Source organism: Octopus sinensis, linkage group LG14 (genome assembly GCF_006345805.1).
Source record: "Octopus sinensis linkage group LG14, ASM634580v1, whole genome shotgun sequence".
Taxonomy (NCBI): domain Eukaryota; kingdom Metazoa; phylum Mollusca; class Cephalopoda; order Octopoda; family Octopodidae; genus Octopus; species Octopus sinensis.
The window spans coordinates 29,228,935-29,301,023 of record NC_043010.1 but is presented as its reverse complement, the minus strand read 5'-3'; the positions used below and the strand labels follow the sequence as shown (position 1 = coordinate 29,301,023).

At 36.4% G+C, this 72,089-nt stretch overlaps 4 protein-coding genes, 1 long non-coding RNA gene and 1 other non-coding gene across 8 annotated transcripts in view; 4 read left to right on the top strand and 2 right to left on the bottom strand.

Moving 5' to 3' along the window:
• Positions 1 to 841, bottom strand: part of LOC115218768 (zinc finger protein 2-like) — a 34,568-nt gene extending 33,727 nt beyond the window's left edge. Inside the window, exon 1 of the mRNA XM_029788697.2 lies at positions 606 to 841. The gene's annotated coding sequence lies outside the window, so the exon portion shown is untranslated. The remainder of the gene's footprint in view (positions 1 to 605) is intronic.
• Positions 842 to 13,152: 12,311 nt separating this feature from the next.
• On the bottom strand, positions 13,153 to 13,246 carry Trnak-uuu. The gene is made up of 2 exons: positions 13,210 to 13,246; positions 13,153 to 13,188 (listed from the first exon to the last, which is right to left on the bottom strand). It is a non-coding gene; the product is annotated as a tRNA-Lys (tRNA).
• Positions 13,247 to 18,264: 5,018 nt separating this feature from the next.
• On the top strand, positions 18,265 to 25,198 carry LOC115218771 (zinc finger protein 471). Of its 3 annotated transcripts, none has more exons than XM_029788700.2 (3): positions 18,265 to 18,902; positions 19,381 to 19,592; positions 22,456 to 25,198. In XM_029788700.2, exon 3 carries the CDS (start codon positions 22,752 to 22,754, stop codon positions 23,814 to 23,816), a length of 1,065 nt encoding a protein of 354 aa, XP_029644560.1. In that variant the 5' UTR covers positions 18,265 to 18,902; positions 19,381 to 19,592; positions 22,456 to 22,751; the 3' UTR covers positions 23,817 to 25,198. The 3 variants fall into 3 exon arrangements, with proteins under 3 accessions (XP_029644560.1, XP_036364687.1, XP_036364686.1); XM_036508793.1 differs by lacking the exon at positions 18,265 to 18,902 and adding an exon at positions 19,080 to 19,296; XM_036508794.1 differs by lacking the exon at positions 19,381 to 19,592.
• Positions 25,199 to 29,926: 4,728 nt separating this feature from the next.
• On the top strand, positions 29,927 to 38,571 carry LOC115218769 (zinc finger protein 260-like). The gene is made up of 2 exons (XM_029788698.2): positions 29,927 to 30,080; positions 35,952 to 38,571. Exon 2 carries the CDS (start codon positions 36,856 to 36,858, stop codon positions 38,302 to 38,304), a length of 1,449 nt encoding a protein of 482 aa, XP_029644558.1. The 5' UTR covers positions 29,927 to 30,080; positions 35,952 to 36,855; the 3' UTR covers positions 38,305 to 38,571.
• A 17-nt stretch (positions 38,572 to 38,588) lies between these two features.
• LOC118765934 lies at positions 38,589 to 39,036 on the top strand. The gene is made up of 2 exons (XR_005001843.1): positions 38,589 to 38,629; positions 38,759 to 39,036. It is a non-coding gene; the product is annotated as an uncharacterized LOC118765934 (long non-coding RNA).
• Positions 39,037 to 43,482: 4,446 nt separating this feature from the next.
• LOC115219016 (zinc finger protein 91-like) lies at positions 43,483 to 58,803 on the top strand. Its single transcript, XM_029789056.2, has 2 exons — positions 43,483 to 45,548; positions 57,060 to 58,803. The coding sequence occupies exons 1-2, from the start codon at positions 44,223 to 44,225 to the stop codon at positions 58,257 to 58,259; spliced, it is 2,526 nt and encodes an 841-aa protein (XP_029644916.2). The 5' UTR covers positions 43,483 to 44,222; the 3' UTR covers positions 58,260 to 58,803.
• The last annotated feature ends 13,286 nt before the right edge of the window (positions 58,804 to 72,089 follow it).

The window sequence follows — 72,089 nt, the reverse complement described above, 5'->3', positions numbered from 1 at the left end:
ATTTATATGACTCAAATGTAAACTATAAACATGAAGTCAAATATTTACAAAACAAACAGTCGTAGAGCTATAAAAAAAACTACTTATATGAAATACGTATACAGAGAGTGTTTATGTATGTGTGTATTTTGAACAACTTGATTATATATATAACAACATTAACAGTTTAAGTTGAAGAGTCTATAGTAATTACGATGCTATGAGCATGAACACGCCTACGTCTGGGGAGCGGCTTCTTTTTGTTTATTTATTATTTTGCCAAGATCAAATAATTGTCAAGACATTTACATGACAATATCTTGCGTGTACATAGTTATGATGGCATCGTATTAGAAAATACATGTGAATATGAGCACTGGAAAATGCAGAATCTAAATTTTGTATATATACAAAAGATAGAGAAAGATACATACACACACACACACATATATATATATATATATATATATATATATATATATGTATGAATATGTGTATGTATTTATGTGTGTGAATGGGGGATCTTAAATGCTCAGTTTGAGGAATGTCAAATGAAAGGAAAAACAATTTTACATTTAACTTCGACAACAATAACCACAATAAAAATTAGAATAATTGTTGCTTACATAGGTTAAAAGCACTAAATTTTTAGAAGAACGAGAATGAAACATAGTGGAGTTCATTCCTTGCCTAAGACCATTATAACGACAGTAATGATGATGATGATAACAAGAGTCAAGTACTCACAAACATACACAGTGAGGTGAAAACGGTGTATGGTTAAAGAATAAGCCGTCTGTACAAAATGTCCACCGCTTGCGACAGATAGCGAGAATCGACTGTAGCTAGAGTAAGCTGGGAAGTCGTCATCTAACAAATTCTATCGCCGTCTTTTCTCTGTTATTTCTATATGAACTTAAGTGGTTAAAGTGATCGTAATATCGGACGGACATTTTACAAATGTTTTTGCCAATTACGCAAGAATTATTATCTAATCTCCCTGTGTTTCCAGTTACATCGAAGAGCGGGTAGAGTGTGATAAAATGTTTAATGTTGAGTATGGAACTCAGACACTTTTAGAAATGATTACATTTAAATGATTTAATCGAAAGAAATGTTCGGTTAATAATTTCAGATGAGTCGAGGCGGCAGTTATTACGGTTTTGATTTGAGATAAACAATGAGCTGCTATATCCTCATTTAAGGCGACTTGATCAATAAAATACCTTACAGAATAAATCTGTTATCGAGAGAACAAATTTATGTTGTTTAGCACCAGGTCCGCCCTACTGCTTCAGGTCTATAAATGTGTTCCAACAGCCATCAACTTGTTTCCCTTCCTCAACCGCACAAAAATGCATTTAAAATCATATTAATCTACTCTTTTATTCTACTCTTTTACTTGTTTCAGTCATTTGACTGCGGCCATGCTGGAGCACCGCCTTTAGTCGAGCAACTCGACCCCGGGACTTATACTTTGTAAGCCCAGTATTTATTCTATCGGTCTCTCTTTTGCCGAACCGCTAAGTGACGGGGACGTAAACACACCAGCATCGGTTGTCAAGCAATGCTAGAGGGACAAACACAGACACACAAACATATACACACACATGTACATATATATATATATATTTATATATATATATATATATATATATATATATATTATATATATATATATATATGCGACAGGCTTCTTTCAGTTTCCATCTACCAAATCCACTCACAAGGCATTGGTCGGCCCGGGGCTATAGTAGAAGACACTTGCCCAAGATGTCACGCAGTGGGACTGAACCCGGAACCATGTGGTTGGTTAGCAAGCTACTTACCGCACAGCCACTCCTGCGCCTATGTATGTGTCCTTTTCTAAATTAGCAGGATGTGATCTGAAGCAAATCTAGTTCTTATTTCTTGTAAATGGTCAAGGTGATTATCAAGCGCATCACCCTCACTAGTTTTGGAAAGTCTACAAAAAATCATATGCGCAACCCCTTCTACGTGACTAAACTATTCAGAAAATTGTTGTATTAGGATTAACGTATTTAATGCAAAGATAATCTAATTTTGAAACAAGTAATAATTATGCCGCCAGGGAAAAGCAATATTTGTCATTAACTCAACAATATTGAGCTGTTGCGGCTAACCAAGTATGTTGATTTCAACAATATCAAGAACTTATTAAGAATTTCATATAAATACTGTTTCCTTCCAGTTGTGAAACAGAGTGTAGATTGAATCGATAGTGTTTAGTATATAATGGGCAAGAAGGTTTAGATATTTGTGGAGTATCTCCTTCTCCCATTACACTGGTCAACAGCAAATTTTCATCAGGGATATTATATGGTGTTTTATATGTAGTTTTGTCCGTGGATTTCAAAAATGTAATTGGTTTCCTTCTATCAGGCACAGTTTTTCTGATAAGAGAGGTATATAACTCTCATCAACAGTATCGCTACACGTAAACGTCTGACTTCTGTTTTATAACTATTTGTATTCATTTTGTAAATTTATGTTTTCATAACCTTTTCTTTTCATAAATTTTACTTTCTGTTTAAAGTGCCAAATCATCGTCAACATCAAATTCTACACAGGATGTCAAGGCATTGCAAGAACAGTCCTGATATATTTTGTCAGTGTCTGTGGTTCATTTACCACCAAAGCTTAGCAACGTGCCATCACAAGTGAAATCAAGAAGATCTACCAGTTATACTTTGGCTGCTCTCTCGGGGATCAAGATAAGAGTTGGGCCCTGTACATCATCTGCTCAGCTTCTTCAAATGGACTTGGGGATTGGCTAAATAAGAGGAAGAGAGCAATGCCGTTTGCAATACCTATGATATGGAGAGAACCAAAGGATCACTTCATGGACTGTTATTTCTGCAACGTTAATGTATGTGGGTTTACTGTAAAGACCAAGCATAAGATTGTGTATCCCAGCTTGGAATCAGCAAGAAGACCAGTACCACTCAACGATGATGATCTTCCTATTTTAATACCACCAGAAAATGGCCTTCAGATGTCTTTTGAAGATGTATTTCCTGAAGAAAATACTACTGCTGAGGAAGATACCGAAGTGGATGCAGATTTCACAATTGAAAATGAAGACGTACCTCAGAAATTTTCTCAAGGAGAGTTAAATGATTTAGTTAGAGACTTGTCATTGTTGAAGGATAAAGCTGAACTATTAGCATCTCGCCTACAAGAAAAGTGTCTGCTTAAGAAAAATGCTTGTATTACTCATTTCAGGAAGAGAAATAGGGATCTGCTTCTCTGTTGATGGACCACTTAGTTTCAGTAGTAACATTGATGAATTATTTCGCTGTTTGTTCCAAGAGCATGTTCCAGCTGAATGGCGCTTATTCAATGATTCATCTAAGAGAAGCCTCGAGGCACTACTACTACACAATAAGAAACCATCCATTTCCATAGGACATTCAGTGTACATGAAGGAATGTTATGAAAACATGCAAGTACACCTCAATGCCATAAAGTATACAAACTACAGCTGGAAAATATGTGGAGACTTGGAGGTGACTGGAATGTTGATGGGAATGCAATCTGGGTTCACGAAATATTGTTGCTTTTTAAGCCTATGGAACAGTCGTGCAACTAACAAGTACTATGTGCAATTAGAGTGGCCTTTGCGAAAATCATATGAGCCGGGAGTTTCTAGCGTCCGGAGTAAGCCACTTTTAAAACCAGAAAATATTCTTCTTCCCCCTCTTCACATAAAGCTTGGCCTCATAAAACAATTCGTGAAGACACTTGCCAGGGAAAACTCAAAAGGCTTTGAGTATGTGATGGCCAAATTTCCAAAAATCACAGAGGCAAAACTGATGGAGGGCGTATTCATAGGTCCGCAGATAAAAGAACTCCTGAAGGACAACCACTTCCTCACAGCACTGGATGAGATTGAGCTTAAAGCCTGGGAATCCTTCAAATGGCTCTTTGAAAATTTCCTGGGTGACAAGAGATCTCTAGAGTTTAGAAATGGAGTGAAATGTCTTCTAGACTCCTACGCTGCAAAGGGCTGTCGGATGTCATTAAAAGTCCATTTCCTTGATTCACATCTGGACTTTTTTGCAGAGAAACTTGGAGCAGTGTCCGATGAGCAAGGGGAATGCCTTCATCAAGATATTGCATCGATGGAACAAGGATTTTGGAATGCAGGGATGTTAGCTGGCTATTGTTGGATGTTATACAGGGATGAACCTGAGATAAAACACTATGGAAAGTCTAAATCCCAAAGATTTTAAGTTGTTATACATTTGAGTGTATTCTAACAATAATTTTAATTTTGTACAATAAAAAGCCATGAAATTATCGTATCTTGCATTCAATATACTTTATATAGACATGCTTTACGTATCCTATAAGTTAAAACAGCAGGCATCATAAACATGAAAATGTGACCTGATAGAGGAAATCAGACTTCAGATTTGTTATCGGCATCAAAAATTAACCCAGTAAAGTCAATCAGCAACTCTAATGATTAAAAAAAGTTTCATTTTGTTGACCAGTGTTATAATTGTTTTGTAGTTTCAAGGAGTTGGAACGAGTTGCGATGTCCGTGCGAAGCGGTGATGATTTTGGCTCCTTAGTACATCACACGGTTGATACAATAAATATAAATAGAACAATGCATACATGTGCCAGAGGGAAATAAGAGACTCAACCGGGTAGAATATTTAAGAGAAGATTTATTGATATGTTAACATGTGTGATTGTGTGTGCGTCATATATACAGAATAATAGACAGACCGTCATAAGAATAAGATGTATGCGTATGTATGTAGGCATATATATATGCACGTTAAGAACATACAAAGATGGCGAAGAAGAAGAGACAGTGGAAGAGTTTATAGCCATCGAAGTGAGGAGTAAGTTCATAGATACAAGAATGATAAACACCAGTTCGTAGTCAATTGTACACGATAGTTGAGATACTTTATCAAGAAGTTGCGGCGACGATGCAGAGCCAGTTGCGGTACATGTCGTACGTGAAGTTGTAGCTGTGATGCTGCTACCTAGGTCACTTTGTACAAGAGTTCTCACAGGCTGTATATTCGCTGTTGATCCATGGTGAAGTAGTTCACGAACAGTGCAGTGTTGTAACCTGGGCGAGTACGTAGAGATGTAGACGTTAAGACGAATGGGTGCGACGGAGATGGAGGTCGCTGAATGCCGTCGGACGAAGTTGGTGAGTCCCACGTGGCTATACCCGCTGTCCTGCTCTCGGATCGACCCACCCATCAACATCTAATAATTTGGTTTATTACAATCAACAAGTTGGCTTCTCGTCCACGTTATTGAACTTAGTATTAGTAATAGAAAACTATCGATTACATATTTCTCCAACAAAATGCGACTTTGAACTTAATCCAAAGATATCCAATGTTTTGTATTAAACATGCGCAAAAAACAGAAATGCAAACGATCCAAATTAGACAAAATTTCCTTATTCGTCAAAAACTTTTTCGTCAACGTTCCAGTCTATAGAGTGGGCTAAACTCTACATACATCAGGTTATAAACACCATTTGCGATACCAAGAAACAACATGGAAAAGTTTGTTGACTTGCGTAGCTGAAGTTTCTTAGTTCGGGGTGCCTATGGACTGCCAGCTCAGATCAACATTCACAGTCTCAACGTGACTAACGTGGAAAACAAAGTCGTTCTCAAACATAACCACACAGCAATCAGATATGTTAATAACATATTCATGGTTCCAAGATAATCAGGCCGAAAAATGGTAGTGGGAATAACATCAAGTCCAACCCATAACTTATTTGGGCGACTTAGTCTCGAAATTCAGTGGGACTGCTTCTACTGAGAGGAAAAGAAGTGTAAAGGCAAGAGCTAGTGCCTTAAAACCAATACTTCGAGTAAAGGGGAGTTATTAGCCTGGAAAGGCAGTTCATCTAAAACAAGAAGAATCCTTGCTGCATTGCTGCCATACCCAGCCATTGGCAAAGGCTTCAGGAGTAAATCCTGAAGAAAAATCCGGAGATGAAGTCCATGAGAAAGTCTTACGTTGTTTCCAGCATTGTTCTGGCAACTTCTGCGATAACATTGGTGTCAAATTTTACTCACCCTTGCTTCCTTTGGAAAACATCAGTAGCTTGAGATGGGAAACTTGTTACATGAACTACTGCTGGGCTCTCATACTAACACTATCCTTGCCTGCGCCCTGGAAAGGGCACTCCAAAATCACCACGGAAAGCAGTTGTATTCCGATTATAAACATGTATTCAAACTGGTGCGGCGCCAGGTGGCAGGGATAGATTTAGATTGAGTGATAGCCATTGTTTCTCAACGGACAGCTGCTCCCCTCTTCAAACTGGGCAGACCACAACCAACAAAATACTGTCCAACCGCAGTCCGCCTGCCTCAGTGGGTGTAAAGAGATTAGAGTACAAAGTAACCTGCATCATGGATGGTAATAACTACACTAAAGACATCAAGAGATCAAACGAAGTCACTACTCAGGTTAGGATACAGACCATGTCCATTGGACTGTCAGATAAGCTTCCGAAGATCAGTAAAACACGAATGACAGTTGTGATTAACAATTAACTTATTTCTTTACTACCAACATGGGGCTGAACACAGAGAGGACAAACAAGGACAGACAAACGCATTAAATCGATTATATCGATCCCAGTGCGTAACTGGTACTTATTTAATCGACCCCGAGAGGATGAAAGGTAAAGTCGAATGGTAAGACAACAAAAGAAAGAAAGAGGCCTCGATATTATGTAAATAGAGGAATTTATCTGTAAAAGTAATATGTGACAATTATTCGGTAGCCATGATAAAACTCCGAGTTTCGGATGCCGTGGTGGAAATCCACGCCGCCATCTCTTCAGTTATCCGGCCATCAGCATTTTTCCGATGGCCGGATAACTGAAGAGATAGCAGCGTAGATTTCCACTTCGGAGTTTTATCATGGCTACCGAATAATTGTCACATGTTACTTTTACACACATATATATATATATATATATATATATATATATATATATATATATATTATATATATATATAAGGAATCCACTTATAAGAATTCAACACGCTAGAAAGAACAGCTAGGTTCTATAACCACAAAAATTAGGGATAAAATTCGACAGGAACGAAATGATATATATATATATATATATATATTATAATGTAAATCTTTTTGAACTCATAATATTCTGTACGTGTATACTGAACTTTTTTCATAATTGCTCCTGGAAATTATCTTGAGATGTATAATATATTTGTTGTAATCTTTTGTGCCCATTATTTCAATGAGCTTGTTAAACTTTTTTATATTCTCAACATACTCTCGTCACCAAAGAATGTATATTTATATGGATTATAGTACTCTGTGTCAACCAATATTCTGTGCATGTTTGAATATACAGATACTATACCAATATCAATTCCTTATGGAAACTATCTTAAGCATGTCCTTGAGAACGATTATTTATGTAGTAATCTTTTGTGCCCAATATTTTAAGGAACTTGTTGAACTTTTTTATGTCCTTAACATGTCCCTGTTACCAAAGACTGTATATATGTAATGTAGCAATTTGCAACAACCAATAATTAACGCAACCAAACTTCTACATGTTACTTTTGACAATCTTTTTCCAAAGAGTGAAACCGGTAAAGTAAATAAACATCTTTTAAATTGCATTTTCAAACCTTCTTTCGTATATAATTCCACTCGTGCGGTACCCCACAACTCCACTGTGTTATATATATATATATATATATATATATATTGATAAAAAATGGTAAGACAACAAAACAAAGAAAGAGACCGCGATAGTATGTAAATAGAGGAATTTATCTGATACAGATATATATATGTGTGTGTGTGTATGTGTGTGTGTGTATGCATGTGTGTACGTTTGTATGTATGTATTCTGCATATTCATGTGTTTGTGTGTTCGTGTGTGTGCGTATATGGTCATGTGTTTCAGTCTTCATTCTCGTATGTATGTGTGCGTGTGTGTGCTTGTCTGTCCATATTACCTATGTATCTATTTATCTGTATGTCTATCTTTTTACATTTATATCCATTTACCTACATACATATGCATATACATACATACATACATACATACATACATGCATGCATACATACATACATACATACATACATACATGTATATATAATATAAATAATATATAAATATATGCATATATACATACATATATGTACATACCTACATATATATGTATATATACATGCATATATGGGTACAGGACATAAAAAAAAACGTTGAACACAATGAGAAACGAAAACATAGAAAACGAACTTTTTTCGAACAACGAAGAAACAAACAGAGAAACGAGACATGCAACATAAAGAATATTCCCCTTCATCAGTTGGCCCTATTTCATCTAGTCCGCATTCGAAGGCAAGGACAATACGCGACTTCATTGAAACAATCCTAACCGCAAAGAAAATTAAATAAAATTTTGGATTTTTTGCGGAGAGTGGAAGTGGTAACAAGAACAGGACAGTGAGAACAAGACAGTAAAAACAAGCGGTGGGGGTTGTTAAGCCAAGACGATAGAAAAATTATTATGAACGCTAGGAAGACGAGCTTATGAGAGGAGACAGGTATAAGCACGTGTTGTCTTCAGGAAGGAAATGAGCAGAAAGATTCCTTTTCGTCACACTGGGTCAATTTGACATCTGCATTTTATCTAGGCACCCGAAGGACCCGAGAGACTCAAGCAAATACAGAAGTACGTCCTCATAAATGCAACACCCCCAGTACTAAATTGGAAATATACGTAGTAGGTAGTTATACTCCAGTACCCGTAGTATATATATATATATGTATATATATATATATATATATATATATATATATATATAATATATATATATATATTATATATATATATATAGAGAGAGAGAGAGAGAGAGAGAGAGAGAGAGGGGTAGATAGATAGATAGATAGATAGATATAGATAGATAGATAATAGATAGATAGATATCAAAGGATATTGGAATATTGCATATATACCACTATGTCTATAAAACGGATTTACAAATTCAATACCCATGCATATCTTGCATCTATTTTCTTTCCTCCACCTCACTCTCTATTTTGTATCACATCAAAACTAACTATGACTTAATTTTTCCTCTCACATCGTCTCCAATGAAGGGATATTATTAATTAATATCCTAGAAACAGCTGTAAGACCTTCTAACTATAAATGCTCTAATATATATACACCCTTGGTTTTTTATCTTATTAGGCAAAAAATTCTGATATATATATATATAAAGAGAGAGAGAGAGAGAGAGAGAGGAGAGAGAGAGAGAGAGAGAAGGGAGTTTACGAAAATACAAAAAAAAAACAAAAGACGAAGACAGGTGGTGTACAAAACAAACAGATGTATTAGTATAACGCACAGGAATAGAAAAAGTCTTTTACGTTTGGAGCCTACGCTCTTCTACAGAAAGGGACACAGAAAAAACAAGGAGAAACAAGGAGAGAAAAAAAAATGTGTGTAGTGGCTAACGATCTATCATGGCATATATATATAAATTAACAGAATGAGATAAAAAAAAAAACATCCAAGGGTGTGAAAGGTTTTAAAACATTTATAAAGAAGTCTTACAGCTGTTTCCGGGATATTTTATATATCCCTTCATCACAGACGGTGCGAGAAAATGATTAAGTAATAGTTTTTCTAGAGAAGATATGAAATACAGAGTGAAGTGGAGGAATGAAAACAGACGTAAGATACGTAAGTATATTGTATCTGCAGTTCCATTATTTAAGCAGAATAGTGTATCTATAAGTTTCCTGTACCTTGTGTAAGACTTCTTTATAAATGTTCTGAAAATTTTCACAGCCTTGGAGTTTTGTATGTCATTCTGTTAATTTTTATACGTTGGACTTCTCATTCGTATCATCATCGAACCTGGAACTTAACTATAGTCTGTCCGAAGCACTTACTCGGCATTATCTGACACCTTTGGGTCGTCTTGACACCAATACCTCTCATACCCTCGATATAAAAGGTTGCAAGACGCAACGAAAATTTTAGAAAAAATAAGCAAGTAAATGAGTGGAAGCCGAACCAGTGTTTTAAATAACAAAGCACTAAAAGAGAATGACTCTCCCCAGACACAATAAAATATGCTTCAACACACAACCAAATCCGCGCAGGAGTGGCTATGTGGTAAGTAGCTTGCTTACCAACCACATGGTTCCGAGTTCAGTCCCACTGCGTGGCACCTTGGTCAAGTGTCTTTTATAATTGCCTCGAGCCGACCAAAGCTTTGTGAGTGGATTTGGTAGACGGAAACTGAAAGAGGCCCGTCGTATATATATATATATATATATATATATATATATATAATATATATATATATATATATATATATGTTTGTGTGTTTGTGTTTGTCCCCACAAGATCGCTTGAGAACCGATGCTGGTGCGTTTACGTCCCCGTAATTTAGCGGTTAGGCAATAGACCGATAGAATAAGTACTAGGCTTACAAAGAATAAGTCCTGGGGTGATATGCTCGACTAAAGGTCATGCTCCAGCATGGCCGCAATTAAATGACATCCAAATAAAAGCATATATGTTTGTGTGTGTGTGTATACACACATATACATGTACACACACACACATAAATATCGACATTTCGAAACTTTTGTCTCCCTTCCTACCGCCCCTTCCAGTCTCCTGTTCACCCTTGACATAAAATCCTTATACACTGTTATCCCTCACAACGAAAACCTCCTTGCTTTAAGATATTTCCTCAAATTTCGTCCTGATCCTCAACGTGACACCTCTAGCTTCCTCAGTTTGGCTGAACTTGTCCTTTCTCTACATTACTTCTCGTTGTTCACTCGTTAAGTTTATCATCAGGAGTGGCCATAGAACGAGAATGGGCCCAACTGTGCGAACCTGTTTGCTGGCTATTTTGAGGCCTAAATATTCTCTCAGTTAATCGGTCCAACTCTCGTTACATTGACGTCTGTATCGGTGCGACTTCACTCTCCTGTAAACAACTTGACTCCTTCCTCTCTTCCATCCTGCCCTCGAATTCCTGTTCTATCGCCAACACCTCTGTCAACTTTCTTAACATTTCTGTTACCATCCACCACTCCTCTCTTATTTCTATATTGCCCACAAGGGGCTAAACATAGAGGGGATAAACAAGGACAGACAAACGGATTAAATCGATTATATCGATCCCAGTGCATGACTGGTACTTAATTTATCGACCCCGAAAGGATGAAAGGCAAAGTCGAGCTCGGCGGAATTTGAACTCAGAACGTAACGGCAGACGAAATACCTCCAAGCATTTCGCCCGGCGCGCTAACGTTTCTGCCAGCTCGCCACCTTACCAGCCCATTCCCTGTAAACCTACAGACGTACACTCTTCATTCAACCTCCTCCTCCCACCTTACTCACTCCAGATTGTGCATCCCGTACTCAGTTCATTCCGTCTCCGCCGGCTCTGTAGTGACGACCATTACTTTGATATAGTCTCAACTCATGGCTCGCCACTCCACCAAACGGAGATACTCCATACCGTTATCCAAACCGCCCTCACCCGTGCCTGATCTTTTGACGGTGCATCCGCTCTCTCAACCCGCTCCCCCCCACCATCCTTACCCACCTCCCTTTCCTCCCCCTCACCTGCCCCCCCCCCACTGCGTCATTCTTCCGGCCTTCCGCTGACTCCAATCTTCCCTTCCATTTCCTACATCTTCCTCAACTGATCCTCCCCGCCTTCAAACGTACCCATAACCTGCGTGACCTTTTGGTCCTTAGCTTCCTCCCTTCCCCTTATATTCTACCTAGCTCTTTCCCTTGCTCTCGCCCACACTGCCTCTCACTCTCCATCACCACCATCCTCACTGGTACCCACTACTGCCCCTACCACATCACCGATTCATTCACCTTCACCTTCACCTCCAACAATTCAATCTTCTGCTCTTTCTCTCTCTCTCTCTCTCTCTCTCCTCTCTCTCTCTCTCTCTCTCTCTCTCTCTCTTGCTCCCGCGCTCTCTCTCTCTTTCTCCCTCTCTCATTCCCTTGTACATCAGGCAAACTTGCCGGTACGTTGCTAACCAGTTTTTGAACATCTCCGGGACATCTCTAGAACATCAAACTCGGCAATGACACTCCGGTCGCGCGCCACATCCATTCGACCGGTCATTCGCTTCATCTGTCAATGTTCGGACTGGCCTTGCACGGAGACCACCCGGACTCCCGCCCCCGTCGAGAGCAGGAATTTATTTTCTCTTCTCCATTCCTCAGCCTCTCATAGTCATAATTTGTCACCTGTCTTCATCAAGACCCACCTCCTCTCACATATTTACACAAACCACACATCTCTCACCTTCCACTACCTCTCCTTCTCTACTGCCCATACATCTTCTCTACACCGTTTATACTCAGTACCCGCACCACATACACCGTTATTCCCTTGCAGTATATACATACCCCTACACAAACGCACACTCCTTCCCACTTCACGTGGATGGATGTATGTATGTATGTATGTATGTATGTATGTATGTATGTATGGATGGATGGATGGATGGATGGATGGATGGATTGGGAGTATGTGAAAGACCAAGGAAAACTTGAGACGAAGAGGTAAAGGCTGATCTGAAGGTACGTCTCCTGGAGGAGATGATAAAGGAACGTTCAGATGGGCGATGCTTAACACAAGGGTAGTGGTTAGGAAGTTGTAACACGTCACATCATGATGATGATGATGGTGGTGGTGGTGGTGGCGGTGGTGGTGGTGGCGGTGGTGGTGGGTGGCGACGGTGGTGATAGTGTTAGTAGTGTGGGTGCGTGTGTCCGTGTTGTGGTGGTGGTGGTACGTGCGTGCGTGTGTGTGTGTTACATTACTAATATATTGATATATATGATATATTCATGCGTACAAATCTTGTTCCTCTCACGAATTTGTAGGCTTTCTTTGTTCCATTTACATAGTCATAATCTAAATCACAGCTTATATCAACGGAACTATTCTTCACAAGTAGGGAAAGTACGACACAATAACAATATCTAAAGACATTATGTAAAATAACAATAAGCAAAACGAAAACAAAGTAGGTTTGAATGAAAGACGTCAAACAGTTCATTCATATTCGCGGAACAAAAAAAACAAATGCTTCGCCCGCAGGGGGACTTGAACCCACGACCCTCAGATGACTCTGTTAAGATTCAGTCATAAAAGTCTGATGCTCTACCGACTGAGCTATGCGGGCTTACGCGCTGAGATATCGAATGTTAAGCTATTTATACATATATTATTTGTTTGTTAGGATTTCTTTCGTCAATTATTGATTTTATTTAAAGATATAACACTTACAAATGATTCGGTAAACAATTTTATTTATTGTACTTCAATATTTTAAAACGTAGAATTTTAGTTGAATGAACGGTTATTCGAAAATCTGAATTGATAGTCACTATGTGAGCGATAGACAACCTTAATAAACCTAAACCTTTTTGCAGAATCATTGTTTTACTAGTCATAATACAAAACACAATAATCTTGGTATTGCCTTATTCGTAAATAGATGTGTAAATATAATGAGTGAGACTGTGTGCGTATGTGTGTGTGTGTATGTCTTTGGATGAATAAATGAATGGTTTTATGTACATGTGCTAAATATTGAGCTAAATCTAAACACTGAAAATTGCTTACGCTGAAATTGCAATAATATTAAAATTTACATTTATTTACCAACAAATACAGCTATTGTTATGCAAAATTATAAACGTGACAACTTCCTTAATTGGATGTAGAGCAAAAAAAAAAAATGTCAGTTTCTGTAACGACTTTAATATTTTATACTGTATTTCGTTTCTTAGTTCTTTTTCTCAAATAATGAAGATAGTTATTCTTAATGCCTGTTTCTCAAAAATACGAATATCTTTTTAAAATATGAGAATAACAAGATAGCTTTAAGTCAGTTTAAAAGTTAAAATCTCGACGCTTGATTTTTTTTTTCAACATTCTTCGCATTCTAGCTGTCCTCAATCAAATAAAAAGCTTTTTGGAAATAATTTGTTACAAATAGAACAAATCATGCAGAGTTTCGGAAAAGCTTTCACTACCGTATGGGAAAGGAAAAGAGGTCACGAGAAAATTTTTTTTTCATTGAAATTTTTGGAAAAAGAAAATTCTTTCGGGATCGTAATTCAGAGAAATATTGAAAATAAAATTTTAAAGAAAGGGGTGGGGGGAAAACGCTCAATTCCTTTCCATTTTACCTTCCTCGTGCGCAAGTGTTAAATATTTCCAAAGACCACTGCATTTCTGACTCATATACCACTTCCATCGCCTTCTCCCTTATATTAACCGCTACCATTGGAGGTATTATTTTTCCCTACTTTTCCCGTTCAGTTGAAGTTGACAGCCTTTAGGGTTTTATTTAACCATTTTTAACGTCTGTTATCAAAAACAATACATAGAGTTCCTTTCACTTTAGGCATTACAGATATTTCCTTCATTTTAGTTAATTATTTATTTATTCTATTAAAAACTACCATAGTCTTTTTCAATGCCTCCAAAACTAGAGGTAGCAAGGGATGAAGGCAGCCAAAAACAGGAGACCGACTTAAATGCTTATAACAGCGTTATCTCTGCTAAAGATTCCACAGAACCAAGCCGGTTTATGGGGTTACTCTGAGTTTCTCGCTCAAAAGGGATTTAGCCTTATGGCGTATCTTCAGACTCCAAAAACTGCTGGCTTGAGACCTCTTTAAAACATATCGATCTTCGGCCGCGCTGCCATCTTGTGATCACCAAAGCACCACGAAAGCATACGATTGTCTTCCTTCGGCCTTGGCCATTGGTTCCAGCTGTAGTCCCGCCATGCGGATTCCAAAAAGCCAGCAGACATTTTCTAAACAGCAGGCATGGTCCGAAAATCTCCGTCCTGGAGTTCAGGATTTTCCCTGGCACGAGCAAGTCTTTAAGGATCCTCATGCGTTCGGCAATGCATAACTTGCACCGTTTCGTCCCGTTGACGTAGGGGCCTGGGTTCTTGAGTATTTTCCATGCAATCGAGTATGGAATCTCTTCGTCTCGTAATTGCCAGATATGGCTGGCCAGTGATGTCACGTATCTTCTTTCCGGAACTTTGAAGGAGGACAGATGATTGGAAATACGCTGTTTGAGAGAGTTCCCAGTGCACCCACGTACTTCTGTGGACGCGTGATGTCGTTGTAGGTGCTCTTGTTTTAAAAAAAGACGGGCCGAACCACTGGGAATTGAACATGGCACCAATGCCTACACGGCTCCATACGCACCCAAGTCAGTCACATAGCCCACCCTTTAACAACAGCAGCACCTACAACACCAACAAGTATAACGACAGCAGCAACAGGCGCAACGACATCACGCACCCACAGAAGTACGTGGAGTGTACTGAGAACTCTCTCAAACAGCATAAAACCCTAGGTGATTATCTCCCGTTGGTATTTCGATGGACAATCGCAAAGGGAGATTGCCACCTCAAGAACGAGGCTTTTCCCCTTCCATATTTTAAAGAGGTTCCAGGCCAGCAGTGTTTTGAGTCTGAAGATATGCCGTATGAGCAAAAAACACAGTGTAACTCCATAAACTGGTCTACCCTATTATGGTGTGTGTGTGTGTGTGTACTTACATACAGGAGGCCAGATATATGAATATATTAAAAAATATGGAACAAGAACGTAACATGCGACAAAACATTCGGACAGGTAGACTATACGAAAAAGGACAGGAAAAAACAAGAACGGGTCATTCGGAGCTACCTGTCCTCATTCGAGTTCCAGATCATCTTTGCAGTTTCGATATATATACATACATGCATGCATGCATGCAGGCAGGCAGGCAAACAGACAGACAGACAGACAGACAGACAGACAGACAGACAGATAGATAGATAGATAGATAGATAGATAGATAGATAGATAGATAGATAGATAGATAGATAGATAGATAGATAGATAGATAGGTCATATACCGCCTTTTGAGTCGGTGTTAATCTTAACTTACTGAAACGGAAGAGGTGCTTTTTTTTTCCAGTTATATATATTCATAAAACCACGTTAGCATCGCTATTATTAAGTTTTCCGAAGAACAAAATGCTTCGTGATGTTAATTCCAACTCTTTAAGTTCTGAGTCCAAATTCCGTTGAGGTCAACTTTACCTTTAATCCTTTCGGAGTCGATAAAAAATAGGTACCAGTTGAGTATTGGAATCGATGTCATCGATCATTCCCTCTCTAAAATTGCTGGCCTTATGCCAGAATATGAAATCATTATTAGATTTTCCTACTTCTGTTAGCCCACACCTAGAGATTACTTTTAGTGTAACAATTTCTGGAATTTTGTTCTAATCCAAAAAGCTCCTTTCCAGAGTACGTAGACTTGAGTTTGTTCAGACATTGCAGCGGTAGTACTGCTTTGTGTTCTGGTGGATTGTCGTTTATGTGAGCTTTAGCGAGGGTTTTAAGCAGTTGATAGCAAATTTATCGATAACACCAGCTCTATTGAGTGCAATGATCCAAAGAACCTTCTTTCGAATTGCTGTAAGTTTATTGACTATAGTTTGCGACTATAGTTATACTCCAGAATGCTTTGTCCTTAGACTTTGCAACTATTATCTCTTCCTTTGCTGCTCACCTTGACTACACACTACGCCTCTGTGAAAATATGTTACATATAGTAGAAGCAAGTTTAACCACACCAGCACTACTATCTATGTTTATGTTCAAAAGTGTAGAACAAGGGATGATGACTTCTTCACCTTTTAGCGAGGGAAGTCACTAATGAAGATATCGACACTTTAATGACTGGACTAAATCATTAATCCAACGGCTGTGAAATGCCTCTGGTGCAGTGACAACATTCGTGTCCATGCGTGAACAACTTCGTGTCCAAAGTTTTATTCAGATGCGTAACAAACAAATTCATACTATGAGTACACAATGTTCAATAAAGTTATCTGGGGTTGAAGTAAAAGGTTCTGAACATCTTGTCATGTTCCACGATGACAGTAGAAAATAGGAGGAATTCAAACTACAAAAATTACTTTCAGACAGGCACCAGGCGTAGAATACCGTAGCGAGTTGCTGGTAAGACAGAAATGTGGAATCCATTTCACTTTCTCAGTATTTCTTTTAGTTATTGCCTATCTTAAAAAATAATATTCAAATGTTTTAACGCTAAAAGATTTTTTCTACATTGTCTCTACTTGCCATTAAATAAAAAAAATTACAATTATTTCGATATAACAGATTTTTTTATTTCTCTGTTTCTGTATTAAAGAAATATTTTCAAATTATTTCACTTTAACAGAATTTATTATTTTTTAGCTTGTATTAAATAATTTTGAAATGATTTTACTTTTGTTTTTCTTATAACCCATTAAAATAATTGCTTTATATTTTCAACTTATGTCTCTACTTTTATATAATATATTGTCAAAGTGCGTAGACATGTATAAATTTACATATAGAGAGATTTTAAGAGTGTCCCGTATTTCTAATTTTCTAATCTGGCAACCTTACCTTGATAGCATCATTGCTTTACATTTTGATAACTAAAGTGCAATCGTTTGTCGTCAGCTTTTGACACAATACATTTTGCGGATCTTTTCGGTTTGAACGGCAGTTTTTTCTAGGGGTGTCATATGAAATTGTCACCCATAATCATGACCCTAGTATCGATCTATTGCATTTCAATCTGTTTTTGGGTTAGGGTTGGAGTGGGGGAAGGGTATCTTTTTTTCTTCAGAAATGTAAATAAACCCAATCTGTTTCTTAAACGAGGGACATATTCATACGGCACAGAATGCTTTTCACCTCAATAGACGTCATTGATTGGTTGAAATTGCAGAAAAACAACAATAAATATCTCACAAACTATAGAATTTTCTCAATAAAGCCAAGAGAAAAAGATGTTTTATAAACACATTCTACCAGTATACGAAGTTTAAATGTGTTTAGTTACGTGGAAATTATTTAAAAGAACTGCCGTTCAAACCGAAAAGATCACATTTTGCAAAAGCCAGAAGATTTTGGTTTCGCCTTTATCTTTGTACGTGGAGGTACATTAAAATCAATGACTGAGATATGAATATGGTCTATTTTTGTTTCACTCATTAATTATCCCCTTCGTCATAGTTTTCCTGGTGCTTGAAGACGGCGAACTGGCAGAATTGTTAGCATGTCGTGAAAAATGCTTCGCAGCATTTCGTCTGTCTACGTGTTCTGAGCTCAAATTCCGCCGAGGCCGATTTTACCTTTCATCCTGTCGAAGTCCATGAAATAAATATTAATTATGCACTGGGGTCGATATAATCGACTAACCCTCTCCCTCCAAATTCCTAACCGTGTGCCTGTAGTAGAAAGGATAGTTTCCTTGTGCTCTGTACTCATTCAACATTTGAATATCATCCAAGACGGAGTCTTATAATCTTAATAAAAACGATGGATACAGTGGATGATACTTAACTGAGAAAAGAAAAGTCGGAATGGTCACAACGCCTGACCAGGGGCTAAACAACCTCCACAACAACAACCCGACTGCCTCTGCAGTTGTCATAAAAAAAAATTATTGGAATATTTTAACTTTCATCACCCGAATTTTAATTTGTCTTCATCGTTAACTGTTTTAATAAAATCGAACGGCAGCATTACTCTATTAATTTTTTTTAATTAATGAATTAGATTTACTGTTCTAGACAAAAAATCCGCCATCTTATCTCCCTTAGACGTGTTTTTTTCTGTATTTGTTGGAGTTGTTTTTCATGCGATTTTTATGTTTACAAGTCTCACCATTATTAGTACGCGTTGATGTATAATACGAATGTTTTCACTAACTAAAAAGCGCCAACACATGAAAAGTCGTGAGACCACCTAAAAGTAATCTTTGATTTCAGTTGATTATTTCTTTATCATAACATTTAAAAAAAATACTTTAACTTTATTTTTTTCCGTAGTGGTTATAGACACACACACACACGAGCGTAAACACATACACGCACACACACACACGTGCACATATACACTCGAGCGCGCACACTCATACTCGTATACATACACACATACACATTCATGCATACATACAAACATAAGCGTGCACGTACATACATACATACGCATCTTACTTTGTTTCCCCGCCCTCTTTTCATTCTTGTTTTGTTTTGATTCTCTAATTGCTCTTTGGACAAGGCATGAATGCCGCACCTTCCTTGTTTCTCGTCCTCTCCCAGATTACCTATAGGGTACTAGTACCTAATTATAGTACATGTCTTTGGTATGTGTCAATGCAACAAACAAACAAACTGATTTTTGCATGCTATATTGTATTCCCTGATTTAATATATCTTTTACCTTTCAGATTTTCATTGAGCTGTTGTAGCAACTTTCAAGCGACTGCTGTTAATAGAAAAAAAAAACTATATATATATTTATATATAATATGACTAGTATCCATTAGTCAGTGAATTGTGTATGGAATTACAAAGCATGGACGATTTTGCAGGAAACCTTCTTTTTAGATGCGATAGGCATGTAAAGCTTGTTTCAACACGTCGGTTGATTAACTTAGAGGTAAACATATTTTCAAATCAATCTATTAATTATCACTGTTTGTCTATGTATCTTTTAACTCAGTGAACCTCCCCACTCCTTGGGTGAGGTCCATATAAAATTTTATTGTTAAATTCTATTTGGAATGAATTGGCTATACTTCTACAAAACACAAAATATTTAAATTTTTTATACAATTTCTAGGGTCGCATGCGGCCCTGAGAGCCGCGGTTGAGAACTGAGGCGTGTGTGTGTATATACATAAATACATATACATACACGCACAAGTATGTATGCATTATGATTTTATCCAACTGCCGCTTGTTCAAATTATTTGGATGAACCACGATTGGCAAAACATCGAAATCAGTTTGAACAAAATATGTTGTATATCAGATTCTACACATTTATTCAATGTTTATTATTTTCAGGTATTTTAAAACCACATACCATTAATTGAATATACTTTATATTTAAATATGTATTCATATAAATGCCTTAATATATACATATCTTTTGATAATTGGTCTCTCGAGTGCTTCAATTCTCATGTTTTGCTCGCAGTTGGTAACGGTATTCATGGTGATATCAGGGAAATATAGTGAGAAAAAGTATATCAGGATCCTTAAAGCGAAAATTCTGTCCTCATTCAACCTTTATAAGTCTTAGATTACCTCCTTGCACAACTCTCCTCTTATCACCCTACTAAGGATCCAAGAGTAACATCAACAAATCTTATTGACTTCGTTGTTATTGTTGGCAATACACTTAAGACTGATATTATTTGTTACCATATGAGGCTCTCTCAAGAGAAGATAATGTTGTTTAAGTAAATCCACTTTTCCAAAGGAGATGAACTCAAATTTTTCTTTCTATAGTAACATGCTGGAGATTCCACTCCCTCCATCAATTAAATAATATCATTTTTCTTTCTATAGTAACATGCTGGAGATTCCACTCCCTCCATCAATTAAATAATATCATCTAAGTCAGATGGGAGTTCTGTTGAGTCATTTAATCCATTGATGATTTTCTGGGGCTTAGACTTCTGTAAAAAATTTTATTTTACTGTGTCTGATGAATTTATGATCTCATGTATATAATGAAGACATGTGGGCCTAGCTGAAAAGGGAGTAAAAAGATTAAAATTGAGATTGTTTTAAACTTGTCCAACACTATTATAAAGAAGAATATCAGGATGCAAACTATTTGATCTTCTCGTTAATAAAGTGGTAGTGGCAAAATTTTTCACTAATATTTAGTGGAAAGACTGGTATTTGGCATTTTGAGAACCATTGGCCTTAGGTGATACCTCTGAGGAATTACAACTGTGTTTCGTCATCTGCTACCACAACAGCTCCTTTATAGGATCCAGTTAGCTCAAGACATCATCAGGAGGAACCACGTCCGGTTTCGGCCCCTACTCCTCTACCGTTTTGACGTGGCGGGGCCCCACTTTCAGAGGTGTCTTCAGCTCTGGTGTTGGGTGCATGTCTTCTTTCTTCTGTTCCCTGGCCTCTTCGATGTATTGTCAGCCGGTGACTGACTGACTTGTCACATTTTTCCTTTTAAATATCTAATTCAGTTGATCACATGTTTGGTTAATCCACTGCAGTAGCTTTCTCTTAACTCTGATGTTAGATAGCTTTCGCATAGAATGTTGTGGTCACCTTTGTCTGTTGAAGGTGTTACTGAAGCAATGATTTGGAACCCTCTTCCTAAGCATTTAAAAATGTTATCAAAGTGCTGCAGATATGTATGAAAGCCTCTGCCCTTGTGAAAACAATGCTGGTTGGGATTTAGAAGTTTATTGACCTCTAGAAACTCAGTTATTGTTTATCTTACTAACACCTCAAATCCCCGATAAAGAAGGTCCAGTCCTTGTTGCTTTGTGATGGCTTGTGTGTCTCAGTGGCCCTGAGAGCTATGTCCAGCAGAGCACAAGCTCCTGGTATAGCCTCCAATGCTGTACAGGTTAAAGAATTGAGGCCAGATTAATATGGACCAACTCTTCCCAGAAGTAAAAATGAGTTTGCATCAGGTCAACATCCCTACCTAGAAAAAAAATTAAAAATACAGAAGCATTGATGACAATTCAGAATCAGCAAAATATGAGAGAAGACCTTCTCAGCATGGTGTGATCCAGCAAAGTCCAAAAAGGAAAAGTGAGAATCAAACTGGAGAGGAGCAGCAAAAACATCCCAAAGTCAAGAACAGTGGAGAAAAGTTGTTGATGGCCTATAAGGAGCAAAGGACTTAAGGAAAAAGGTCATCTCAAATAATTTAATGATATGAGAGGTAAGGAATATCAGATGGTAATGTAATACAAGTGACTTATTCCCTTTTGTGAAAACTGGGATAGAAAATGATCAGATATACAATCTGTGCCTAGTGATTTCCTTCAGAGAGATTAGCTACAGCAAATTGCATATGAGGTGACAACATTACTATGAGCTGTTTGAAGTGTTACTTCAGTTGTGGGTGTTAACATATGAGCTATATGTTGTGGTAGGTAATGATGCAAGTGTGGCTGTCTACATGAGTTATAATGCTACATGCCATTGTGTTACCTATGTAGGTGCTAATGTTTTTTAGTCCTTGGTCAGCCTTGATGCAACTGCCCTATAATCACAAATGTTCCAGTCAAAACAATCTGGAATTTCTTTTTAAGGTGACAGTGTAATTTGAAGGAAATTTGTTTACTGTTACTATTATGTTGAGTGACTATTAAAAGGCTTCCTTACTGGCTGGTAGATGTACAAAACTTTATGCCAATATTTGTGAACTGTGCTTATAATCTTTAATAAAATCTTATTTCTAGATAGCTGCATGACAATGTTTTCGTATTTAATTGATTTAATTGAGCTTTTATGTTTCATTTCAGTCTTAAGCAAGCACAAGATGTATAATCCTCTTTGCTGTCTGACAAGTTCATCCATCTCAAAGACAAAGTTACCTCAATGAAAAGACATCATGAACCAAGACGTTTTTGTACTATAACAAACCCTGACTCTGTTGCAACATCCATATTCACAACGATAGCACTAATACAACCACCAATAGCATCAATACATTTGAAATCAAACCCAGTATCATACTAATTTACCTGACAACTCTCAAAAGACTTCTCATCATATCTATCTTTCACTTTCTGGTGACATTTCTTCCAATAACTCAGCGATGAAAGATGAACTTCATGCAGACATGTTATGTATTGACAAATCAAACATAAATACAGATAGAATGTCTGAAAATGACTTTCACAATGGAATATTGGTCACTCCACAGGTTGCCATTGCATCATCATCAATATCCTCCTCATCATCATCATCTGTTGGATTGTCTCATAGCAATCCTCATTCATTTACATGTGACATTTGTGGCAAAATGCTGTCACGAAGAGATCACTTGAAACTACACAAAACAATTCACACTGGTGTCCGACCATATAGGTGTGAGACTTGTGGCTGCACGTTTTCTAGGAACCATCACCTCATGCGGCACATGGGATCACATTTGAGTGAGAAGAGATTCAAATGTGATATCTGTGGCAAAGCACTGTCTCGTAGCGACCATCTCAAAGTACATCGCAGGATACATACAGGTGAACGTCCATTCAAATGCCAGATATGTGGTTTCGCATTCAGTAGGCGTGACAGATTAGTAAAGCACAATCAGTTGAGCAAGGGTAAAAGAAAGCTCAGTTGTGTCCCACCTACTTTTACTGCTCAAACTAAAGAATTAACTGAGTCAGATAACATTGAAATGAGTGTAAGCGATCAGTTAATAGTAAATTTAAACCCTGCAATACCATCACTGCCTCAGTGCCATCAACAACCCCAAAGGAATAGTAGCAATGACAGTGATCCATCTGATAAAACGCACAAAGAGACAGCATATGTCTTTCTGGACTCTTCAACATCAAATTGTAAACAAGGAAGCACTAATGCTCACCAAGCCAACAACAACCAATGTGAGCTACCACAACAAGAAATAGTTGAGAACCAGTCAACAAATCTTTCAATCAATCAAAACTCATTGCCAACCCAATTAAGTGAAATCCTTGTATCAGAAGAGAACACCAAAATGCCTGTTATTCTGGCTAATTCTGGTCAAGTGGCATCTGTATTGCCAGTATTCCCAACAACTGTTCAAATGACTCCAGCGATTTTCCCTGCCCTACAAATGTATACAAGTGCAGCACCTCTCAGTATTCCCTCACCACACATTTATGTCACTAAATAATACCATGAAGACTATGCATATTTATTGGTTTGTTTAGGTTCCTGTCTATGTAAACTGTGGTAAACTAAATCTTTCACCCAGTTTAACACCACTAGCTGATCCATGTGTGCCTTTGGTGGAGTTGACTTTCTTGCTGGTTCTCTAATCTATGGATAACTTCTTCTCTTCTTTCCCCACCCCCTAGTCTCAGAAGGAGTAAAGAAGAGAATGATCACTATTTTTTTTTCTTTTCTGGCTAAGCAATAAAAAATAATCTCAAGAGAAAAAAATTTGTAGGTATTTAATCTCTAAACAAGAAACAAATACCATCACAGTAAAAAATTATTATTTTATTTAACTTTCTGGCTCCAGTTTATCTCACATGGAATTCATTCATTTGCTTTAATCCATATTTCCATGCTATCATGGTAGACAAGTCTGTATTGCTAACACTGAACTGTTTCTCAAGTAAAGAAGTTTTCATTCCACTTAACTTTCAATATGTAGAGCTAGCAGAAAATTTGTTGAGAGGAAAATGTCAACAAAATCATTTTCCATAGTTCAGTGCATTTTCATGCAAAGCACAATGTGAGCAGTTATACACATATATGTATGTATTAAGAAGTCAACTGCCCAATCATATGATTTCAGGTTTAGTACCCGTGCACAGAAACCTTGGGTAAGTGACTTCTACTAGCTCTCCAGGTCAACCAAAGCCTTCTAAGTTAATTTGACAGAAACTGGTAAGAGGCCTTTTGTATGTAAACAAACATACATATATGTGTTTGTGTACATACACATGTCTGTGATGTGCATTTATTCTTATTCAAAGATCATAATGTTCAAATGCTGATGTTGGTACTTCTATCAATAAATCATCTGCTTTGTGCCTTTGAAGCTGCATGGAATAAGAGAGCCCTTGCTTGGAAAACAGGTAAGCGTTAGCATTAGGAAGGGTATCTGGCTGTTAAAAAAAAAATATATATATATATACACACACACATACATATATATTTTGTCCAAGATACAGATGAGTACCAACACCCAATGTGGCAGGTTTGATAATTGCTGAGAATTCTCTGCATGAAACCAATGGTAGCTTTGTTAACCCAGAAATAAAGAATATTCACCCATGTGGTATTGACCACTCATTCTCACTGTCTGATGTTAGTGTATACATTTGTGTGGTGTATATGTGTATTTATATATATATGATAATGTGACTGACCAGGCTATCAGATGTTACTACACATTGCTAGTCACAGTGTGCTTCACATTGATTTAGCCTTCAAATGACGCCACTCCGCTGGCTAAGTGAGCAGGCCAACAGGAGAAAGTTGCGGCGAAAGAGTACAGCAGGGATTGCCACCACCCCCTGCCGAAACCTCGTGGAGCTTTAAGGTCTTTTCACTCATTAAACACACACAACGCCCAGTCTAGGAATTGAAACCATGATCCTACGACCGCATGTCCGCTGCCCTAACCACTGGGCCATTGCGCCTCCACTTTTCTTTACACAAAATGAGAAAATACATTGTGGAACTGTTATTTTAACAAGTTATATCTGTTTATCACCTGAAGAGACACATCTGCAGCATTAGATACTCCTGAATTGGTTAAGCATCCCACTCATTAGGGATTGATGCCAGATGTGTCGAAACAATTATAATGATGAATAAAAATTCTCATATCTTCCGTCTTTCATTTACTATATATATGTGTGTGTGTGTGTTCACATTTGTATGTACATGATATGCTTTGTGCAGGTTCTGTCTATCAAATTAACCTTAACTGATGTTTATCAATGATGCATATGAATATCAGCAAGAAAATAAAGCAGTGCACTTTGAGTAAAGTCCCTTGCGGTATTTGTTCTGCACTGAATTACATACACTCCCTTTTCTCTCTCACTACCATAATTGCAGTGAACCAGTGATTGACTCATCAGGGAACATGTGACTAATGATGCAATTGTTCATTAATTACAATATCAAAACTAAATAGATAAAATAATTTAACATACCTACATTTTCTCATTTTCATGCAGACTACTAAATTTAATTAAATTGGATGTTTGAAAATATCTTATATATTTTTCAGATGTTCCATACCCACAACTTTTATCTTCATTTTCATCTCTTTTAATAAACGATGTAACTTTGAGATTGCTTTTTTTAACGTCTTCTATTTTCTCCTGTGATGGTAATTTTATTATAATGTCTCCGTGTCAATATGATTTCATCATTTTTAATTACAGCCTGTATAAATGACAAAACTGATTTAATTTCTATCAGTAACAAATCTACGAGGGATTTTCTACATAGTTGCTCAACCTGTTAGAAATAGTAGCCAAATCTCTCTCAAATTACTGTTATCTATATTAATAAAAGTGAAATCCTGTCTGTCCATCTGGGATCCCTGTATCTCATAGACATATTATACCTGTTTTGGATTGGGATGATCTTGGCAGTGAAAATCTGCCCTTCATTTGGTTCTTGAACATTCTGCATTAAGATCTGATTTTAAAGCAATTGAGTTGCTATTTCTAGCAGGTAAGCAACCAAAAAGTTTCAATGCCAGATTACTATGATAGGTGAACAAGAGTTAGCTCCCTTAGCTTAAAGTTTTACTAAGGAATTTAGTGGTACTATTATTTTTTTCAGTCATCAGATTGCGACCGAAACTATAGCCGCATGAGCCAAATATTTTCGGTAGGAGGATTCGTTTTCACTGAACGTATCAAGTTTTGCTAAAAGTTCAAACCATCCAGAAGATTCAGCAAACCTTTGGCGATGATACTATGGGCAAAATTCAGCTCAAGGAGTGGTACAACTGTTTCAAACACAGCAGAGAGCGAGGCATACTCAGGCAGTCCATCCACAAGTGGAAACGAAGAGCCAATCAAGAACAAATTAAATATAACAGATTGGGTTTGATATGCAAAATATGTATATGTGTGTGTGTGTGCTCTTGAAGTGGTGAAATACATGCAAAATGAGAGACAGCAAAGACATTCAGACGATGAATTTTTAAGTATAAATATTATATAGATATTTATATTAATAGATCAAACTTACACTGAGTACAAGCGACATAGAAAATTAAAGAGGAGGAAGTAAAGTGTTATAAGTCCAACAGCTGTTTCCAGGGGTTCAGAGATCCATCATAATGTTGGTAGATGTAATTCTTCACAATATGCAGGCCATAGTAGAAACAATCAACATTGGATAAATCAAGCCTAATTTATTGAATTGATCGCTTCCATTATGGCCTGCATATTGTGAAGAACTACATCTACCAAAATTGTGATGGATCTCCAAAACCCCTGGAAACAGTTGTTGGGCTTATAACACCCTACTTCCTCGCCTTTAATTTTCTATGTTGCTTCTACTCAGTGTAAGTTTGATCTATTGATATAAATATCTACATAATAGCTATACTTAAATATTCATCATCTGATTGTCTACAGTCTTTGCTTTCTCTCATTTTGCATGTATACATACATATATATTTTGTATATCAAACCCAAGCTGTTATATTTAATTTGTTTGTCCACATAGTTACCTCCTTATCTGCTCAATTTGCATATACCAGATGTATGAATGCATGGCTGTGGATGCCTGATATCTATATGCATGTCAGCTATGCATGTGTACAATGGTGGGGGAGGTGTGTGTCTGTGTAAGCTGGCATACAAGTGAGGGCTGAGAGTATTAGCTCATTGATGTGTGGGGGTGTATGTACATATGGATGCAGTTGTGTGTCAGCTGTGTGTGAGTACTAGCGTGCACAAATCTGAAGGAGTACATGTCAACTGTGTATATCAGCTGAATGCATTATTGGTTGTTTATGCATGTGTATGTGTGTGTATATATGTGAATTCTTGTGTGTCAGTGCCTGCTGTATATGTATATGGGTATCTATGTGTATTGATGCTTGGTGAACATGAGTATATACATTCTTGTATTTATATGTGAACATATGAATGTATCCATGTTTGTCTGGAAGAACATATATGCATGTGTATGTACAAATATATATATACATACTTTTGTGCTTCTGGTATTTATGTATGCGGGCATGACAGATGTATAGTAGTGTAGTCGCAACAGCATTCCTAGTGGTGGGAGACAATTGGCATTGGACTGAGATTTGTTGGTGTGTTGAGGAGGATGAAAAATAAAATTACATGGACATAGACGTAGATGTGCGTATGCACATCTACGTCTAAGGAGGCAAAGGTGGGGGTCACACAGGATACGCAAGGTTGGGAGGTCAGCTTGTGTAGGTCTGCATAGGCTTCGATGGTTAGGAACCCTGTCCTCTGTAGTGGAGCAGCCAGTGCAGAGGTGCAACCAATGTTAAGTTGGTATATCTGGAGTATCAGTGGCAGGTTTTTATATTCACAAGGAAGGCATACCTTTGGTGGCAGCAAATGATTTCGTATATCCTGTTGTTAGACATTGCAGATTGGTGAAGAATGAGCAGTCTTTTGTGGAGGCAGAGTTGGTAACTGTGGGCGCTTGATGAGTCTGCTGAAGCCCTGTCAATGATGGTCCATTCAATGTTGGGGGTTTCATTCCAGAGACCACAGAGTCACCATGGGAAATGAGGCAAAGAAGTGGAATTCTCTCTACACACGTTGTATGCACTCACTTAGATGCCTGCATCGAAGTGTGTGCATACACTGTGTGTACTTTCCATTGAAGTCAGTAGCTGTTATGCCCATGTAGTGCTTTGTGACTTCCTGTATCTCTTCATTCAGTTAAATGTGTGTGAATGAGATAGGTTTCTGTAAGGAGCCTACAACACTATAAGAAGCATAAAGCACGTGTGTGTGTGTGTGTGAAGAAGCACACATGGCTGTGTAGTTAATAAGTTCATTTTGCAATTATATGGTTTTGGTTTGCTCTTACATGTCGTCTTAGGCAAGTGTATGTCTTTTAGCATCAGGTAGACCAATGTCTTGTAAGTAAAACTGCAGGAAGATCCCCCCCCCCACTCTCTCTCTCTGTATATGCTTGTATGTTCTTTTTGGAATCTGTCGGTGGTCGACAAGTATGGCACTTGTCTCCAGTCCCTTAGCGAATGCTAAAATAAATACAAAACTTAAAAACAAATACTGGGGTCAATAGGATCAGTTTCAAAAGCCATTCCTGGGAGTGCCTTAGAGCAACTGATGACCAGTCATTGAATCAGTGAATGTGTATGCATGTATTCTTAAAGAATGCTTCATGGGATATCAAATCGTAGTCATGTTAATTATTTGGCCAAGCCAAATATCCTCTAACATAATACACTGAAACACAGATACAGGTATAACTCCTAAGTATTATCAAACTACATGGACACATAAAAAGCGATTTTAATATCGATTTTGAACCATTCAGCATGATTTATTTCATGCATACTAAGGTGATTTTACGTACACACAACTTAGATTCTAATTATTTTGTCTTTCAGTACGTATTGTAAATATGTATTATAGTACATATTACATGGAAGCACATACATGCAGATGTGCACACACACACACACATATATATATATATAAACTTAGAAAGGTTTTGGCCAGTGATGGCCCAGGCCATGTCTAACTTAATAGCACCAAAATATATATATATATATATATATAAATTAAATTCTAGTCATAGAGTTACCAAAGGTTTCGCATCCACCAAAGCCACATGCTCTATTCTTTAGTGTGCTTCTTTTCTGTTATGTTTTATTGACTATATACATACATGCATATATATATGTGTGTGTATATGTATGTATGTATTATATATACTAACATACAGACACACACACCGAGATTGCGTGTTGAAATATACACAGAAAAAGTGGGGGTTCAAAACAACGAAAGACCATAAAAGTGTTTCATGTTTTTATTTTTCTTTGTTCAGGATAAGAACAATGGGATGACCGCTTTCACCGGTGATTTACCTCACAGTAAATAGCATAAAAATATTCCGGCACGATTATATAGCTAATATTCTTTGTTTTCTTAATTGTTTCATTTGAATGTATTTGATTTAATTACAGCGTTGCAGATGAAGCTAAGTTACAACAAAATCATATCAATCTTCAAAACGACTATTTTTTGAAAGCAAAAATAAAATTAAGCACAAAATATCGATAATGAAATTAGATCCTCTACGTGATGTTTACGAGATTATCTGCCCTTGCTCCATTCACATCTGTCCCTCTCACCATCACCACCACCTCATACTTTCAACCTGTGCAGACTCTTTCTCTCTCTCCTTCTCTCTCTATTTCATCAAGGTAAGTCTTTTTTTATAACTGTTTTCTTTACAAAAAATTTCCTCGTTTAACTTCCATTACACAATCGTGACTGATTAACAGACATGAAACATTATGAACCACTAACGAAAGTAAGCGAGAAGAAGAAAGGTGCTGGAGAAAAAAATGACCTGTCTCTGTATCGGCCGTTTACAGGAGATGGTTGTATTTACCCCCCCTCCTCACTATTGGTTTTATTTTTTACCATTTTCTTTCTTTCTTTCTTTGTGTTTGTAATTCTTTGCTATTTCCCTCTATCTTTTTCTTCGTTTCAAAAATACTTAGCGCTGCCAGCATTTTAATTACGATAAAAACATGGATAGGGGTTATTATAGTAATAGTTGAAGTATCCTTTAGAGAGATGAAAAGGGAGAAAAGGATTCACTATGATGGTGAAGAGAAATTAATGAATATTAAAAGAATGAAAACAGTGTAAGGTGTGTTTTGTATCATCCGAGAGTATGAACTAACTTGCTGGAGCCATAACTACGAAAACTATGTAAATAAGGGCACTATCAATATAAAATAAAGATGTGTTGAAAAAGTAGTCTGACAATTAAAAAGAAAAACAGCTCCCAGTATAGCAAATACTAGCTTAGTACTAGGGTTACCTATCATAATTAAAGCGTGGAGGTAGCTACATGCCATCGCTGTGGAACAAGTCTATATATTATCCCATAGCAAACGTCATTTATACACAACGCTTAATAGCGCCTAACTCTTCTTAGCTGGGAGGTACTACAACGAGGTGTTCTCAATTGACGAGCAGTGTGTTAGTGGGAATTGGGACAATGTTTGGGGAAAATGTGTACATAATAATAACAGAGCACCCACCTTTGCTGATACGGAGTAGAAAAGGATATGACAATGCTACTACGAGAAAACTGTTTCGGAGACCCGACAGGACCAGCTATTGAATTATCAGTCATCAGCTCTACTTCATTAAGGATATCGAGTCAGGAAAAACAACCAGACCATCAGGGGTCGTCTTCATGATGCTGCCCACGAGTTACACACACGCAGGTACTTGAAAAAAGGTTCGTTAATAGTTAATAAGGCAAAGGCGGTGCTCTAGGAATAAACAGCTACAGAGTTATCAAACTGGTGGATCAAACTAAAATAGAAGAAATAATTATGATGTAACTAATTTGGAATAAAATAAGCATATTCCGTTGTCTGAGGGCTACTGATAAAAGGTGGTGTCGATGGATGGGGGAAGCTATGCATGCAAGTAGATGTCCATCGGAGCTTGGTTTTCAGTCTCTTCCATGCAATAATAGGAGTTTAAGACCAGCTATCTGACGCAGCTTCTGTATACCAATGACTTAGTTCTCATAGCTAAATCTATTAAAGAATTAGAGAAGAAATGCTAAACATGTAAGCAAAGATAAGAGTATTGGGTAGCATGGAAGCATAACAGGACTAAAGTATTGTCTGTACAATGGCCATGCTTGATTTACAGGAAAAGAGTATGAGTTTTTCCTGACTCGATATCCTTAATGAAGTAGAGCTGATGACTGATAATTCAATAGCTTATGGGCATGAGTTCTTGCTTGGGGTCTCCACACCTTTTAGGGGTAGAGCATAATGCTAATTTATGTATGCTGTGTTAACCAGCATTGCTTTGCCTATAAAGACAGCCTAAGTAGACAGTGTATCCAATGTAGACTATGCATATACTGCAGTGAGATGAGAGGCAAGCTGACAGAAATGGACATTAAATGTAGCACATGTGCAGGAGTTAAAAGTTAGAGCACTGATAATATAGATGTTTTGAAATGTTTAGGGGCTCCTTAGTCATAGCTGGTAGCTTATATTGTTTAGGTGACCTTATGCACAGTTGAGGAGGGTGTCTGGAAGGCGAAGTATCCAGAGAAAGAATAGTAGGGAATGTTTAGAATACTACTACCTTTACAGGCGACAAAGGGTGAAAAGCATATTGTATGATACATGCATGCGAATGCAATGCTGCAAAACATGGGCATTGAATGCAGAGGATATGTAAGTGCTGGAAAGAAATTCGGGGAGATTGTGTAATGTTAATATGCAATAATGGTGCGGCGCAAATTAGTTGAGCAAAAATGGAGTGTAAGAATTAGATGTAGTGCACAAAAGAGAAGGCTGAGCTAGTATAAACATGTAACATATATGGAGAAGGACAGTTGTGTAAAAACGTTTTGAATGATTCAAGTGAGAGGAATGTATGAAAGTGAAACCATAGGAAGAGATGCTGAAACCTGATTTCAGGAGACTGGAGTTCGTGATTGGGATGGCAAAATATTTGTAAAAAGTAAGGGATAACTCCAAAACGATTACCAGTTTGCTCTCAGTTAAGTATTCAAAATATGTTATTCAACAGTTAACATATAAATCCAATAAAGTTCTTTAACTTTAAAATGGATCGAAATCAGAGAATACTTACTCCTTCAAAAACCAGGTATAAGCATCAAAATTATGATCTTAACTTGAAGAATACTTTATGGCTAATCGTTCCATTTGGTAAACAGGTAAATTACAATTGTTTAATATATCCATTCAAAAATATTTTCCAAGAAACCACAAATATTACAAAATTTTTAATTGACATAAAATTAGATCAGGTATTGTCTTAGCCGTAATATTGCACAAATTGTGGCAGCATATCATGTTAAAATAATATCGAAATTTCAAAAAAGCAATTACAACCAGAATAGCACACTGAATTTGAAGCATAATAACTTTAAACAGAATAAAGAAACTCAAATAGATGGGAACGCTAGGAAATTAAATGTGGTGGTAAGGGAAACAACCCAATTTAATATAAATAATGTGTGTGTGTGTATATATATGTATATGTGTGTGTGTGTGTTTTATGTCCATTTTTTTTAGTTCACTTTGCTGGGTGATTGGTGTTAGGAAGGGCATCCAGCTGTAAAAACCCTGCCAAAACAGACACAGAAGTCTGGTGCAGGCTCCTGTCAAACCATCCAACCCATGCCAGCATGGAAAGTGGACATTAAACAATGATGATGATGATTTTCCCATAGCAGCATTATTTTACAGATGGATGCCCTACCTGGAAGCTGCTGTTAACAAAAGTTTATTTAGTTTGCCAGCAAAACTACAGTTTTGTGGCTTTCTATAGTATATCCATGTTAAGTAAGATGTACAGAATGCTGTTAAATATACACACATACACCAATGGTGTTATCTTGTATCTCATAGAATTAAAGAAACCTCAGTTGCTTTCTAATACATTTGTTCACTGAAGGCAAGATGACAGAGCAGGATGCAGAGTAGAAGCATGAGGGTTGACCAAAGAAAAAACCAGGATGGATAAGTGAAGGGAAAGAGTATAAGTGTAGAAAGGATGTGACGGGGGGTGGGAGGTAGTACAAGGGAGGAAAGAGTGGTGGACATCAATAATCAGTGGCTCAAAAGAGAGAGGCTGATTGTAGAGTATATCAAGTACAAGCAGGTTTGATTATATATATATATTTTTTCACACCTACACATACATACACGCATACGTCCAGACCACCAGCCCTCTTTCACACGCTCATACATACTCTCTTATAAACACACGCACCTTCATGTTGGGGGGTCATCCTTACTTTGTTATCTCCCCTATTTCTTCCCTTTCGTGTGTGACCCTTCTGTCCGAAGTCAGTCGCCATGATAGCCACTACACACATTTTGTTTCTCTCCTTGTTTTTTCTGTGTCCCTTTCTGTAGAAGAGCATAGGCTCGAAACATAAAAGACTTTTTCTATTCCTGAGTGTTATACTAATACATCTGTTTGTTTTGTACACCACCTGTCTTCGTCTTTTGTTTTTTTCGTAAACTCTCCCTATTATATAATATATGTGTGTGTGTCATCATTGTTTTCATATTCACTTTTTGATGCTTGTATGGGAGAGATGGAATTCAAGGCAGATTTTTTTTTTACCTAACACCCTTTCTGTTGCCAACTCTCACTTGTTTCCAAGCAAGTTAATATTTCCCCATTTTCTGACGTGCTTTTCACGGAAATGAATGACATTATTGGTATGAGGGTGATGCTCATTTACAACCATCATGCAATGTCAATACAAATTCATACACACACACAAACATATATATGACAGGCTTCTTTGAGTTTCCATCTACCGACATACTTCTTTACACAACTGTCCTACATACAAACATATACACACACATACATATATATGTATATATATATATATATATATATATATATATATATATATGTATATGTATATATATATCACATGACCGACCAGACCATCAAATGTTGCTACACATCGCTGGTCACAATGCGTTCGCATTGTTTTAGCCTTCGAATGACGCCACCCCGGTGGCTAAGCGAGCAGGCCAACAGAAGAAAGAGTGACGGAGAGTACAGCAGGGATCACCACCCTCTACCTGAGCCTCATGGAGTTTTAGGTGTTTTCGCTCAATAAACAATAAAGTTTTCGCTCAATATATATATGCTCTGGAAACTCCAAGCACAAACCCTCATTGCCTTATGAGTGCCTTAGGAAAAGAAAAGTTTAGGGAGTCAACCTTGAAGGTATATCAAGGAGTAGGGTCTGTTCGATATCTAGTGTCTTCTTTGCTGTCCTTCCAGCAACTCCAGGATAAGATGAGCTTTCACCTAGAAAGCCACTCCAGTGTTACTGCAGCCATCTCAGCCCACTGAGTCATTGTGATCATATCTTTAGTTCTAAAGAATGAGATTGAATTGTGCTGACTGACTCAGTTTCGAAACTGCTCAGTGCAGGCAGGAAGAAAAGCCTTGTGATATCAAAGATTGCTTTACATTGCTATTTGAGGACATGTCACTCTTCCTCGTGTTCTTCGGATGTAAAGAAATTGCCATCATTACATCATATATATGTGTATGCATAAAACATGTTTCTTTACTGTACATTTTTTTCTATGTACCATGGATTGGGCAGAATTATTCTTGGGGCAGTATTTTACAGTTGAATGAACTTTCTGTTGTTTTATATATATACTGTTTCTCAAGTAAGATTTGTTTTTATTCCACTTGTCTTTGGAGGCATAGAGCTTCATAGTGATTTGTTCATAAGGAATGTCAACACAGTACAAAATGTATGCATTCACAGACATATATATGAACACCCACACATTTTTCCATAATTTTACTGATAAGGTATTGATTAACTTAGAGGTATAGCAGAGGATACTTGCCCAAGATATATCGTAGTATCTCCACAGCCATTCTTGTGTTTTCATGTGAAATCACTAAGTGCTCAATGCATTAGAAGTGTGTTATGTCTTATAATTGCAAGTTTCATAAACCAGATTATTTCATATTAATAAACTGCACAAAACTTTAGGCATGTGGAAATAACTTGCTTTACCAAAGGGACAATTTTTATTCTTACAGAACCCTTGGGAATACCATTTAAAAAAAAAATGTCCTTATATTTATTGTTTCTTTATAGAAAAGTCTTTTTTAATGATGCTGAGTTTGACAATAGATTGTGGTAATTGAGAAATGAAAATTTAAGATCTAGATATCTTTTAGTTTTAGTAAACATAATAAATATGTATAATTTTTGTTCCCCTGGTGTTATGTGTGTCAGGTGAGAAACATCCATAGTGGGTCGGTTGATGTAACAAAGAACAGTGGTGGATGTTGAGCTGAGATACCATAGCAAGTGTTGAGATTAGTCATCTCTCATTTTGTGTATTCCTTCACTATGTTATCACTAAAACCACCACTACCAACATCATCATCATCTATGGTGCATGTAGGCAGTTGATGGAACAAGTCATATGAAAGAAAGGCAGTATATTTTTATGGAAATATTTATTATCACACATTTTCTTTCCTTTTAACAGACATGGCTGACACAAGATGAAAACCCAGTCTTTGCTACTCCTAAGAAACTACTCCAGCCCAGAAGTCTCCAGAGTATTCCTGTTGTGTGCAAAAATTGTAATGACTTGAGTGTATACTCAAAGACAAATGCTTCCAGTGTAACAGAACAGCCTCCTCCTCCTCACCACCACCTTGCCACATGTAAATAACAAATTCGTTCAAAATAATGGCACGGAAAACATAACTAAATATTTTCATATTTTGTTCTTTGGGGCTTCTTACCTTTTGGTGACATTCCATTATTATACTTTTGTTTTCATTTTCTACCCCATCTCTCTTTCTCTGTTTCACCTTTTTTACCAATCCCTTTTTCATCACCACCTCATCCATCTAATGCTTCATTGTTTCATAGACCCTACAGAATATTTTTAGAGCAGAAACTATTACATTATATTTTCATCCAAACTTTTGCTCAAATATAACGTTTTTTTACTAAAAGTATATTGGATAAAGATAAATTATTTTTTGCTTTATATACACCAGAACACAACTGGTAGGAACCAGAACCTCTGATAGACTGATTGATGACATTTATCTAGAATTCCAGAAACTTATTTTGATTTGCTTGGATCTGGGTTTCAGTATTGTAATTATACATACATACAAAGCGTGTAGGTTTAGAGAATATCTGAACACATCATATGTATATACTCTGCATAAACATACATGCATGCACACACATACACAAACATACATGTCTATAAATATTTAAGTTTGTGTTTACCTTTATATTTATATTTGTGCACTTTTATGATAAAAGCACACTTTGGTATAGTTAGACATTGTAACTACAAATGTACAAATGTTCGAAACAATTTTATTAGGAAACAGTTTATAAGAACATAAAACAATAACAAAACAAGAATGTATGCTGCTCATTCCGGTGTATATGCCTCAGTAGGAAACCCACAGCAACAGCAACAACAGCAGCAGCAGCAGCAACAACAACAACAATATGATTTCAGTAGCTGCACTAAGATTTATGCTGACCCTCAATCAGCAGCTGAAGATTCGACGAGGGCTCTCAAGCAGCAACATGGCAGTCATTCCAGCAATAACAATTCCAATAACTTGGACAATACTGGCAACCACAATCACAATCACCACAACCATTCGCAGAGCATTTCGCCAGGTTTAGGCACTATTGTTATTGTTGCTAACAATAACAATGGTGGCAACACAGCAGCTTCACCTGGTGATGAACACTCAGTAGCCAGTGGTAGCCATGATACGGTGAGTCACAGCAACCACAGCCACCAGAACATTCCTGTACCACTATCTGGCATGACAAATTACGGTGTCTACACTGGTCATAGTAGTCGCAAACCCTATCGGTGTGGTGTGTGTCGGAAAGGCTTTTCTGTAAAAGCTAATCTCCACAAACATGAGTTGATGCCAGATGAGGAGAAACACTTTTACTGCAGTCAGTGTCACAAAGCCTTCAGCCAACGGGAAAAGCTGACTAATCACATTCGTACTCACTCTGGGGTGAGGCCATTTACATGTCAGGTGTGTGGTAAATCATTTGGTCAACGAACTCATCTGACCACACATTCCAGAATCCACAGTGGTATTCGGCCATATGCTTGCAACCAGTGTCCGAAAAGATTTAGCCAGAAAGACCACCTAGTCAACCACAGTCGCACACATAGTGGAGAGAAGCCATTTCTATGTGTGATCTGCCAAAAGTCATTTTCGCAAAGGGCACACCTCAAGAAACACAGCCGTGCCCACATACAGTCATCGTCATCACCAGGAATGAGTGGTAACTGCAACCAAGCTTCTTGCAAAGGTGTATCAACGGGTGACCCAGCACATCCTCATCATCATCACCATCACCATCATCATCACCACCATCATCACCATCATGACAAACAGCATCAGGGCACACCATCACCAGCTTCTGCTGCAAGTAGTGGTAACCGAAGCAACAACAACAACAATATCAACAAGGTGATGTGTAAAGCTTCCAAATCACCACCTCCGCCTCCACCTCCACCTCCTCCTCCTGCACTTCGACAGCCTCTGCCGTCATCATCACCACATGCTCACCATCACCATCCTCATCAACATGGCCATCATCATCACCACCACCACCCCCATCACAACCAGCAGCACCAGACTGCCGTTGTAACCCAGCAACCTTGCACTGGAGCCAACATCCCTGCATGGCGATCAACCACACCTGGCGCCAGTTTTGGGAACTGGTCATCAGGTGCTTCTGCAGCATCTGCTCTCACAACTCCATGGACACCTGGCTGGACAGATGCACAAGTCAACCATACCTGCAACCAAGGCAGACCAAGAGAGTGAGCAGCTTCTGACATACACACTTCATACAACAGTCTGATGGAATTTCCTTAGTAATGTGGGGGAGGGGAGCAATGTTTGCTAGCCATTGGATCAACTTCTTTGGAACTAATGCAGATTGAGCTGCACTTGCATCGACCAGCTGCAGATTCTATATCTTGAACTGTTTACAACTGCAATCTAGATAAGATGCCCTCAGACTTGTGTGTATGTCTGCATTTTTATTTTGTATGTATATACATATAGGGTATACATACATATATATTGTGTATATATAGATGTATACATATATATATATGTATGTATATATGTGTGTGTGTGTGTATATGTATATATACGTGCATATATACACATACAAAGCATTTTCCTGTGTGGGTCTTGCTATGTACACAATGTATGTCTGATATATATATATGTGTATATATATATATATGTATGTGTGTGTGTGTATAGATAGATATGAATATATGTGTGTGTGCATGTATTGGCGTACATTTGTCCAATATTTTTTATGTCAACCCATTATATTATTTCAGTTATAGTTGTCACCCATCCCCATGCCCACCTCCACCGATAATGTTATGTATTTCACTCAACTCAACTTCCATCTCCAACCAACATTGCTCTAGATCAGTAGAAAAAAAAGATGTTTTTCCATATACATTTGAACAATAACAAAATAATAATAATAAAAGCAACAATTATGAGAATAAAATGTATGTTACTTGTACCATTGTTTATTTTTTATCTTACTTTTTTCAGTCATTATGCTGGGGCACTGCCTCAAATTTTTAGTGGGCCTCATAGAGGCAATGACAGACCTTTGGCATTACATCATGCTTGAGAAGAACACCCATCAAGCCAAGTAAAATCACAGTCATGGCAGATACTGGTGTCATGCAAATGGCACCCGTGCCAGTGGCACAAAAAGAGCACTCATTACACTCTTGGAGTGGTTGATGTTAGGAAGGGCATCCAGCTGTAGAAACCATACCAAATCAGACTGGAGTCTGGTGCAGCCTTCCAGCTTGCCAGCCCTGGTCAAACCGTCCAACCCATGCCAGCATGGACAATGGACTTTAGATGATGATTAAAATATATTAAATACATTATAATATAGGTGGCCCATTAGCAATTAAAGCCTAAAGACAAGTTAAGAAACAAGGGTACAAATTAGTACCCACAATTGCTAGAAATAAGAGTAAAAAAAAAAAGATTTGAATAGCCACACAAAGCACTAACCTTATGAATTGATAGAAAGTGAGGCAGAGAGCTAAAGCACCTCTCCATGGTGAGATAAACTCACAAAATGAAGTAAACAGACATATCCTTATCACATGATTTTGATACTCTGGGTTAAAAAGGGTAGCTTGCCTTGTACAACTCTTGAGAAAAACCATCAATTCATGAGGTTAGTGCTTTGTGTGGCTATTCGAGTAATTTTTATTCCACTCTTATTTCTAGCAATTGCTAGTACTAATTTGATATATATATATATAATATATATATATATATATATATATATCAATTTAATACATAACCAAAAGATGTATAGGTTTTCTCAAGCACTGCATATTGCCATTCATTTTGGTCCCTTGCTCTCTTCCATGTGGTGGAGGTTGGTCTTCACAATCTACCTTTCATTCTGAGAGGGAAGCTTTTGTTGCCAACTGAAGTAATATCTCTATGAATTTTCTCCAGTCTGTTGGTATTCTAACAACCATACTTTCAGTATTTCCTCTTCTGATGCACTGGTTATCAAGTTTCATTCATAGCAAAAACAATCTCCTACCTCTAAGGATCCTTCTGGGCATTCCAAAAAATCTATTTCTTGTTTGCTCTTAGTATTATTGCACCTATGTGTCTGCCACTAAGTCTACTCTCTCTGCTAACCTTCCTGTCATTCCATAGTCCCACTAATGTGTCCATAATTTGCACTGAGAACATCCCATGAAATTTCTACTTTCACCTCTTCTACAAATTGAACAGGGCCATTTATGCAAAAGGATTAGCATCCTGTCTCTTTTCCTGCTAACTAGAGCTTTGGTCATTGCTAAGTTAACTTTAAAGCCCTTTGATTCTAGGTTTTGCTTTCACACTTGGAACTTCATTTTAAGTTCTACTATAGTTTTTGGTGTAAAAAGCTTATCACCATATACAAGTTCCTATGGCCATTCAGCCTTAGATACCTCTATTATGGCCTGGAGGACTATAATAAATTGTAGGAGATTGATAACCAAAGCCTGGTGAACTACCTGTGCACTAAATTCATTGCTGTACTTATTGCCAACCCACTTTATGAACACAATTCCCCTACATAGCATGAACAGTTCTCACTACTCATTCATCTACTTCTAGCTTCCACAGTAACCAGCAGCGAGTGAGACACCCTGTGAAAGGTTTTCTCCAGGTCAACAAGTACAGTGATTTACTTTCAACTACATACCTCTGAGGGCTGGCGAACCAGATGGCTGCACCAGGCTTCAATCTTGATCTGGCAGAGTTTCTACAGCTGGATGCCCTTCCTAACGCCAACCACTCCGAGAGTGTAGTGGGTGCATTTACGTGCCACCGGCACGGAGGCCAGTCAGGCCGTACTGGCAACGACCTTGCTTGAATCTTTTTACACATGCCACCAGCACAGGTGCCAGTAAGGTGATGCTGGTAACGATCACGCTCGAATGGTGCCTTTTACGTGCTACCAGCACGGAGGCCAGTTAGCTGCTCTGCGCAACGATCATGCTCGGATGGTGCTTTTAGCACCCTACTAGGGCTCAAGTGCCAGATTGTTGAAAAGAGGAAATGGATGAATGGAAAAATTAGATGGATTATAATGAATGTGCTTGTTTGAAATAACTTCTGGAGTGTTTCCCATGGTTCATCCTAAGCAGATAGAATACAGGAAACTGTTACAAACAATATGAGATCTATACAAAGATTAATCCTTACTGAAAGAAGCAAATGCATGCCTCTTTGTCAGGAATCATCCAAGCCTAGTGTAAAATGTTGGTATTGTATTCAGATGTGTCTTTAATATTTTAAGCTTGATAAACTTAGTTAAGGTGGCCAAAGTACCAAAGATGAATTGCTTAATACAAAACTTGCTGAAGGTATGTATCAAACATGCTGTAGGCTAAGAATGTTAGAACAAATTCTGGGAATATATTTCTAAATACATAATTTCAACTTATTCAACAACAGGAAAAGATTGATTTCGAGCTAGTTTTTGTTACAAAGCATAACCTGTTCTCTTGTGATGTATCTCATATAAACCAACAAAAGAAGTTTTCGTAGTGAATATTTTATGACTATAATATGTATTTATTAAATAGAAATGTCCTGTATTTAAATATTATGAAAATTAGGCAGTGGAAAATAATTACTTCAATCAGTTTGTTAAATTATACAATATTGAACGTTTGAAAATACAAGATCAGTGGGTTTACTTCAATTGTTAGAATCTTTTGGATATTCATTGGTAAACTAAGTCCAGTTAATTATTAAACTATTGGGTTGCTTTGAAAGTAGATCAATAACAAACCCTTTTAATTCAATTTATTTCCAGTTTGCTGGTAGTAACTTCTATCAAATGTTGATAGCACAAGACCAATAAACTCTGGTGTGGTTAGAAAAGGAAAATACATTGAATTTTTGACTCAAATTTGTCCATTAGTGGTTACTGGAAATGATTGAACAGGCAAAATGAGAGTATCTTATACCTATATAGGTACAAGGTACAAACCTATATAGGTACAAAGGAGGTAGCAGTGCTGGAACTAAAAATTACAGACCTGTTTCCCTCACATCTAAAATTATCCAATGCCTTGTCCGAAGATAAAAAGCAATAACATACCAGGAGGAAAACAACTTAGATGACACTCGGTATAGGTTTCGGACTGAACGAAGTTGGCTGTCACAATTCTTACAGCATCATAACACTACCTCTAATAATCTCTTAAGGGGAAAGATCATTGACTGTTAAAACCTTGATATTGTTAAGGCGTTTGACAAGTCTGATCATGGAATCATCTGTCATAATTTAAGAAATCTTGGTATCACAGGAAAAGTCGGAGAATGGTTCTTTAACTCCCTATACGGTAGGAGTTAACCTATTGCTACAAATGGATTTCTCTCTAAGTTACCTGTAATATGTCGTATACATCAGGGAATGAATTACACAAGAATATCGATGGCTAGGAGCTAAACCACAAAAAATACGAAAATTAGTACATCAAAATTTCATCTTCTTCATTACAAACGAATTCACCCAAATCGCAATATTTGACACAAGGTAACATAATGATTCAGAGCACTAATGACATACAGGACTTAAGTGTAATCATGTCAAATGATGCATTTTCCATCAGCCATATTATCAAACTAACCTTTAAATGCAGCAAACTCATAGGCTGCATCCTACGAACATTCATGACAAGGGAACCGATAGTCAGTTTCATTTTTAGGGAAAACCCTAGTTCTGAGCAGTTTATGTTACTGCTTACAATTTTAATCTTCTAACTCATCTGGTCTCATAGAAGAAATTGAAGGCTTACAAGGAATGTTCACTGGTAAAATACCTTCACTCTCCCACTGGCTGTTATGCGTGTGTGGTGTTCGAGGAAGCAGACGATGAACTGGTTAAACAGGTGATGGGATGGGAAAATACTGTGATGGTTAGGGTGGAGGATAAGGAGAGTGTTTACGGGAGCCATTCATGCCTTCTAATAACAGAAGACCAAAAAAAAAAAAATGAGATTGGAAAAAAACTCAAAGGAAAGTATGTTTGGAAGGTAGAATACAAAAAGGAAAGATTACCTAAGGATATAGAGTATGAGTGACTTAAAGAAAACTATGGACTTGATATAATGAAATACAAAGAGAAAGGAAGTAAGTGATGCTACTTGATGGGGCAGGTAGCGCCACTTCCATTTTTCATTTTTTCATTACCATTGTACTATACGTTTTGTTTTTGTTTTCATTTGTTCAGTGTCCCTACATGTGTTGTATTGTCCCCACTTTGTTGGCCCCTTGTGGGCAATAAATAATCATGATACATAGTAATTATATTATTGTGATGATATGAGTTACCTATTGATTGGATACAAATGAAACAACAGTTTGAAATAAATTTTCTGGACGTATAAAATTAAACGAGGGACTTCCTAATTTGTTGCACCGGAGTCGTTCAGGCAGTAGAAAATTGTCAACGACACCGCCGACTTTGTAGCTTAATTTAATAACATTTTAAACGATTATTTCATGCTAATGTAAACATTAATGTTTCTATATAATTTAAACCGTCACACATCTATTAAGATCTCTGTTCCATAACTTGCATCATTAGCTATTTCATTTCGTTTCAATGTATCCTATATCATGACTTGTTTGATCACATTTTACAATATAGAAATTGATTTTAATTATACACCAATAAGCAGTTAACGTCCCATCTTCATTTTTCAAATGGTCTTCACATTGAAATCCAATATTATTTAGATTGTTATTACAACGCTCTATACATTTTTCAATTATCGGGGGTGAACGGTCCAGATTCATTATTTGTACTTTCGCTTGCGTGCACTCACATTTTTGTTTCTTCGACATTGTAGTTTTCCTTATTTCACACTTCTGACCGTGCTTTCCATTACAACCTATGTAGAAGAATGCCAATTGCATCAAAACTCCTGTCACTAGTTATTTATGGACGGTGAATATAGTTTTTAATTAACATAGCATCCATTTATAATAATTACATTTACGTAGATATAGAATTATTTTTATCTCCAAAAATGTTGGCCACTTGGATCAGACCTATTCAGCATCGAGCCTTCTAATGGTAAGTTGAAAATGTAATTTAGATTGAATATTTTCCGATCATGTAAACAGACACCCAGCTTTTAAAAATTCTCAGAAAATAAAATATGGAGAACGTTAATTACTTGGACACTTCTAATAAACAGGTTTTCAACAATATACATACAGCTACACAGAAGTATAGTGACGAAGAATCTTTATGTAATGGAACATTTACTAAACAAAACTCAGTACAGAGAAAGATTCCTGAATATCACTGTGAGATTTGTAAGAAAACATTCTTTTCCGAACATGAAGTCTTAACACATAAAGAAACACACGACAGGGAAAACCCCTTTCGCTGTGATATATGTGGTAAATATTTTGTCTATAATAGTATTTTAACAAGTCACAAACGAATGCATACTGGAGAAAAACCGTTTCACTGTCAAATATGTGGGAAATCTTTCTCTGAGAATTCTCAGCTTACAATCCACAAACGGAGTCATACCGGGGAAAAGCCCTATCATTGTGAAATATGCGGAAAACATTTTGTCGATAACAGTAATTTAACCAGACATAAAAGGGTTCACACGGGAGAGAAGCCGTTTCACTGTGAAATGTGTGGGAAATCATTCTCTGAGAATTCTAAGCTGAAAATCCACAAACGTAGCCACACGGGAGAAAAACCTTATTGCTGTGAAACATGCGGGAAATCTTTTGTCAATAATTCTAGTCTTGTTATCCACAAACATAGTCACACTGGAGAAAAGCCTTATCACTGTGAAATATGTGGAACGTATTTTGTCTCTAACAGTAATTTAACAAAGCACAAACGAATACATTCTGGAGAAAAACGGTTCCACTGTGAAATGTGTGAGAAATCTTTCATTGAAAAGTCTAGTCTTATATTCCATAAACGTAGACATACTGGAGAAAAACCATATCATTGTGAAGTTTGCGGGAAATCATTTATGAAAAACAGTCACTTAAAAACCCACAGAACAATTCACACTGGAGAACAACCATTTCACTGTGAAATTTGTGGGAAGTCATTCCCGGAGAATTCTAAATTGACAATTCACAAACGTAGTCACACTGGAGAAAAACCCTATCGTTGTGAAATGTGTGGAAAATCTTTTGTTAGTAATGGTGATTTAACAAAACACAAAAGAATACATTCAGGCGAAAAACCATTTCACTGTGAGATCTGTGGAAAATCTTTCGTAGAAAATTCTAGTCTTGTGGTTCACAAACGAATTCACACTGGAGAAAAACCATATTGCTGTAAAATATGTGAAAAATCTTTTGTCAGTAACAGTAATTTAAAAAACCACGAACGAATACACTCTGGGGAAAAAAACTATCACTGTGCAATCTGTGGTAAACTGTTTATCACAAACAGTATCTTAAAAAGACACAAACAAATACATACCAGAGATAAATCTTTAACCTTTTGACCATAACCCTTTAGCATTTAAACCAGCCATATCCGGCCAAAAGTATTCTGCCTGTTTTATGTTCAAACTGGCCAGATCTGGTCTCTCACACCAACCCTACAATATCATTTTAAAAATTAACAGCTACCTCATCAAAATCTCATAGCTCCAAGATAATGACTGATTAGTTCAAAACAATGTGGATGAAAAAGCATTGATTTTGGCAGAATAATGTGAACACTAAAGGGTTAAACAGGTCATATCCAGCCCAAATGTTCTATCTGTTTTATGTTCAAACTCAAAATCTGGCCTCTCACATTCACCTTGCAATGTCATTCTAAAAAAATAAACAATCACATCTTTGAAATCTCAAAGTTAGAAGATAATGCATGATTAATTTAAAACAATGCAAATTAATAAGTATTAAATTTAATCAAAGTAATCTTGTATGAGACATCTTAATGTTGCAAATCTAAACATTTTACCCACCAGCAAGTACAGACTAAAAAACATCATGATAAAATATGTCAGAAATCATTTCATTTAAATTCTCTCATTTGATGGATCTTTATTTCTCAGTTTTTTCTTTTGTTCTTTTTGCTTCTATTTACAGAGAATATTTTCAACAGACCAACTCAATATTTGTCCACTGTACATAGTTGTTAATGTTTAAATATGATGGCTTTTAAAAGAAAACTATTGGTTTTATATCTGAATATTTGAGAAATCCTTTGTGAATTATAAACAGGTCATTGATAAATGAGTACACATTGGATACAATGTGAAACATGGGGAACAAATGTGAAATAAGTCTGCACACGTAATACACTGCTGTATACGCACTGGAGGAAAATGTTCTTTGGGTGAAATATGTTGAAAAACCATTCTCTGAGCTTCTAGTCATGTAATCCACAAATACATAGACATGTTAAAAAAAAGATCTATGCATTGTTATTTGTCTGTAATTTTTTTTTACAAAGACTCAGTTTCATAAACCATAAGTGAAAAACTTAAATGGTAAAAACTTTTAGGTATGAAATTTGTGGAAACTTTCTACAATGATATTTTCTGAATAAACCAAATTTTTGTCCTTATCATCATCATATTAAAATTCATCTTTCCATACTTCCATAAATTGGACTAGTTTTTTCTAGTATCTTTCTCTCTCTACTTTTCAGAGTACACCATTTCCTTTGTAAAGTTTAGCATCTTGAGATTGGTTCATCTTTTCACTTTCCATAAGTTCCTTCCTCTTTGAACATCTGGCATTTCTTTCTCCAAAATGTCAACTATGCATATATGCCTTTGCCAGCTCAGTATCTCTGTTTCACTCTACATCCAAGTTGCTCTGTCATGCTAATATTACATCTTCCAAAGGTGGCAAGCTAGCAGAATTGTTATACTGAACAAATTGCTTAGCAGCATTTCATCTTCATGTTCTGAGTTCAAATTCTACCATGGTCAACTTTACCTTTCATCCTTCCAGGGTCAATAAAATATGTACCAGTTGAATACCAGGGTCAAAGTAATCAACTTACCCCACCCCTGAAATTGTGGAAACCAATTTACATCTTTCCAGTCTTTACTCAGTGACCCTGTTTCACTACTGTGTAGTATCGCACTTTGTATAGAAGTACTACAATTTACCCTTCTTCATTATGATAGAAAAATCTTTTGTTGCCAACAGAGGGAACTGTCCTCTTCTTACTCTGGGTACTATTCTTCTGCTACACCCATTTCCACTTCTAATTTTGTCATTTAGATAAGAGAAGCTATTGCCTACATATATAGAGGCTTTTAAGCATTTAAAAAAAATTATTTCAATGTTGTTCCTACTTTTAACTATGCCTGTGTATCTACTATGTAGAAATCTTTTGTTTATATTAATCTGCCTATGCTCCCACTAACTTCTTGTGCACACATAGTTGACTTTGAGTACACTGTATGGTATTCCTACCTATTCTTTTTCTATATATTGAGCAGAGATACTTTCCAGATAAAAAAATTGATTCACTACTAGTTATAACAAAATATTGTCTCTATACATAACTTACACAATCCTAGATACCAACACCTGTATTTTGACACCTGAGATAAAGCATACCAGTAACTTGGTTTTAATGACAACAATCTTATTGTTTGATTGAATGACTCATGAGTTTCAATACTGTGATACTAGTTTGTCAGCAGAACTTGGCAATCGTATTGATTAGTTGTTAGTTTGTCAACAAAAGTTTGAACATCTTAATGGTTTGCCGCCTTTATTCCATGATCTTTTGGAGTCCACTGTGTCATGTTGTTTGTTATTGTTGTTCATTAATCAATGTTCAACATTGATTCAGTAGATCCATAATCAAAGGTGTTCCAATTCTGAGCATCGCAATTTTTGCTTATTGAAGATTTAATAATCAAATGTGTCATCCTTCTAGGATAGTAGGATGTGATTTGGTTGCTATTTCTGCAGATTGAGAACCTGTAGCAATACCATATTCTGTACCTTTATAATAATGTTGATAGTTCAATAAAGTTATAAAAACTAACCTTGAATCTTAAACAAGTTTAGTCACTGGCTCAGCACCTATGTTTGTGTTCTTCATTCCAAAATGATAAAAACTTTAATATAATAGGTGCAGGAGTGGCTGTGTGGTAAGAAGCTTGCTTCTGGTTACTGCTCATGCTGGTTTGTTTTTTTGAGAGTCGGACGGGATTTTTGTGCTGTTTAGAGAAAATGTATTCAGATTTTAGCAGGTCTGAATTATCTTCAACAGAGGAGGAGCTGGTGAAGACGGTGAGAAGAATGAACGGAATATTGGAGAGAACAAGAAATTTTTCTGAGGTGGTGAAGGTGAAGAAAAAGGATGTAGACCTGGCTGGACTAAAGGAATATAGAAAAATGACGCAGTAGTTGGATGGCAGTGTGAAGTTGTCGCTGCCTTAACCCTTTCGTTACCAACCCGGCCAAAACCGGCTCTGGCTCTGTAGTACAAATGTCTTGTTTTCATAAGTTTTGCATCAAAATATATCACCAAACCTTAGTCGCAATTTATATTCCTAATACTAGCTTAATGATAACTAAGTTATTTTACTAAATTCTTTGTTATATTTAAAATAATTGAAAGAAACACAGAGCATCTCAAAATAAATACAGTAACGAAAGGGTTAAAGAATCATAGAGCAAATGGAGATGAAAACTATCACCTATTGGGTGCGCTCGCTGAAGAACAAAAAGGCTGAACAGGTGGAAGCGGAAATAATAGAAAAAGCGCTAAGGAAACGGTCGAACCAAATAATGTATATAACCAAAGGCTGTAAATACGGAACAGTGGTCGTCCAGTTTAGGACAGTGGAGGAGGCTGGCAAGGATGGAAGAGGTAGTGCTTCTGCCCACATATCTTGGAAGAAAGACTTCCAAGGTAAGGGTGGAAGCAATCCCACCTGATATAGAAGTGGCTAAGGGTGCAGAAGCCATCCTTGTTGGAAGTGAGGAGGAGGTGGCTGTCCTTCAAGCCACGGAAACAGAAGAAGGAGGATGGAAAGAGAAATCACTGGATCTCATCTTGCAGGCATAGGAGAAGCAGCTAGAGAGTCTGGCAGAGACGGTGACGGGAGAAATTGTGTTAAGAGTGGGTGGATGGCAGAGACCCATCATCATCATCATCATCGTTTAACTTCTGTTTTCCGTGCTAGCACGGGTTGGACGGTTCGACCGGGGTCTGGGAAGCCAGGGCTGCACCAGGCTCCAGTCTGATCTGGCAGTGTTTCTACAGCTGGATGCCCTTCCTAATGCCAACCACTCCACGAGTATAGTGGGTGCTTTTTACGTGCCACCTGCACAGGTGCCGGGGGGGGGGGTCTGGCATCGACCACGATCGGTTGGTGCTTTTAACGTGCCACCGGCACGGAAGCCAGCCAAGGCGGCGCTGGCCTTGTTGTTTTAAATGTGTCCAAAAGGCCCACATTAGAGTACACTGCTTTCTGCAGAAGAAAACAATGGATGAAACAACAGACGAACCAGTTATGGAGAAGGAGGAAGAATGGGTAGTAAGAGAGAGTAGAAGGAAGAAAAGAAAGAACAGAGTGTGATGTGGTACCCCAGTCCAACTCCATCCCACCCAAGATCACTCAGATACAGGCACCAGACCCACCCACCCCCTTCCCCCACAGGAAAAAAAGAAAAAGAGCAGACACCACAGAATTTAGAAGACCTCTTCCCCAGTGAAAAAGGTTATGAAAGAGTGTTGTCACTGAGCGATAGCAAGAGCGGAAATAGAAGGACTAGACTAGAGACTAAAGAGGAAGTAGGACTGAGAGGCAGCGAGTGGTGTTACTTAGTGTGGGGTGAGTAGCACACTCTTCATATTTTCATTTTCAGATATCGTGCATGTTATCATAACCTTGATGTATTTTCTCATGTTCATTTTCACGTCACTCATAGTATCATATTTTATTTTTACATATTTTTAATTGTTATATGTCCCCACATGTTTTGTAGTGTCCCCTCTATGTTATGCCTTTATGGCAAAATATTGAAATAAAGAAGCTTGCTTCCCAACCACATGGTTCCAGGTTCAGTTCCGCTGTGTGGCACCTTGCGCAAGTGTCTTGTACTATAGCCTCGGGCCGACCAAAGCCTTGTGAGTGGATTTGGTAAACAGAAGCTTGTTATATATATATGTATGTATATATATATATATATGTGTGTGTGTGTGTATTTGTGTTCCCCCCTCCCCCGCTGTCGATTGACAACTGATGTTGGTGTGTTTGTATCTCTGTAACTTAGTGGTTTGGCAAAAGAGACTGATAGAATAAGGAGTAACCTTACAAAGAATAAGTCCTGGGGTTCCAGCATGGTTGTAGTCAAATGACTGAAACAAGTAAAAGAATAATACTTCCAAAATGAGACTTCATGCATGTGTATCTACATGTGTATATGTGCAAGTGTGTATGTGTGTGGGCTAGTGCATGCATATACAGCTGCGTGCGTGTGCACATACACGCGAGTACTGTCCAAATCTTCGACCAATCACATACAGCTAGCTGGCATTCAATTGGCGTATCAAGTTTCGGGCATTTTGATTGGGTTTTGGATAGAAAATTCACAAAAAAGTCACTTCTATTGATTTTTTAATGGCTTTCTGGGGTGACTGGAGAAATGTAAAGATGTGCACGACCACCCTTGGACGGTTTTGAATGACCATAGAAAGTACAAGCCCTCTAAATGAAAAATTGTGGATTTGTATAAAGGATACACACACACACACAGACATTTTCCCATTTATATATAGAGAGATATTAATCCACAAAATGCTGTCCACTTCAAGAGGACTAGTCAGCAACAAGTTTTCTAATGGTAAGTAGAAAATGTAATCTAAATTACTTATTATCTGCACATGTAAAGAGATATCAATGACAAAGAACTGAACCATGACATATCTATGGACATTTCCTAGCTTTTGAAAATTCCCAGAGAATTAATATAGAATATGTTAATCACTTGGACATTTCTAAGAAACCTGTTTTTAACAATATAGGTATAAATACACAAACATTGTGTTGGAGAATTATTATGTGGTGAAATGTATTAAACAAAAATCAGTACAGAGGAAAAATTCCTGAATATTACTGTGACATCATCATTGTTTAACGTCTGTTTTCCTTGCTGGCATGGGTTGAACAGTTTAGATTGAGGTCTGGAGAGCCAGCGGCTGCATCAGGTTCCAATCTGATCTGGCAATGTTTCTTGTGAAATTTGTGGGACAACAACCATTTCACTGTGAAATTTGTAGGAAGTCATTTCCCAAGAATTCTAAACTGACAATTCACAAACATAGTCACACTGGGGAAAAACCCTATCGTTGTGAAATGTGTGGCAAATCTTTTGCTTGTAATGGTGATTTAACAAAACACAAAAGAATACATACAGAGAAAAACTATTTCATTGTTAGCTCTGTGGGAAGTCTTTTAGTGCAATTGCTTATAGTTCATAAACATGTACATACTGGAGAAAAACCACATTGCTGTAAGACATGTGAAAATCTTTTGTCATTAACAGTAATTTAAGAACATATGAGCAAATACATCCTGGAAACAAAAACTATTGCTGAGACTTTTGTGGCAAATCATTTATTACAAACAGTGTCTTAAAAAGACACAAAGACTACACAATGAAGGGAAGTTTTTAAACTGTGAACTTTAAATATCTGAAATCTTTCTTTCGCAAACCTTGACTTATTGTCTACAGTCAAGTACAGACTGTTGAGCACATATGTTGAAATATTATCTTTATCATTTAATGTTCATTTTGCCTTCTGGTATGGTTTGGCAGGAGCTGGTAAGGCCAGAAGCTGCACCAGCTGCCATTGTATACTTTGGCACAGTTTCTGTGACTGGATGCTGTTTCTAATACCAACCACATTATAGAATGTGCTAGGGGCTTTTTACATGGCACCAGCACAGTGGACAAATATTGTACTGATTTACTGTAAAAAGAACTATAACTGAGAAATTCATGTAAAATTTTTTTGTAATTTCTAACAAAATATTTAGATTTATATGTAATTTTAAATCTTGAAAATTTTATAATTATCAATTGTTGGGTTGTAATTTTGTGAGCAATCAAAATCTGTTTTAAAAGTGATTCTTCACTGAAAACTCTGTTACAAATATTGTTCAATAAAAACTATCTCTATATATAAGAAAGGTAGTTGGAGAAAGGATGTATATGGAAATTTGTTGAAAGGAAGTGAGGATGTACAAAGGAGATAGGAAGAGTATTTTAGTGGGCTGTTAAATGTAGGGGATGTTAGGGAGGCAAGTATAGTGGCTGTAGGAGGAGATAGGAGAATGCTTGTTGTTGGGTAATGGAACTATGGTTCAACTGGAAGAGAGGAGGTGAGGGAATCCCTGCGGGAGATGGCAAATCAGAAGGTTATAGGTGGGTGTATAGTGGAATGCCTAAAGAAAGGGGGAGTGACAGTGATTGAATGGTTAGTGAGGTTTATGAATGTTTGTTTTATGACTGGAAGAGTACCAAAGTGCCTATATAGTGCCGCTGTACAAGGGGAAAGGGGATAAATGTGAGTGTGGAAATTTTAGGGCTATAAGTCTGTTGTGTGTGGTTGGTAAACTGTATGGGAGAATTCTGATTGTTAAGGTGAGGAACCAGAGAGTGTGCTAGGGGAGGAGAAGTATGGTTTTAGGAGTGAAAGGGGGTGTACAGATCAAATATTTGTAGTAAGACGATGTGTGAGAAGTTTTTGGCAAAAGGGAGGGAGTTGTATTGGACCTTTATGGACCTAAAGAAGGCATATGACCATGTGGATAGGGATGCAGTGTGGTAGGTGTTGCAGTTATAAAGAGTAGATGATAGATTGTTGAGAGCTGTACAGAGTTTTTATAGAGAAAGTAGGGCATGCGTTAGGGTAGGTGGTGAAGTGAGTGGTTTAATCTGAAGGTGGGGTCAAGACAGGGTTGTGTGATATCTCTGTGGCTGTTTAATTTGTATATGGATGGTATGGTGAGAGAGGTAAATGCTAGAACCTTTGGTAGGGGAACCCAATTGGTGGGAGGAAATGGAGAGAAATGGCAGGCGAGTCAGTTGTTGTTTGCTGATGATACAGCACTGGTGGCGGATTCGGAAGAGCAACTGAAGAGGCTGGTGGTAGAGTCTGGAAGAGTGTGTGAGAGGAGGAAACTAAAAGTGAATGTAGCTAAGAGTAAGGTGATGAGATGTTTGAGCGATGGAAGGGCTGGTAGGATGGATGTGAATATAAATGGTGTGATGTTAGAGGAAGTGAGTGTTTTTAAGTATCTGGGATCACGTGATGGCAGGTGGGTGGGGTGGCTGAGGAGGTGGGATACAGAGTGAGGGAGGAGAGTAATATACTTGGAGTTGTGAATATATATGCTGAGAGATAAAAAGTTGAATATGAAAGTGAAAAGAGGTGTGTATGAGGGTGTGATTGTGCTGACAATGGTGCAGAGACGTGGGGGCTGAGAGAGGTGGAAAGAATGTGTTTGAGATGAGATGTTTGAGGGCAATGGTTGGTGTGACATGGATGGACAGGATGAGGAATGAGAAAAAAACTAACAACCAAAATGGATAGATGAATGTTGGGGTGGTTTGGCCAAATAGAGAGGATGGATGAGGAGCAGATGGTAAGGAAGGTGATGAAGGCAGAAATGGTAGGCAGTAAATCCAGAGGCAGACTTTGGGATGGATGGATGGAGTGAGGAAAGCTTTGGGGGTTAGAGGTGTTGCAGTTGGATGGAGCGGTCCTGCCTGGGCATGGTCATATGGGGGCCTCTGTGGGCATAGTCTGCAGTGCTGTTGGTGTTGTATCATTGTTGCAGGCAATAGATGGTGCTGATATGGACATTGTAAGCTTTCACAACAACCAGGGCACATTGCCTTGCTTGCAATTGGCCAATAGCTTGTTCTCTCTGAGCTGCTGACAATTGGGTCATACCTGATGCGTCCAAGTTATGAATGCTAGGAACGCAGTTTAAGTTGAATTTTACACCCATAACCTCCACGACATGCACGTGCATTTCAGTTTTCATGACAATTGTTTGTGACTGCCGCCCATGGCATTCAACACAGCTGCATTTTGGTGTTTCATTTCAGGGTAAGTTGAGGGATTTCCCGCTGGTTATAATGGATGGGAGGATCAAGAGGGTGGTGTATGCTTGTTTGTGATGACATAGACAACTAAAACATTTACCGAAAGTGTGGTACATGCTACCACATAAGTCATAATCGTTTGTGAGTGACTGCTGTGGTTCACACAAGGATAGACTTCCAGATATATGCATAAAGTCACAGACATGCATATTTATTAGATACAATGTTGCAAGCCTGGCAGTGTGGTTAAAAGGCTCTCTGCATGTAGTTTCAAGTTCCACTTTACAGTATCTTGAGAAAGTATCTTGTACTAAGAGGAGGTACCCAAAAGTAGCCACAAATGTTCTCTGTGGGACAAGCCATTTGCAGTTTGGGGTTCTGCCACTAGAAGCCACTTGATTCGACCCTCTGTCATCAGTCTGCTGACCGATGTCATCAAGTGAGGTCATACTGCCACATGCTTCTTCTCTGTTCATTGATTTTTGCAATGGTTGAAATGAGAAAACAGTGTGCTCCTGGGAAATTCTGTTTTCTGTAGGGGAAAATGGCAGTTGAAACAGTTGTCATGCTTCAAACAGCTTACGAGGATGCTGCCATGAGCAAAACACAAGTTTTCCAGGAATGGTCACTAGTCGCTTGAAGACCAGCTTCGTTCAGGACAACTATCAACCTCCCAAATAAATGAGAACATCATGAAAATTCTTGAACTTATCTTGAAAGACTGTCACTGAGCAATTGACGGACTTGTTGATATGATTGGGGTGTTTTGGAGCTGCTGCCAACGAATTTTGAGTGAGGAATTGCAAATGAAAAGAGTTGCAGTAAAATTTGTGCCCCTCTTGCTCACTGAAAATCAAAAGCAGTCACGACTTAATGCAAGTCATGAACTAAAAGAACAGCTGGAAGTTGATCCGGCCCTTTGTTTTTTCGAAGGTCATCACTGGTGATGAAAGTTGGTGCTACGGAATTTGCAGATGTGGAAAAGGGGAGGAAAAAACGACGGAGGCGTTAAAAGGCATCACTTTGCAAGAGTCCCAGCACTGTTTCAAACAGTGGAGTACCCGTCTGGGCCGATGCATTGCTTCAAATACTTTGAAGGCAATAAAAGTGTAAACATGTAAAACTAAGTGAATAAAATAATATTGCAAAATTCTGGTCTCGGCAATTGCTCAGTTTAGGAACTTAAAAAAGTAAATAAAAATTAAGGGGGAGATAACTAGTAAGTCAACTTAATGTTAAACAACAAATACCGTAATAAGGTAAAATGGCGAATTAAAATTTTCGTACGTGTATAAATTCATAATTAGTCAACGCCGTGCCAGCTAATGAGGAATCTTTTCTCGTGATTCGGCTCATTGGGTGATATTCTAAGACTGATTCACGGTTGACGATTTGAATATCAGGAACAATGAATTGCAGTACGCTGGTCTTCCACGAGTTATTCTGATCAGTTCCAAAGTAAATAATATCCTTATTTATGTCGCCTTACTAGTTATCCCCCACTTAATCTTTTGGGTACCTCCTCGTATAACCTTGGCCCGAACAATGCCTTATGAGTAAATTTGCTAAACGGAAACTGTGTGGAAGCTCGTCGTGTGTGTGTATATGTATGTATGCGTGTGTGTGCGTCTTTGTGTTTGACGTTCACGCCGCTTGAAGACCGGTGTTGTTTGTTTATGTCCCTGCAATTTGGCGGTTCGGCAAATGAAACCTAATCATATAGTATAAGACTTCGAAATAAGTATTAGGGTCGATTTGTTCGTCTCAACCAGCAGTTCTTAACCAAATAAGTGAAGACGGTTTTACTGTATTAACCAGGTCAGCTAAGACGAACAGACCAATGATCAACAGCATCGTGTGACCATTCTCTTGATTTATTTTTCCAATACGTCGATTGATCCTGCACAGGGCCCTCTCATTAATAGAGCGTGTAAAAATCTATTTAGTTTTGGCTGAATATAAAAACTGAAGGTGGAAATTGAAATAGTTTCTGAATGTATTAAATTGTAATAGGGACCTTATAACACGTCACCGGCGTTATTCAGAAAGGGAAAAGTTATCAACAACACCGCTGACTTAATAACTTCAGCTATATTAATGTATCGATTATCTCAAGCTAGGGTAACCGTTTAATATATGTGCATAACATAGGGCTATCTGCATATTTCAGGGTCGGTTTTTCCATAATATTTTTTTTCATGTCATGACAATTTACTGTAAATTGATCGATTCTCAATTTTACAAAAAGTGATAAGTGGGGTTTTTAAAGATCAACCAATGAGAGATCAGCATTCGGGAAATGGGTTTTAATTACCAGCCAATCAGCGTTTAGCGTTTCTGACCCTTATTGACTTACGATCTGGTCTTCTAAACGGAAGTGTTATGTGTGTTGTGAACATTTTGATCATTGTTCTCCGTGGGAAAAAAAATCTTGATTAATTTAGGCTACACGCTGACATTGAAACACACCCGCATATATAAGTACTGAGCTTATATATATATATAGATAGATGCGTACACATTTTGTTTCTCCAACATCTGTATCACACCCCGCATATCTTTTCTTTACACTTCTGATGAGAGGCCCCTTACAACCTCTCTCACTAAAACACCGATTTCACCAAAACGTTTATCAAGAGTTATTTTATGGACAGTTTATAGTTTTTATATAAAACACCCATTAATCGTATCCATACTTCGTTACCTAGAAATAGAATTGTTTTTGAATATCTGAGTCACTAGAAGACCCAGACAACAACAAGCGATCTTGTGGTAAGTAGAAAATATATCTACTTTACTTGTTTTCCACACTTGTAAACAGTCCCATGATATCGAAGATATAAGATTAATGGTAATATATTCGCAGACAGTCTTTTTTAGTTTTTAAGAATTCTCCGTGAATAAATATGGAGGGCGTTAATCACTTGGACTCTTCTACTAAACCCGTTTTTAACAATATAGACACAGATACGCAGACATATAGTGACGAAGAATTATGTGGTGAAACGTTTACTAAACAAACGTCAGTACATAGAAAGATTGCTGAATATCGCTGTGAGATATGTAAGAAAACGTTTTCGTCAAAATACGAAGTCATTACGCACAGAAAAAGACACCACAAGGAAAAACCCTTCCGCTGTGATATATGTGGAAAATCTTTTGTTTTGAAGAGTAATTTCGCAAGACACACAAAAATACATACCGAAGAAAACCCGTTTCAGTGTCAGATTTGTGGGAAATCATTCATAAAAAATTCGAGTCTTGTTATTCACATACGTAGTCACACGGAAGAAAAACCACACAAAACCATACAGACTGGAGGAAAACCCTACCCCTGTGAAATATGTGGAATATCTTTTGTTCATAGTAGTAATTTAACGAGACACAAACGGATTCACACTGGAGAAAAACCTTACCACTGTGAAATATGCGGAAAAGCTTTTGTCTACAGCAGTAATTTAACCAGACACAGAAGAATTCATACGGGGGAAAAACCTTACCATTGTGATGTATGTGGAAAATCTTTTGTTGATAACAGTAATTTAACAACACATAAACGAATTCACACGGGAGAAAAACTGTTCCACTGTGAAATCTGTGGCAAGTATTTCATTGAAAATTGTAAACTTACAATCCACAAACGTAGACACACTGGGGAAAAACCTTATCACTGTGATATCTGTGAGAAATCATTTTCTGTGAAGTCTTCTCTTATAGTCCACAAGCAATTACATACGGGAGAGAAGTCTTATCTTTGTGAGATGTGTGGTAAATCCTTCTCTCGGAACTCTGATCTTATCAGTCACAAACGTAGACATACGGGAGAGAAACCCTATAGCTGTGAAATATGTACGAAATCATTTGTGAATAACAGTGATTTAAAAACTCACGAACGAGTACACACTGGAGAAAAACCTTATTATTGTGAAATATGCGATAAATCGTTTTCTGTTAGTTCTAGTCTTTTAGTTCATAAACGTAGACACACGGGAGAGAAACCGTTTCGGTGTGAAACTTGTGGTAAATCGTTTGTCAATAGTAGTCATTTAAACAGGCATGAACGAATTCATGCTGGAGGGAAGACTTTTAACAGTGAAACGTGAGAAAGGTTCCTCCAAAGAGACATTTATTTCGATTAAATAAGTTGGAAATCGTCTTTGAATTCTCGTCGCATCGTCTACAAATGTACCCTCACTTTCACTGAAACTGTTTTGAAATCCTTCTATTGTGAATTATAAACATGTGGTTAATAAATGAACGCACATGAAATAAGTCAGCCCATGTAACGAACAACAGAATATTGACCGGAAGAAAATATTAGTGTGAAATCTTGAAAAATAATTCTCTAGGATTCTAATCGTGAAATCCACAAACACATTCTGGAAAAGTTGTCATTAAATATTTTTTTAATTAATCATAACTGGAAAAACACAAAGGTAAAAATCCTGAAAGATACGAAATTTGCAGAAAATTATTCTTTCAAAACCCCTTGTTTAAACAAGCAAATATCATTGTGTTGATTGATCTGTTACATATCTCTTGTAAATAGACTTGAAAAGAACTGAGAGATTCATGTAAAACATGACTGAAATTCTAACATTTTATCTGTAAATTTTATATTAAAAATCTCATTTAAATATGTTATATATTGTTGAATGTTATCTTCTAGACCAGGGGTTCTCAACCATTTTTCATCTAAGGACCCCTTTGATTACTATAACCTTTCAATGTTTAAAGAAACTTCTTTCAAAACTCCTATATGTAAAGTCCTAGCGAAAGAAACCTAGTTGTTTCTTGTAATACACACATCTGAAGCAAAATTTTTGTCAAGGGCCCTTAATATACTATTGTGAATCCCTAATATACTGTTTTGTTAGATGAAACTTGGTTGAGAACCACTCAAAATTATCTTTTATGATTTTGATTCACCACAAAAAGTACTAACAAAATAGAGTTTAATAAAAATTGTCTTTATACATCATAACTTTGACAAACCTGAAGATAGTGACACTCCTTTATTTATACACTTGCTTTTAGGACAGTGGTTATATTCTTTCATTGACTGACCAGTTGTATATATCAGTATTGTATTACGAGTTTGTCAACAAACTATTGAAGGTCTTCGTTTCTTGCCTTTATCACATTATCTCTTGAATCCCCTGTACACCTTAGTCTGTTGTTTAGATCCAAATTTTGTGCATCTTATCTTTTTGTATATCAAGGACTTAATTGTCTCATGAACTCGTCATTTAAGATGTTAAGTTGTGATTTGGTTTCTATTTCTACAGACTGAGAATACATATTCTGTACCTTTACAATAATGTTGATAGTTCAATGAAGTTGTAAAAACAGAGTTTAAGTCTTAACCCTTTAACATTTAAACCAGCCATATCTGGTCCAAATATTCTACTTGTTTTATGATCAAACCACCAAGGTCCAGCCTTTCACACCTATCCTACAATATCTATCTAAACATAAACTATCACATCATAACATTATATTTGACAGAGTAATTTGTATGCTAAAGGATTAAATCTTTCTGTTGCTCCAAATTGCTGAAATTTTACCAGTTTTGCAATTGCCCCCATGAAGTCCAATTAACTACAGTGGTAAGGTAGAATCCTGCAGATAGGTGGATGTTTTGTATTTTCAGTCTCTTGCAGGTTTACAGTCCTTTCTTGGATGGAGGTTGTATTACTACACACTTTTGCTTTTCTTGATCTGTTCCTGGTGTAAAATTGCCATTACTTGTTATTCTACATGTACCGTGACTTCAATATTGAAAGGTAAATATTAACTCTCTAGCCTTTAATATGGCCGTATCAGGCCTAAATATTCTACTGGTTTTATGTTCAAATTGACGAGATCCAACCTCTCACCTGCCTTACAATGACATTATATAAATAATCTGAGAACCTATTACCTTTAACCCCTTAGCATTCACATTATTCTGTCAAATGTAATGCTTATTTATTCACATTATTTTGAATTAATCCTGCATTATTCTGTATCTATGAAATTTTGATGTTAATTAATTTTTTTAGAATGTTATTGTAGGTTAGGTGTGAGAAACCTTATCTGCCTGTTTGAACATAAAACAGGTTGAATATTTTGGCTGGATATGGCCAGTTTAAAGGGTTAAATCATATAAAGCTACAACTCCCTAGTTATCCTAGCTATACTGGACAGTGAATTACTAGAAAGAATTCACCCCTGTTGTACTTTGATGAGGATCTACTAACCTGCTGGTATACCCATAGTTACTTTTCATCCATTAATATTGTTCTATGCCCACTTGTTACAGTAGCCATCTCCCTTCTCTGTATTAACAAATTATTTCTTTTGCATTACACCTATTTTATCTTTCTACTCTGCTTTTGCTGCCTACTCGAACATGTCTCTCTTCTCCCTAGCATTCCTGTAGCTTCCACAACTCATGCACCTTCTCCCCTCAACTCTTCAATCTTTACAGATGTTGCCTATCTCTTCCTACTTCCCCCATACACTCTAGCACACACACACCCCCACACTCCATACCCACTACTGCACTGCACCTGCTACCTGAGAGTGCCTCCTGGATATGTGACCACCACTGACTAGCTCCTTGGAGTTACTTCTAATTCATTCTCACTCTCTTTCCTAAATGTGAGTAACCATGTAGCACTTGTACAATAAGAACCTGTTCTACTCTAACCTCTTCCCTCATCCCTTAATCTCCATCTAAGATACAGATGCAGCATCCTCCTTCCCTTGGGCTTGTTCACTTGTGAACTGGTAACCACAACAGTAACAGTGGCATGAAAAAAGCACCCAGTACACACTGTCAAGTGGATGTCATTAGCCATAAAACCCATGCCAGAGCAAACACTGGAGCATGATGAAGTCAACCCCTTGGATCCTTGTCAAACAGTTGCAATTTATGCTAGCATGGAACAGGGACATTAAATAATACTGATGACGATATTGCAGGCATGGCTGTGCACTTGAGAAGCTTGCATGCAAACCATGTGGGTTTGTGGACAAGTGTCTTTTACAATAGCTCTTGTTCAACCAACGCCTTGAGAGTGGATTTGGTAGGTGGAAACTGAAAGAAGCCTGTTGTATGCAAGTGTGGCTGTGTGATAATAAGTTTGCTTCACAACTGTATGATTCCAGGTTCAGTCCTATTGTGTGGCACCTTGGACGAGTAACTCAGACTGAACAAAGCTTTGTGACCAGATTTGGTAGATAGAAGAAAAGTCTGAAAGAAGCCTGTTATATATATATATATATATATATGAGAAAAGGTTGAGCTCTATTTTATCCTTTACTTTGGTGGGTTCCAAAGGTCGATTTCTAATAAAGATTCTTCATATTACACTGGTAATAGATTGGTAAAGATTCTTCATATTACATTACGTTATTTGAAGAATAAAGTTAATGAACTCCGACAGTTACAAGGTATAATTGTGCAATCCAACAAAACAAGAAACCTATACGATGTAGATCTATACTATAAGCTCCTAAACAAAGAAATATAAGATTATAAATAAAGATGTCCTAAAATCTATTAACTTTAAAGCCAAACAAATAATGAGCAAGTATAAAATTGATGATGTTACTGAAGTCTGTGAACCATCTAGGCCTTGAATTAGCCTGAAAGATCACAAATCTAATTTTCATACTGATCCAAAGGTTAAGCTCATCTGCCCCTACAAATCAGACATTGGAAAACTAAGCAAATTTATCTTAGATAAATACCTGCAGTTACTGAAACCTAAAATTAAACTCAACTTGTGGTTGAAAACACTAGATACAATCAACTGATTCACCAGCATAAAAGATGAGAAAAAATGTAAATTTATCCAACTTGACATAGACAACTATTACCAATCAACCCTATATTATTTAATAAAGCACTTATATTCGCCAAGAATAGGACTAAATTATCAATGAATGAAATTGAAATAATAATTGAAGCTAGATAAACTATAATCTCTCATCAAGGTAAATATTGGACTAGGAAGGATACTCCAGACTCTCTCGATATACCCATCAGCACGCAAAACTCTGCTGAAGTGACCACCTTAATCAGAATTTACTTTTTATGCTTAAAGAAGAATTCCCTGAATTGGAAGGTGGTCTTTACCGCGATGATGCACGATTCTTAGAAATACCTGCAACAGGAAACTTGAGCTATACAAAAAAAGATTACACAATTTCTTCAAAAACCAAGGACTATCTATCATCATTGAAAAAGATAACAACTCAGTGAACTTCCTAGACCTTAACTTTAACCTTAATACTTCATCATATAAACCTATACATGCACAAAGTAACCATCCTTATAATACTATAAAAAAATCTAACCTCCAATATAGAAAGTAGAATTAACTTATTATCATCCAATGAAGAAATTTTTAACAAACATAAAGACTACCATAATCTAGCACATAAGACGGTAGGATACAAATAACAAATTAAGTACAATAAAAACAATAGCAGCTATTCTAATTATTCCAATAATTATCTAGATAAGAACAACACTGACCATATTAGTGAACCTAAATCAACTGGTGAATTAGAAAACCCCGACAAACAATGAAATTCTCCCAATAATGATCATTAGCAATAGATACAAATCCTACAACAATAAACATAATAATAATCACTATCAGTATGAGCACCACATCCATAACCTCACTTAAAGAACTAATAACACAAATTTTACCAAGTCACAAATCAGCAACCACACTGTTAATGTAATTAACCCTTTCGTTACTGTGTTTATTTTGAGATGCTCTGTGTTTCTTTCAATTATTTTAAATATAACAAAGAATTTAGTAAAATAACTTAGTTATCATTTAGCTAGTGTTAGGACGTAAATTGTGACTAAGGTTTGGTGGAATATTTTAATTCAAAACTTATGAAAGCAGGACATTTTACCACAGAGCCGGGTTAGTAACAAAAGGGTTAAACCCAAGTAGACTGAAAATAAACACCAAAAACAATTAATTATAGATACAAATAAGAAAATTAAACCAACACACTTAAAAATCAAACTTATCCCACTACATCTAATCCTTCTAATAATTTACATCACTGCAAAAATCATATTAATAAAGTTAGGAATAATATAGAAAAAAAGCATAAACCTCTATGATAAAGAAAACAATAATAACATCATATGGATCATAATTCCTTTTGCAAAACATCTAAAATCTAATTTTATTAAATCCATTTGAAATATTAAAAAAAACTTTAAAAACTCTAAATATGCAAAAATATTTAATAACAAAAAGATCAGATTTGGATTTTCAGTATCTCCAAACCTATTTAAGATTATCTCTTCATTTAACAATAAGAAACTAGACCAATTCTATTATTTAAAAAAACTCCTAATATACATAGCAACCCCAATAGTTCCATATCTAATAACTATAATTATCAGAATAACCAAAACCCAATTACCCCTAATACATATAGACATAACACTATAGTACTAACTAATAATTCTAATTGTAATTGTAGAAACCAAGTTCTTGTGAAGTAGATGGAAATTGTAAAATGAAAGATGTAGTGTACCAAGCAACAATTATTACCCATAATCTCTCTAAATTTACTTACACCAGATGTACACAAAATTCTTTGAACTTAAGAATAAATGATCATAAATCATCCTTTAATGACCCTAGAAAAGAGAAGAGCACAGGTCTATCCAAAAAGGTTTGGCAACTCAAAAGAAGCTATATAGATTACTTGAATTCTTGGAAAATACTATCTTCAGCCCCATCTTATAGACATAATAACAATATCTGCAAATTATGCCTTGAAGAAAGTTATAAAGTAATGAAAATGAACGGTCTTCTTGTTAATTTGAGAGATGAAAAAGATTTTTCTTGCAAACATGTCAAAACTCCTTTTTTAATCTTAAATAATCTCCCCACCCCTCACACACACACACACACCTTAACTCTTTTTATCTTTTTCCTTCTCCTTATAATTAAGTTTTTTTGTATAATACCTCTTTCTACAATATTCCTAACTATGGCATCAAATTTCTATTCTATAATACTCTCTCCATTAATTATCTTATACTACTTGGATATTTAATTATTATTCAACCATCCCCCCTTATAATTGTATGATCCTCCTTATATTAATATAACATCTCTACCAAACCTTCATATACCTTCCCTTTTTCTCAATATATTTTTGGACCTTAATATACATGTATATATATTAATTTGTCTGTAATATATTTCTTTTACAATATGTACTTAGATACACCCCTCTCTTACCTATTCCAATAATAATTATTATTATTTATCGTAATTGTCTATTACCAATCTGTATGATACTTATTTACTTCTTACTACTGATATATGCAAACATTTATAGTACTATTTCGGTGTCAATTTTGCCCTTATATATTTTTAAAATTATTTTTTTTCCCTTCTTTTCTTCCTTCTTATTCATAACCTATTCCATTTGTATAATATGTACTTTAGAAAAACTACCTCTCTTAACTATCCCAATTTTTATTTTTTATTGTTTATGGCTTCTTGTCAATCTACCTGATATTAATCAAATCTTACAGACTATATATGCTTATACTTATAGTAATTCTTGGTGCACAACAAACTCTTCCACAAAATGTACACACCCTTATAGGTATCATTTATTGTTTATCATTTTGTGTTATACATCTAAATAGATTTTATTATTTATTTATCATTATTGTTATTGCTACTAATGTTTTTTAACTTTATATTAACACCATTCAGTATATTATATATTATATTTTATATTTTACTTATACATATATGTGTGTCATACATTAATAAACATATATATAGATGTATATACACACACACACACACCACTATATGCTCATACATACAAATAAATATATAAAATATATGTATGTATATTATTGCATATAATAGCATCTCCCTATCATATGTGTGGGTAATTTTAACTAAAATTCTAATTCATAATGATGCCTACATATTATTTCTGTCCATATCTTTACACCCGTATAACTATCATCATCATCACACGGTACCCTATCTGCCAAATCCACCCTCAATTCAAAATAAAACAAATATTGCTAGAATACACAGTCCCATGTACACTCTTTTTCATAGACTTGTTCCTTGTAACTGCATCAGTATACAATATATATATATATAAGTCAGTAAATGGTGGAGTTGTGTTAACTGCATGTGGAGAAATAATAGGAAAGGAAAAAATAATAATAATAAGGCAGAATGCTAAACTGAGAGCAAATTTTAATATAAATGGGTGTAAGAAAGATTAAAAAAGGAAGTCAAACTGGCTTTCATTGCAAGGCAAATTTTCAAGATGAGGAAGAGGGAAAAAAATTTTTTTAATATGAGGAAGGGGAAAAAAAATTTATGTTTTTTTCAAAAAAATATTAAATATATACAAAAATTAATTAATAAGTATACCAATACATTATAGTGTCTTTAAGCTTTTATAGTTCAATATTATTCTATGGAAATACTTCTTTGGAGGATTAGGATGCATGTGTTTTAGTGTAGTATTTTGTTTGAGAAGGTTGTATGTTTATGTGTCAAAACAGGAAATGGGGTAGAAGTTATACAGTTCCTGTGAATAAGGGGAGACAATTCCGTGGATTTTATACTCTTTAATTGGGATGCTGGATTTTTTGTCAAACAGGATGCTAGAAAAAGGAATATGGTTACCGTGGAGTTTGCATATTAAGAAGAGTTTGGAATTTTTCAATAAAAAGTTTCTCCTTGTTGATTCTTTCTTGTGTAGAGATTCTGTCTTTACATTGATAGAAAGAGAATATACGAAATTTGGGATTTTTATTTCTAGTGCAAGAATCTATGTGGCTACTGAGTGGAATTTGACAGTATTGTGGGAGATTTATCTGTTCTTTATGGACTGCTACTCTTCTGCATAAAGGAAGGCTTGTCTGTCTGATATAATTGTGTTGGCAACCTGCGCATGTAAGGACATAAATGAGGTTCTCGGAGGAACAAGAGAAGTTGGTCTTGATTTTAAACTTTGTTCCTTGTTTGAAAGTAAATTCAGAGCCTTCAAATAAGAAGGGGCAGGTATCAGTTAGGGTATGCACATTTTTTAACTGATTGGGGTAGTGTGTGAAGTTTGATTTCTTTTTTAATCTTTCTTACATCCATTTATATTAAAATTTGCTTTCAGTTTAGCATTCTGCCTTATTATTATTTTTTCCTTTCCCATATATATAAATATTCTTCCCTTATACGATTTGTTTATATATGAATTATTTCTTGTATTTTTAACATACTTATTTTCACACCTATCACTCCATAATAATAAAAATACTTTTTCTTACATTCACATTCACCACTACGTTATAGAAGTTTGAAAATTATTTATAAAAGATTACTATGGATTTTTACCTTTTTTATGCCTAACTAGATTCTCAATTTATATTGTAACTTTTTGATATCTAACATAGTCAACCTGTAAGATATAGAAACGTGCTATTTTTGAAAAAAAAACATTTTTACGACTTTGTCTCAGCCTTATCTCCCCTACATTGTTACTTTTCTCAACCTCTCAAAAACACTTCTTATTCATCGAACAATTATTTTTCATTATTCTTAGCCACAGCAAGAATTTTTTTTCTCAGTTCTGTAATTTTTATAATTTTAACAACTATTCTTCTATTTTTATTCCCTTATCTTATACTTATTTCACACATACGACTATAAGTTTTTTAATTAAAAAAATTTTTATGCCCCATTATGTTAACCTAATAATTACTCCCTCACAGCCCCATATCTTTTCTTCGTTTGAAATTCAAGTAACTCAAATAAACTTATACTATTTATATTTCTTATGCAAGGAATGTTTTAAAACAATTTCTTTAAATATACACCATACTTAATTTTTCTTATATATCACTCATAACTGTCAAATCAAATAATGACCTTAAACACTGTTGTTTTATTCCCCACACCTCTGACACCACTTCAGAGATATTATATGATCTATTAAACAAAATTATTTTTAGATCTAAAAGGAATATCTGGAGTAATTGCTTCAGCGTTAAGAGATTTCATAAGCAAGTCTGAGACAAATACTTGAAATGGGTCACTTTACAATTAGGATTTCATCCTTCTGCCAGAAATATTTAGGTGACAAAAGGTGTTCATGATGTCATTACTTATGGTATTACTGATAATTACAGTTCTGTTAGTGATCTGGTTATTGATACAAGTTAGTGAAGACACATAGCTCAGTGGTTAAGGTATTAGGTTCATGATCATGAGGTCATGAGTTTGATTTCTGATGGTGCATTATGTCCTTGAACAAGGTGCTTTATTTCACATTATTCCAGTCCACTCAGCTGGCAAAAATGAGTTGTGACCTGTATTTCAAAGGGTCAACCTTGTCACATTCTGTGTCATGCTAGTAGCTTAGGAGTGAAATTTAGGATTTCTCAGTTTTCTGTGAATCAATTTTGATAAAACTTTTCCCAGCTGGTTTGCACACTATAGCAACACCATCGTTATGTTTTCATTAATCTGTGCAACATCCTTTCTTTTTTATTTCAGATTCTTCAGTTTTTTAGTGAACCATGCTAATAGCTTTTGAATAAAAATAGCTCATCTAGACATTTTTTTTTTCAGATAATGAAGGCTAATGATGCATATTAAGCATACATTGAGTACATATTTAACAGAAGTTATTTCATTTTTTCCAGAAAATTGTTTTTAAAAAGTTATAGAGGTTCAAAGTTTGATCATTTTCACCCAGTTAGGAAACAGGATTTGGAAGCTGTTATTTTGTGCGTGACTGCACATTTTGTTGTCAACATCCTGGAAATAGCACGTGTTATATCTTCAGTAATTTTCTTTCACGTAAATAGATGTTTATGTTAATTTAAAAGATTTATCCAAAAAATCTTATTTTAGCTGTTATTTTTAGCGTACCTCACAACCACCTCAATGTTCAATGACAAAAAGAAGCCATAATAGAAGTGAAGTTACTGGATCTTGTTGCCATACAGAACACAACGTCAAATTTGTCAACATGTGCTTCTTCACATATAAAAGATTTTTCAAAGTGCTGTCAACATGTACTCCCTCACAGATAAGAGACTTCAAAGACTTACTATTGCAACAGGCAAAAGAGTTCTTATGTTTTTGCTTCTTACTATTGAAACCACCATGAATGTGTCTGTGGCTTACGATTGGCTAAAATTACCCAAATTTTCAAACTTTAATTAATAATAACTCTTTATTTATTGACTTATTTTGAAAATTACTTTCATGTCATTAATTAGCCTATAAAAGTATATCATTACACTGAATATGAAATCAATTTGAACAGAAAATCAAACAGAAAAGAATAAGTACCAGGTTTAAGATAAAATAGTACTGGAGTCAATTCATTTGACCGGAAATTCTTCAAGGCTCTGCCCCAGCACATACACACACACACACACACATTAAAATAGCAGTCTATGTGTTATATCTAACTCACATAAAAACTGTTGACAAGCATGATACTATGGTTTTTGTCTGCTCATGGACGTGTGTTAAAAGTCTGCTCATGGATGTGTGTTAAAAACCTAATATATATCGGAGCAAGACAAACATTGTCCCAGAAATTACCCAAGAGAATGTCAGAGATGAGTTTCAGCTTTCTTGAGTCTTGCAGGTGATGTGCACTCACTATTTTCATGTCAAAAAGAAATCTGTCACGGAGGAGATATTTTCTCAGACAAAAAACACATGTTAATGGTCTCTCTCTCTCTCTCCTCCCCCCTCTCTCTCTATCTATCTGTCTATAAATAGACAGACAGTAAAAGCAAGAGAGTGACTCAAGGGCTGAGAGTTTAACAGATGCACAAAACTGTCGGCTCATGAGTCACTCTTGCTCCTGTTAAATATTAATAAAAATATACATATACTCACTAGCGTAGCTCTGGGCAGTAGGGGCAGTCTGCACTTTTCATCCTATTGTGGGTTATTGCTGTAGGTAATATGTGTTTTTTGTGGGGTCCAGGGGTGGCAAGCGGAAGGGTCATCCCTGGTGGCACATACGCTAGTGCATATACTCATATTTTGAGTTCTATTTTTCCTGTTTGCATCACCACATATGTATTAAGCACAAGCATAGCTGTGTGGTAAGAAGCTTGCTTCCTAACCATATGGTTCCAGATTCAGTCCCACTACGTGGCACCTTGCGCGAGTGTCTTCTACTATAGCCTTAGGCTGTTTATAAATACAATTTAATGATCAATGTTGTTTATTTATTCTGTTCAAAATATACAAATTAGAAATATGGGCACAAAAATTGATTCAATCGTAATTCTTATGTAAATCTCCACACAATCGTCCAAGTAAGTTTGTTAAGTTTAAGAACCAGATCCATTCCCATCTGCATTGTCTATATTGTCCAAAAATTTTGATTTATCTTATTAAAATTTTCTACTTTGCTTGTTTTCAAATCTTAGAGGAAGACCTTCTCAAGTATTTGTTTGGATAATCCCAGTTGATCGAAGTCCTCTTAATCTATATTACGTATGAGAGGACCTGTGAGACTTGGTATCATAGATGTGTGTAGATCACACATTCTTTCCTTTCTAACAACTTAGTCTATTTTATTTACATGAAACTCGATTAATTACCTCCCTTCCATTCTGTTAGAGATCCATCAACTAATTGAATAACATAATCTGTTGCAATCACCATATTAAGATGAACATTAACGATTGTAACAACAGTGAGCTACAAATTTCAGGTCAGGTGTTTCATCACCTGCATGATTATATATTTCCTGATGGCATCCCATTTTACAGAGAGTTTTAATGACAAACTAATAAGCAATTAGCATTCCATTCCAGACTTGCCAAACATATTTTGATGAAAGTAACAGATTTAGCAAAATAAAACTACCAAATTTTGCTCAAAAAGTACCAAAATTTAAATTTGTAATATTTTACCTATAAATCAACTGAAATGCGTAATATATATTATCTATAATATACAGGTGCATGTGTGATTGTGTGGTAAAAAGTTTGCTTCCCAGTCACATGGTTCTGGGTTCAGTGCCACTGCGTGACACCTTGGGCAAGTGTCTTCTATTATAGCATCAGGCGAACCAAAGCCTTGTGAGTGGATTTGGTTGATGGAAACTGAAAGAAGCTTGTCGTATATATATATATATATATCACCATGATTGACCACTAACTCCAAAAGTTCTTTTATTCTCTCTTTGTTTATTTCCTCGTGTTCCTTTCTGTTGAAGAGCATAAGCTTGAAATGTAAAAGACTTTCTCACCTTCCTGAGCATCAAACTAATACACCTGCTTGTTGTTTATACACCTGTCTTGGTCTTTTGTTTTTCTGTAAATTTCAACTATATATATGTGTGTGTGTGTGTGTGTGCATATATATATATATATATATATATATATATGTTTGTGTGCCTTTGTGTTTATCCCCCCACCATCACTTGACAACTGACGTTGGTGTGTTTATATCCCCGAAATTTAGTGGTTTGGCAAAAGAGATCGACAGAATAAATAGTAGGCTTACAAAGAATAAGTCCTGAGGTCAATTATTTTGACTAAAGGCACCAGCATGGCCACAGTCAAATGACTGAAACATGAAAAAGAGTATACAAGGCTTTATTTTAAAGTGACCTTTAATGTACTCACTTTATGATTAGAAGGTTGCATCATCAACAGGGTGGGGTTCCTCTTTGTACCAATCTCCTTGTCCTTCTTTTAATTTAGCACAAACCTCTGCGTAGAGTGTTAAGTTGTGCAGTTTACATCATGAAAAAGACTTTTTGAATGTAGCAGAACATTGATCGTTTGGGTATGCAGCTTAGACCTATTCTTGACTTTAATGTTATTTAGGACTGAAAATATTCTCTCATCTGCAACTGAAGAATGTGGTAATGATAGGAGCTGAAACATAAAGCATGATAGGACTGGCTAATGAGCTTCATCTCCACATTTTTCTTTTGAAATTTTACGCCAATAATCTTTTAGTTTGGTAGCTTCAGTTATGCCATTGTTATCTTGAAGTTTAAGTTCTCTCTATTCTTTATTAAGAGCTTCAATCTGACTCTCCTGAACAATGTTTTGGAAATTTGCATACCAGAGGAACAATTGAACTTGGACCATTGCAATCATGAACACTAACTGGGTCCAGTGCCTCTAGAAGCTTCAGATTATGGAATAAATCATGTGCAAAGAAGCACTGCAAAAATTCCTTCCCAAGGCACACATAAAAATGTATTGTTTCAATTCAGCTGTACTGACAGATGAAGCTTTCTTTATGTAGATGCTTTCAACTTTTGCTCCTCTGTAAATTTCAGTTATGTGAAGATACACTGATGGATCATTGAAGTTAATTTCATGTAGCTCTTTATTTTTCCACAGTTTCTTTTTTAACAAAATTACCAAGTATTCTCTCAACAGCACATGTAATAGGTTTGTGCATTCTATAGCTTTCTGACTGGAAATCTAAGTTCAATTTAATAATATCTATCAAAATATATGCTAAAAATGCATAATAAATTTCTGGGATTGGATTTGTTAATGAGTTCAGTACATTTGAAGCTGTACTGTTGTTACCTTCAAAACAACAGTAGTAAACAATTACACTAGAGCAGGTCACTGTTCTAGTATTCTTTTGACAACTTGTTCGAAAGATAGCTACCTTGTACAACTTACATGTAATAACTTGTGAGGATTTGTTTGAGTAAATGCCAGAAATTCTTGATATTCCTGCAGTCTCTGAGCTATTTGAGAAGAATAGATTTATGCTTCTAGCAATCTCTTCTAAATATGAAGGTAAATTTGAACATGCCTTTGATGCACAGATATGCATAGAGTGACAGACACAAATCACTGGCAAATACTATCAAATTTTCAAAAGGAATATCATATA

Coding starts and splice junctions, on each gene's coding strand:
- LOC115218771 (XM_036508794.1), top strand. CDS start 22,752: ATGAAAGATGAACTTCATGCAGACATGTTATGTATTGACAAATCAAAC.
- LOC115218769 (XM_029788698.2), top strand. CDS start 36,856: ATGTATGCTGCTCATTCCGGTGTATATGCCTCAGTAGGAAACCCACAG.
- LOC115219016 (XM_029789056.2), top strand. CDS start 44,223: ATGGAGAACGTTAATTACTTGGACACTTCTAATAAACAGGTTTTCAAC. Junction 45,549..57,059: donor CCAGAGATAAATCTTTAACC/TTTTGACCATAA, acceptor TCTCCGTGAATA/AATATGGAGGGCGTTAATCA.